This window comes from Erinaceus europaeus, chromosome 3 (assembly GCF_950295315.1).
Source record: "Erinaceus europaeus chromosome 3, mEriEur2.1, whole genome shotgun sequence".
Taxonomy (NCBI): Eukaryota; Metazoa; Chordata; class Mammalia; order Eulipotyphla; family Erinaceidae; genus Erinaceus; species Erinaceus europaeus.
In genome coordinates this window covers 32,223,002-32,295,090 of record NC_080164.1, presented here as the reverse complement: position 1 = coordinate 32,295,090, position 72,089 = coordinate 32,223,002, and the positions used below count along the sequence as shown (strand labels likewise).

Sequence of the window (72,089 nt, the reverse complement as noted above, 5' to 3'; positions counted from 1 at the left end):
TCACCCAGTTTGTGGTACTTTAGTATGGAAGCTTGGGAAAACTGAGCCAGTGAGAGAAATTAAAAAATAATATTCTGGGTAGGGGTAGATAGCATAATGGTTATGTAAAAAAACCGACATGCTGAGGGTCCCGAAAGCCAAAATTCAGTCCCCTGCACTACCATAAGCCAGAGCTGATTAATGCTCTGGTTAAAAGAAATATTACAAGTTTACCAAAATATAGGGTTTTTTGCCCATGGAAGCACACAGTTCTGATGTGAAAGTCAAATCATTAGAGAAGAGCTTCCAGGGCTTCTCCTTCCTTTTTATAAAAAAAAAAAAAAAAAAAAAAGGCTCCTCCCTTGTCTAGATTAATGCTTCCCACCCCCAGAACCACCCTCTGCCTGCATATGAATTCACTAGACATTGGGGCTCTATGCCAAGTTTTTCAGCCAAGATGGCACTAGGTTCCCTGAAATTCCACTTCAGGTTGTACCCAATCCTTAACAGGACTCCAGAAGCCCCCTAATGCCACATTTTGGAACCTGATTTTTCTTACCTTGCCCACCAATAGCTGGGGTTCATCCTCCACTTTTGCAGATACCTAGTAAAGAAAGAGCAAGGAGAGGAGCTAGACTCCACTCTGGCTCCTGGGAACCTGTTGAGAAAAACTGGAGAGTGGGTAAATATGGGTTTATGTGCCCCCTGTCTGGGTGTTTGGGAAATGATATTTCCTACTAGTTCTGCCTTCTGCAGGTAGGGTCAGGCAGAGAAGTAGATCTTGAGGGAGACAGGAGCTCCTGAAACCATTGACAAACACCTAGACTGAGTTCCCCAACCATTGACAAACACCTAGACTGCATAGTTCCCCAACCATTGACAAACACCTAGACTGCATAGTTCCCCAACCATTGACAAACACCTAGACTGCATAGTTCCCCAACCATTGACAAACACCTAGACTGCATAGTTCCCCAATCATTGACAAACACCTAGACTGCATAGGGTTTTGCTCAGTACAAATTCTGCTGCAGAGAGCAACATGACATAAAGAGGCTGTCTCTGTGTATGAATGCTAGATGTCTCAGACAGAAGTGTAAGCAAATGCTCAGATGAGGAATTCACAACTGGCCTGCCCTTCACATCACCCAGTCCCTTTCAGTCTCACCTGTTCCAGCCCAGCCCAGTTCCAACACATAATTGCTGCAAGATGGCTTTAAATTTTTTTTTAAATTTCTTTATTGGGGAATTAATGTTTTACATTCAACAGTAAATACAATAGTTTGGACATGCATAACATTCTCCAGTTCCCCATACAACAAAACAACCCCCACCAGGTCCTCTGTCATCCTTCTTGGACCTGTATTCTCTCCACCCACCCACCCCAGAGTCTTTTACTTTGGTGTGATATGCCAATTCTATTTCAGGTTCTACTTGTGTTTTCTTTTCTGATCTTGTTTTTCAACTTCTGCCTGAGAGTAAGATCATCCCATATTCATCCTTCTGTTTCTGACTTATTTCACTCAACATGAATTTTTCAAGGTCCATCTAAGATCGGCTGAAAATGGTGAAGTCACCATTTTTTTTACAGCTGAGTAGTATTCCATTGTGTATATATACCACAACTTGCTCAGCCACTCATCTGTTGTTGGACACCTGGGTTGCTTCCAGGTTTTGGCTATTACAAATTGTGCTGCCAAGAACATATGTGTACACAGATCCTTTTGGATGGATGTGTTGAGTTCCTTAGGATATATCCCCAGGAAAGGAATTGCAGGACCATAGAGTAGGTCCATTTCTAGCCTTCTGAGAGTTCTCCAGATTGTTCTCCACAGAGGCTTGACCAATTGACATTCCCACCAGCAGTGTAGGAGGGTTCCTTTGACCCCACACCCTCTCCAGCATTTGCTGCTGTTACCTTTTCTGATGTATGATATTCTCACAGGAGTGAAGTGATACCTCATTGTTGTCTTTATTTGCATTTCTCTGACAATCAGAGACTTGGAGCATTTTTTCATGTGTTTCTCAGCCTTTTGGATCTCTTCTGTGGTAAATATTCTGTCCGTGTCCTCCCCCCATTTTTGGATGGGGTTATTTGTTGTCTTGTTGTTGAGTTTGGCAAGTTCTTTATATATGTTGGTTATTAAACTCTTGTCTGATATATGCCATGTAAAGATCTTCTCCCATTCTGTGAGGGGTCTCTTGGTTTGGGTAGTGGCTTATTTTGCTGTGAAGAAGCTTTTTAATTTGATGTAGTCCCATAGGTTTATACTTGCCTTAGTCTTCTTTGTAATTGGATTCGTTTCATTGAAGATGTCTTTGAAATTTATGTGGAAAAGAGTTCTGCCAATATTTTCCTCTAAGTATCTGATAGTTTGTGGTCTAATATCCAAGTCCTTGATCCACTTGGAATTTACTTTTGTATTTGTTGAAATACAGTGGTTCAGTTTCATTCTTCTGCATGTTTCAACCCATTGTTTCCAACACCATTTGTTGAAGAGACTCTGCTTTCCCCATTGAATAGTCTGAGCCCCTTTGTCAAAGATTAGATGTCCATAGGTGTGGGGGCTCACTTCTAGGCTCTCAATTCTATTCCACTGGTCAGTGTGTCTATTCATGTTCCAGTACCAAGCAGATTTGATGACAATGGCCCTATAATACAACTTGAGATCTGGGAGTGTGATGCCTCTGGTTCTGTTCTTTTTTCTCAAGATTGTTTTGGCAATTCTAGGTCTTTTCTGGTTCCAGATAAACATTTGTAGCATTTGTCCTATTCTCCTAAAAATGTGCTTGGGATCTTGATGGGGCTAACATTAAATTTGTAGATGGCTCTAGGTAGTATATTCATTTTGATGATGTTAATTCTTCCAACCCATGAACATGGAATATCTTTCCACTTCTTTGTGTCTTTTTCAATTTCCTTAAGTAGTGACTCATAATTTTCAGTATACAAGTCTTCCACTTCTTTGGTTAGGTTTACTCCTAGATATTTTATTGTTTTTGTTGCTATAGTAAAAGGAATTGATTTCTGGATTTCAATTTCTTCTAACTCAGTGTTTGCATAGAGGAATGCCACTGACTTTTGAATGTTAATTTTGTAGCCTGACACCTTACTGTATTGCCTGATGATTTCCAAAAGCTTCTTGCTGAATTCCTTAGGTTTTTCTGTGTATACTATCATGTCATCTACAAATAGGGCGAGTTTGACTTCTTCTCTTCCAATCTGTATCCCTTTAGTTCCTTGCTGCTGCCTGATTGCTATGGCAAGAACTTTCAACACTATGTTGAATAGTAATGGTGGTAGTAGGCAGCCCTGTCTAGTACCTGATCTGAGGGGAAATGCTTCCAGTTTTTCACCATTGAGTATGATGTTGGCTGTAGATTTGCTATATATAGATTCCACTGCAAGATGGCTTTTTAAAAATTTCCTTTATTTATTTATTGGATAGAAACAGCCAGAAATCAAGAGGGAAGGGGAAATAGAGAGGAAGTGAGATAGAGAGACACCTGCAGCACTGCTTCATCACTTGCAAAGCTTTTCCCTTCAGGTGGGGACCGAGGACTCGAACCTGGGTCCTTGTGCGTTGTAACATGTGCACTCCACCAGGTGCGCCACCACCTAGCCCTCAAGATGGCTTTTGTGCTGCTTTTCACATATGCCTTTCTCAGCTACAAATGTTTGTCCACTTCTCTCTGAAACCTCAACATATATTTAGCTACTGAATCCTCTACAGTGTCCCAGGCCCTGTTCTATATGCTTCTTCCTCCAGGAAGCTTCCCTTGATATAGCCAAAGAGTTTTTTTTTAAATTTATTTCTTTATTGGGGAATTAATGTTTTACATTCAACAGTAAATACAATAGTTTGTACATGCATAACATTCGCCAGTTTACCATTTAACAATACAACCCCCACTATGTCATTCATCATGCTTCATGGACCTGTATTCTCCCCACCCACCCACCCCAGAGTCTTTTACTTGGGTGCAATATGCCAATTCCATTTCAGGTTCTACTTGTGTTTTCTTTTCTGATCTTGGTTTTCAACTTCTGCCTGAGAGTGAGATCATCCCATATTCATCCTTCTGTTTCTGACTTATTTCACTCAACATGATTTTTTCAAGGTCCATCTAAGATTGGCTGAAAACGGTGAAGTCACCATTCTTTAGAGCTGAGTAGTATTCCATTGTATATATATACCACAACTTGCTCAGCCACTCATCTGTTGTTGGACACCTGGGTTGCTACCAGGTTTTGGCTATTACAAATTGTGCTGCCAAGAACATATGTGTACACAGATCCTTTTGGATGGATGTGTTGAGTTCCTTAGGATATATCCCCAGGAGAGGAATTGCAGGATCATAGAGTAGGTCCATTTCTAGCCTTCTGAGAGTTCTCCAGACTGTTCTCCACAGAGGTTGGACCAATTGACATTCCCACCAACAGTGTAGGAGGGTTCCTTTGACCCCACACCCTCTCCAGCATTTGCTGCTGTTACCTTTTCTGGTGTATGACATTCTCACAGGAGTGAAGTGATATCTCATTGTTGTCTTTATTTGCATTTCTCTGACAATCAGAAACTTGGAGCATTTTTTCATGTGTTTCTCAGCCTTTTGGATCTCTTCTGTGGTGAATATTCTGTCCATGTCCTCCCCCCATTTTTGGATGGGGTTATTTGTTGTCTTGTTGTTGAGTTTGGCAAGCTCTTTATATATGTTGGTTATTAAACTCTTATCTGATGTATGACATGTAAAGATCTTCTCCCATTCCGTGAGGGGTCTCTTGGCTTGGGTAGTGGCTTCTTTTGCTATGAAGAAGCTTTTTAATTTGATGTAGTCCCATAGGTTTATACTTGCCTTAGTCTTCTTTGTAATTGGATTCGTTTCCTTGAAAATGTCTTTAAAATTTATGCAGAAAAGAGTTCTGCCAATATTTTCCTCTAAGTATTTGACAGTTTGTGGTCTAACATCCAAGTCCTTGATCCACTTGGAATTTACTTTTGTATTTGGTGAAATACAGTGATTCAGTTTCATTCTTCTGCATATTTCAACCCATTGTTTCCAACACCATTTGTTGAAGAGACTCTGCTTTCCCCATGTAATAGTCTGGGCCCCTTTGTCAAAGATTAGATGTCCATAGGTGTGGGGCTCACTTCTGGGCTCTCAATTCTATTCCACTGGTCAGTGTGTATATTCATATTCCAGTACCAAGCAGTTTTGATGACAATGGCCCTATAATACAACTTGAGATCTGGGAGTGTGATGCCTCCAGTTCTGTTCTTTTTTCTCAAGATTGTTTTGACAATTCTAGGTCTTTTCTGGTTCCAGATAAACATTTGTAGCATTTTTTCTATTCTCCTAAAAAAATGTGCTTGGGATCTTGATGGGGATAGCATTAAATTTGTAGATGGCTCTGGGTAATATGTCGTATGCTTTACATTGGTTTGTCCTAGCCCTCCCCCCTGCCAAGAGAATTGGATCAGTCCTGTTAATTTTGCGGGCCTACTTGGCGCCGCCCGAAGGAACCCTGAGAGAGGGTTCCTGAGTTCGAGGGTTCCTGAGTTCGAGAGTTCCAGAGCGAAAGAGTTCCTGAGTTTCTGAGTTCGAGAGTTTCAGGGTTAGAGAGTAAGAGAGAGTGCCAGAGAGACAGAGTTCCTGGGTTCTTGAGTTCCAGAGTAAAAGAAAGAGTGCTTGCGCCGCCGCAAAGAGACAGCAGAGTTCTGTTTGGTGATTAGTTTGTCTTAGTTTATGAATCGTTGTTCCTGAATAAAGAAATACAGCTTCCCTGCCCAGCCGTTGTCTCCACATCTCTGTTACCCGCCCGTGAAGCTAGCCGGCCCGGCAAGAGCCTTACGAATTTTAACAACAGTAATATATTCATTTTGATGATGTTAATTCTTCCAACCCATGAACATGGAATATCTTTCCACTTCTTTGTGTCTTTTTCAATTTCCTTAAGTAGTGACTCATAATTTTCAGTATACAAGTCTTCCACTTCTTTGGTTAGGTTTACTCCTAGATATTTTATTGTTTTTGTTGCTATAGTAAAAGGAATTGATTTCTGGATTTCAATTTCTTCTAACTCAGTGTTTGCATAGAGGAATGCCACTGACTTTTGAATGTTAATTTTGTAGCCTGACACCTTACTGTATTGCCTGATGATTTCCAAAAGCTTCTTGCTGGATTCCTTAGGTTTTTCCATGTATACTATCATGTCATCTACAAATAGGGCGAGTTTGACTTCTTCTCTTCCAATCTGTATCCCTTTAGTTCCTTGCTGCTGCCTGATTGCTATGGCAAGAACTTCCAACACTATGTTGAATAGTAATGGTGATAGTGGGCAGTCCTGTCTAGTACCTGATCTGAGGGGAAATGCTTCCAGTTTTTCACCATTGAGTATGATGTTGGCTGTAGGTTTGCTATATATAGACTCCACTATCTTCAGGAATTTTCCATCTATTCCCATTTTTTGTAGTGTTTTGATCATAAAGGGATGTTGTATTTTGTCAAAGGCTTTCTCTGCATCTATTGATATGACCATGTGATTTTTGGTCTTCCTTTTGTTGATGTGGTGGATCACATTGATTGATTTACGTATATTAAACCAAACTTGCATGCCTGGGATAAATCCCACTTGGTCATGATGGACAATCTTTTTGATATACTGCTGTATCCTGTTGGCTAGAATTTTGTTCAATATTTTTGCATCTATGTTCATCAGAGATATTGGTCTGTAGTTTTCTTTTTTGGTTGTGTCCCTGTCTGCTTTTGGTATCAGGGTGATGTTGGCTTCATAGAAGCTGGCAGGGAGTATTCCAGTGTCTTCAATCTTCTGGAAGACTTTTAGAAGTAGAGGTATTAGTTCTTCTTTGAAGCTTTTGTAGAATTCATTTGTAAAACCATCTGGTCCAGGACTTTTATTTTGGGGGAGAGTTTTGATAAATGTTTCAATTTCATTAGCTGTGATGGGCCTGTTCATGTTATCCACTTCTTCTTTACTTAGTTTTGGAAGTTGGTAGGTATCTAGGAAGTCATCCATTTCTTCCAGGTTCTCTAGCTTGGTGGCATATAGTTGTTCATAGAAGCCTCGCATGATATGTTGAATTTCTGCGGTGTCTGTTGTGATATCTCCTCTTTCATTTACTATCCAATTTATTTGGGTCTTCTCCCTTTTTTGTTTTGTGAGTCTGACTAAAGGTTTGTCGATTTTGTTTATTCTTTCGAAGAACCAGCATTTACTTTCATTGATCTTTTGTATGGTTTTCCTATTCTCAATGTTATTTATTTCTGCCCTAACTTTAGTGATTTCTGACCTTCTCGTTGCTTTAGGGTTCCTTTGTTGTTCTTCTTCTAGGTCTTTAAGATGTGCAATCAGGCTGTTTATTTGTGCTTTTTCTTGTTTCCTAATGTGTGCTTGTATAGCTATGAAATTCCCTCTTAGGACTGCTTTAGTTGTGTCCCAAATATTTTGATAGCTTGTGTCTTCATTTTCATTGAACTCTTGAAACATTTTGATTTCTTCGTTGATTTCCTCTTTGACCCAGAAGTTGTTAAGAAGTATACTGTTGAGCTTCCACATTTTGGCACTGTTACTAATCTTTTGTTGATTGTTAAGTGTTAGTTTAATTCCACTGTGGTCTGAGAAGATGCTTGGGATGATTTCAATGCTCTTGAATTGGCTGATGCTGTCTTTGTGGCCTAACATATGGTCTATCCTTGAGAATGACCCATGTGGACTTAAGTAAAATGTGTATTCCAGTTTCTTGGGATGAATGACTCTGAAAATGTCCAATGGTTTTAGTTTCTCTATCTCCTCATTTAGCTCCCTCATTTTTTAATTGATTTTCTGCCTGGATCATCTGTCAAGTTGAGAGAGTGGGGTGTTGAAGTACCCTACTATGATTGTGTTACTGTTAATATATTGCTGTAGCTCTTGCAGTAGACATTTGATGTATTTAGATGGCTTCTCATTGGGTGCATAGATGTGAATAATTGTTAAGTCCTCTTGATTGACTGATCCTCTGAGCATTAAGTAGTGTCCATTCCTATCTTTTTTAATCTTATCTATTTTAAAGTCTATCATGTCAGATATGAGAATAGCTGTTCCTGCTCTTTTTTGTGGGCCATTGGCTTGTATGACAGTTTTCCATCCTTTCACTTTAAGTCTGTGTTTGTCTTGTTGAGTTAGGTGGGTTTCCTGTAGACAGCATATTGTTGGGTTGTGTTTTCTGATCCATCTTCCTACTCTGTGTCTTTTAATAGGTGAATTCAGGACATTGACATTTATTGATATCACAGATTGAATATATTTTAATGCCATTCTTGTAGAGTTTTAGAGTGTTTTGATATATGTCCTACTTGTGGTGGTCTGGTTGTTTATAGGAGACCTTTCAGAACTTTTTTCAGGGCAGGCTTGGCGATGGTTGATTCCTTCAATTGTTGCTTGTCTGAGAAGGTTTTGATGCCTCCATCTAGTCTGAATGACAGTCTAGCAGGATACAGTATTCTTGGCTGAAAGCCTTTCTCATTGAGCTCTCGATAGATATCTTGCCATTCTCTTCTGGCCTGTAGTGTTTGTATGGAGAAGTCTGCTGCTAATCTTATGGGTTTTCCTTTGTAGGTGACTCTTTGTTTTTCTCTTGCAGCCTTCAGGATCCTCTCTTTATCCTTATTCCTTTCCATTCTAAGTATGATATGTCTTGGTGTCTTTAGGTATGGGTTAATTCTGTTTGGGACCCTCTGGGCTTCTTGAATCTTTATGTCTTTGATGTTGTCTAGACTAGAGAAGTTTTCAGCTACTATGGCCTGGAAAATGCTTTCTTCCTCTCCTTCTCTTTCTTCCTCTGGTATGCCAATAATGCGTATATTGTTTCTTTTGAAGTCATCCCACAGGACTCTGTTGTTGTTTTCAGCATCTCTTAATCTCTTTTTGAGATCTCTTACTTCTTTTTTAGTTGTCTCTAATTCATCCTCAGTCTTGCTAATTCTGTCTTCAGCCTCATAGATTCTATTCTCTCTGCCCTCTATTGTTTTCTGGAGTTCATCTATTTTGTTGCCCTGCTCTGATACTGTTTTAGCTTGTTCAGCTAGTTGCATTCTTAGCTCAGTGATTTCAGCTTTCAGCTCTCTAATAACCATGAGATGATTAGTTTTTTCTTCCATATTCTCATTTGTTGTTCCTGCATTTCTGATCATAATTTTTTCAAATTTTTTATTCACTCCTGTTATTATTTGCTTAGCTAATGTTTGGATGTTGAACTCGTTATTTTGTGCTTCACCCTCTGGAGGACTTTTAGCTGGACTCTTGTCCTGGTTCAATTCTCCAATATTTTTCTTGTTGTTTTAACCATTTTATATATTATGTTATGAGTTCCCTTTATCAGTACTTTTCAAATTATTGATCACTATTGCCTGGATTGACTTGTGTCTAAGTAAGTTAATTAAAGGGTTCACACTGGTGGAAGTTAACAGTTATTTCAATCCCTGAGTTGGAGCTCAGTGTTTTAAAAGCCTCTTTCTTTCTTTTTTTTTTTTTTCCTTCCCTATAGGCTATGGGAGCCTGAGGGCTTTTAAACTATCAGTAGGCTTCTTAGGTTAACCACTGACTCCTGACCAAGAGATAAAGCAGGGTGTGGCAGAGATAATCCCGTGGTTATGCAAAGAGACTTTCACAGCACCTCAGCTATGCCACCAAGGTATAGGTCTTCTGAGTTTCCTGGTTAGATCTTTGTCCCCTGGTGTCCCTTCCTGTCGCTGCTCCAGATTCTGAGGGTAGTAGCAATGGAGACTCAGAGTTGCACTTGGTGAGTCTCTGGGGAGTCCTCTCCTCCCTTCAGCTGTCCCCTTGTTGTGGAGCAGACTGGAGGTGGTGTCTCAACTGATAAACTGTTGAACTGTTAGCAGTCACTTAATCTCTCCTTAGGCCCCTCTCTCCTCTCTGTCACCAGCCACACGTGTTTGTACTCACAGGTGATTTACTGGGTTCCTGTGGTCATTTTAATCCTGTCTTGTTTTGGTCCCGGGTGGTCTCCTTTGGTATTCCTAGTTGATCGGGGAAAGGAGAGGAGAGGAGAGAAAGCGATCTGCTGCTCGTAGCTCCGCTTCCGGAAGTCCTAGCCAAAGAGTTTTTTGTATCTGTCTGCCACCTGTGGCATCCATGTTTTGGGCATCCAGAGAAGGCATACTTGGGTCCAAGCTCTTGGTGACAGGGTGGGGGTGGGAGAAGCTGTGCTGTGTTAAGTGTGTATTTTAGATCAGGTCCATGTGGACAAATCTCAGCATCACTCCATACTAGTGAGGTGACCACATGCAGGATTCTTATCTGTTTGGACTTGGGCTCCCTTATCAGTGAATTGGGGGAGGGTATGTTATTGGATCACAGGGCATCACAGGGCAGGAAGGATTAATGAGATGATACATGGTAAGCGCTCAACAAGCAGGGGAGATGTGGCCCCTGCTCAGGAACATAGCCTCATCAGGGTGATGGAGCTCCTGTCTCTCTGTGGGGGGGGCACCACCATCACTTCCAACTCTTCTTTTCTTTTCTTTTTTTAAAATTTCTTTATTGGGGAATTAATGTTTTACAGTAAATACAATAGTTTGTACATGCATAACATTTCTCATTTTTCCACAGAACAGTAAAACCCCCACTAGGTCCTCTGTCATCCTTTTCCAGGACCTATACTCTCTCCCCCGCCCCCAGAGTCTTTTACTTTGGTGCAATACACCAATTGCAGTTCAGGTTCTACTTACGTTTTCTCTTCTGATCTTGTTTTTCAACTTCTGCCTGAGAGTGAGGTCATCCCATATTCATCCATGTTTCTGACTTATTTCACTTAACATGATTTCTTCAAGCTCCATCCAAGATGGGCTGAAAAGAGTGAAGTCACCATTTTTAATAGCTGAGTAGTATTCCATTGTGTATATATACCACAACTTGATTAGCCACTCATTCATCTGTTGCTGGACACCTGGGTTGCTTCCAGGTTGTAGCTATTACAAATTGTGCTGCTGTGAACACAGGTAAACACAAATCTTTTTAGATGGGTGTGTAGAATTCCCTAGGATATATCCCCAGGAGAGGAATTGCAGGATCATAGGGTAGGTCCATTTCTAGCCTTCTGAGAGTTCTCTAGACTGTTCTACACAGAGGTTGGACCAACTGACATTCCCACCAGCAGTGCAGGAGGGTTCCTTTGACCCTACAACCTCTCCAGCATTTGTTACTGCTACCTTTTCTGATGTATGACAATCTCACAGGAGTGAAATGATATCTCACTGTTGTCTTTATTTGCATTTCTCTGACAATCAGAGACTTGGAGCATTTTTTCATGTGTTTCTCGGCCTTTTGGATTTCTTCTGTGGTGAGTATTCTGTCCATGTTCTCTCCCCATTTTTGGATGGGGTCATTTGTTTTCCTGTTGTTGAGTTTGGCAAGCTCTTTATATATTTTGGCTATTAGCCTCTTGTCTGATGTACGGCATGTAAAGATCTTCTCCCATTCTGTGAGTTGTCTCTTTGTTTGGGTAGTGGTTTCTTTTGCCGTGCAGAAGATTTTTTACTTTGATGTAGTCCCATAGGTTTATACTTGCTTTAGTCTTCTTTGTAATTGGATTCGTTTCATTGAAGATGTCTTTAAAATTTATGCAGAAAAGAGGGAACTCTATTTTTCATTATCTATCTCACCCATCCTCCCTGCCCAACCTGACCCATTTATATTTCTCACCCCTCACCATTCCACTTGTCTTGGTCATTGTCTCCTACTTTGATGGTCACCTTAAGAGCCCAGAGGCTGTAAAGGGGACACTAAGGGCATTTTCCTGGTGCTGCAGCCTAGGGAAGGGAGACTGGGGTGGCTACTGAAGGATGTTCACGAGTGGGACCAAAGCCCCAGCAGACTGATTGAGGAGCTGGTCCCAGGGGTAGGCAGTGATCCCCCTTAAGTTCCTCCACCTACCCACCCCCATCCTCACTCCCCAGTAGATATGAGTCCACATCTGAGCTCTAAACTCTGGCTCCTGCTTCTTCCTCCTTCCTCCCTTGAGACAGCATGGAAAGACGGGTTAATTTGTTCTTTACCGAGAGAAAAAGAAAGAAACCATAGCGACGGCTCTCCGCGTGTCCTAAATCAGTCCAATGAGAAATAGATTTAGAACAACAAACCACCTTGGGGTGGGAGGTGGGGAGCTGAGCTTCTTTGGTTGACAATAGCCAGTGATTTTGCTTTAGTAGGACTATGTGAGGCTGGGCCAGCCCTGTCCTCTCCCTCCCTGACTTCTCAATCCAGGTCAGACATAAAGACTAGGCACAGCACCCCACAGATTGTGGGCAATCTACACCTACTCTCTCTCCCCTCCCCACCCCTCCCCTCCCCTCTCCTCTCCTCTTCTCTCTCTCTCTCTCTCTCTGCCTCCAGAGTTATCACTGGAGATTGATGCCTGCACTATGAACCCACTGCTCCTGTAGGCCATTTCCCCCCCCCCATTTTGTTGCCCTTATTATTATTGATTACTAACATAATCCCCCAAGAGAGCAGAGACCTGTGGTGCTTTTGGTTCAACTTGCATGAACATAAATGTTCAGGAAATTACAGAGCAAGAGGTTCAATCTACTGGCATCAGGCAGGAGATGAGGATAGGAAAACTCAAGACCTAGAAATTCAGCCTCTCCTTTCCTGTCCCTGTGTCCACACTTCCCAGTGTAATTTAACAATACTCCTGTTTCAGAGAGACTTTCTTAATAGGCTCACACACAACAGCATCACTCTCCGTATTTCATTTGCTCCTTGGATGATGAACCCAGCCTCAGAGCCAGAAGTGAAAGCCCCATGCCCTCCAGTTGGACTGCACCCAAATCATGCAGCACAGTGATGCCATTTGCACCCAGACTACAGCTCTGGTGACTGATAGCTCAGTTTTATATTGGTAGCGAGGTCTTGGTTGAGCAGCATTCTTTAAAAAAAATTTTTATGTAATTTTTTCCAGTTCTTTTATTTGCGATTATTATTTCTTTTATTTGTGGGTTACAAGACTTTAAGATTATGGAATATAGGTCCACACCACACCCACTGTAAAGATTCTGTGTCCCGTCCTCCAACCTCCCCAAAAATAATAGAGTAACCACCATAGTTTTCACAGCCTTAGAAACCACTTGTTTTTCTTTCTTTCTTTCTCTCTTTCTTCCTTTCAAACAAATTCTCTAGATGTCACAATTAGGTGAAATCATCTTATAGTTTTCTTTCATCTCTTTGCTTATTTAACTAAAGATAATCACCTCTAGTTCCACCCATTTTGTCCTCAAAAGACACAATATTATCTTTTATTCTTAATGCTTAACACTTTTTATTTTTTATTTTATTTTTAATTAATTTATTTATAAAATGGGAGCACTGACAAGACCATAGGATAAGAGGGGTACATTTCCCACCACCAGAGCTCAATATCCCCTCCCTTCCCTTGATAACTTTTCTATTCTTTAAGGACATAGGAGTATGGACCCAGGGTAATTATGGGGTGCAGAAGGTGGAAGGTCTGTCTGGCTTCTGTAATTGCTTCCCCACTGAACATGGGCACTGACAGGTCGATCCATACTCCCAGACTGTCTCTCTCTTTCCCTAGTGAGGCAGGTCTCTGAGGAAGTGGAGCTCCAGGACACATTGGTGGGATCATCTGTCCAGGGAAGTCCGATTGGCATCATGGTAGCATCTGGAACCTGGAGGCTGCACAATAAAGATAAGGATACCAGGGCCTTTCTCTCCCATTAAGATGGTGGTGGCAGTCCAGGCAAAAAAGGGCGCTTAACACTTTTTTTTTCCATCTTTTATTTGTGATTAGTAGTAGGTAGTCAGTGCAAGTCTGAGGTCCTAGACTTCACCCTTTACACTGTATATGTCAGAGCTGTGCAGAGCACAGGGAGCCAGCAAAATTGCTCACTTGGTTAGCATGCTGCTTTGCCATGAGCAAGACCCAGGTCTGAGCCTGGCGTACACCACACTGAAGGAAGCTTCAGTGCTGTGGTCTCTCACTCTTTCCACTTACTCTCTTTGTTCTTTCTTCCTTTCTTTCTCTCTTTCTCTATAAAAATATTGGGTTGTCAGAAGAATTGCGATGCATTTTTGCGTAGAAAAACATAGAGAAAATAACCTATGTCTTTTCTGACAACCCAATAAATAATTAGATAATTCCACAACATTATCCATTACTCTGTGTCCAATCCCCACTCCCTTGTTTTATCTGATAGAAACAGAGAAGAATTGAAAGGAAGGATGGGATAGATAGAGATACCTTCAGCATTACTTCACTGTGCATAAAGCTCCCCCATGCAAGTGGGCAGGGGATTTGAATCTTGGCCATTGCACATAGTAACATATGTGCTCAACTGGGTGCTCCAGCCCTGATGCTAAAAAAAAAAAAAAAAAGTAATTTAAAAAAGAAAACAGAATAAAGGTTTCCCTACTGTCCTAGATTCCTGCATGGGCCAAGGTATTCTTTATGAATTGTAGGGTATTCAGTGGCATTGCAAGAGGCAGACACAGCCTTGCACAACAGAATGAGGGCCATTCAGCGAAGACCTTCCCATTAAGAACTGTTGGTCTAGGGCCTAGGTGGTGGCACACCTGGTTGAATGCACAGGTTACAATGTTCAAAGACCCAGGTTGAACCCCTAGTCCCCACCTGCAGGGGGAAAGCTTTGCAAGTGGTGAGGCAGTGTCACAGGTGTCTCTCTGTTTCTGTCCCTCTCTACCATCCCCTTCACTTTGAATTTCTGGCTGTCTCTATCCAATAAACAAACAAACAAACTATTGGTCCATTCCAAGGCAGTTTGGATGAACCCTCACTGGGGAAATTGTACATCAACAAGAGGAAATGTGAACACAGGGTACAGAGCATAGCTGGAGGAGCAAGGCTCAGAGGAAAAGGCCTGACAGAAGAAGCTGGGCTAAGGTGCTGTGCATTATGCCTGGGTGGGGCATTTCCTAAGCTGGGGCAAGTGTTTGGTTGGGGCAAGATGGGCTAGAGACCTGATCTGAATCAGAGAACCTTCTCAGTGGCTTTGGAACTATGTTTCACAAATTCTAGGCATCTCTTGGTTGTTGAGATATATAGAATTTGTGTTTAGGTCTATGAACCTCAAAAGTAGAGGAAGTTAGGCAGAAGAGAGAGAGAGAGAGAGAGAGGGAGAGAGAGAGAGAGGGAGAGAAATATATGGTCCAGAAGGAAGAAAGGGTAAAAGACGCAGTGATAACATAGGCGTCCACTTGCTCCGATTCTCTCTCTGCCCCCTTGTTTAGAAAGTCCCATGTTGTGATTATAATCCCCCCTTTGTGGCTTGAGATGGCATCTGTGTTAATCATAGCTGAAATGTTCTTCTGAGGTCTATGGGGAAGATCTGAAGCCTTGGTTTCCAGTTGACTCAGAGTTCAAAAGGGAAAGTAGGCTGAAAAGTCATCAAGCCCAAAATTGGGAAAAAACTACATTAATGGCTTTGTGTGACCCTGACAAGCAGCAGGATGACTGAGGAAGTCCCTTGAACAGTGAATGACATGGACTCCCACTCCCATTCAAGGCATTGAAAAAATTGAGAGGTTGTGGTAGAACTGAAAAAGATCATGGTAGAAGCAGAAAGGAAAAACATGACATTTGTCATCCAGAGTGTGAAGCAACCAAGGTCAGAGCTGGAACAATGGATGGAAGACACTCTGATGTAAATGTTGGCAGGTCATTTCTTTTCTATTACCTGTTTGATGGTGGGCAGTTTCCTGGAGGCAGAGAGAGGCTGGCAGGAAGCATTGTAACACAGGTTGGGTGACCACAGCAAGTGAGCTTCCTGCCCAGAGGTAGCTGGTGTAGGTAGAACTTGCAGTCCTTTAATTGTGGAGTCAGAGAGAGAATGCTTCCCCTAAACACTGAACTTAAAAAAAAACAATTTATTATGGGGGAAGGTAGTGGTTTACAGTACAGCTGGCATATGGGTACAGTTTCTCATCTCTCTGTGATAAGTATGTGCAGAACAGTCTCACCTCCAACTTAAGTCTTTTTCCACTATCGTGTATCAGGACCCTAATACCCTCTCCATCCCTCCATTCCCCAGAGCCCTTTGCATTTATGCAATACGCCACACTCAGTCCAAGCTTCATCTTGTGTCTTCCTTTTCTGTTCTTGTTCTTAAGTTCCATCTGTGAGTGAGATCATCTGGTATTCATCCTTCTCATCTTGGCTTATCTCACTTAACATGATTCCTTCAAGTTCCATTCAAGATGAGGCAAAAGAGAAGACCTCAGCATTTTTAACATATGTGTAGTATTCCACTATGTATGTATACCACCATTTTCTTAACCAGTCATCTGTCATTGGGCATGAGTTACTACCAAGTTCCCCAAATTCTCTATACCAAGAGTGACCTCCTAGCTGGGAGCTAGAAGGAATTATATTAAATGAGTTAAGTCAGAAAGATAAAGATGAGTATGGGATGATCCCACTCATCAACAGAAGTTGAGAAAGAAGAACAGTAAGGGAAACTAAAAGCAGGAGTTGATTAAATCTAGAGTAGGACACCAAAGTAAAAACCCTGGGGTGAGGGTAAGGGTGGACATTTGGCTTCCCAGGGCAGTTGCGGGGGTGGAGGTGGGCGGTGGGATGGGACACAGTCTTTTGGTGGTGGGAATGGTGTTTATGTAAACTCCTATTAATTTGTAGTTATATAAATCACTATTTAATTAATATGAGAGGGGAAAATTGATTGTATGTCTCAAACTTTTTAAAGCACAGACTGAATCTTTTTAATACATAGGCTGAGTCTTTGATATGTTGACTCTCTCAAAAGCCTAGACCAGGGAGAACAGAAGTAACCGGTGGCACAGCTATATACAAGATGGTGGGTATTATACAGCAAATCCTAACAAACGGACCTCTCAAAGTTAACCCAATTACCAAATAATGTGATGATAACAATAACTATCCATTGTCTTCTTGAACCTTAAGACAGCAGGAACCTCACATTTCCACTATAGAGCCTATATTTCCCCCAGTCCTAGAAACTTAGCGTGAGGTGCACTTTCCTGCATGCTTCTCTCAGTTCATATCAAATAATATTGCATCCGCCGATCACAACCTAATCAATGCAATGAGTGCCACCTCAGCATGCTTCACTTCAGACTGTGTCCAGAGACTTCAGGTGTGGAATGACAACCCTTCAGATTCATTACTCAGGTAAGACCTTTCCTTTCATAGGATTCTCTAATTCCATTCCAGGTGGTTCACTTCCTAACAAAGTCCCAAAACCTAGATATAGACCAGGTCCCCTGATATAGAGCATATATTCATACTTATCCATAAACTAGGGCAAAATATATACCTGAAAGCAAAAGTACCCCAACACTTCATCTGCACTATTACAGCCTTTAGGTCTATGATTGTTCAACAATTTGTTTGGCTTTGTGTCTTAACTCTCTTTTCAGCCACCAGGTTCCAGATGCCAGCATAATGCCAACCAGACATCCCTGGACAGACGATCCCACCAATGTGTCCTGGAGCTCTGCTTCCCCAGAGATCCACCCTTCTAGGGAAAGAGAGAGGCAGACTGGGAGTATGAACCAACCAGTCAATGCCCATGTTCAGTGGGGAAGCAATTACAGAAGCCAGACCTTCCACCTTCTGCAACCCACAATGACCTTCGGTCCATACTCCCAGAGGGATAAAAAAATGGGAAAGCTATCAGGGGAGGAGATAGGATATAGAGATCTGGTCGTGGGAACTGTGTGGAGTTGTACTCCTCCTATCCTATGGGTCTGTTAATGTCTCCCTTTTAATATATATATAAAGAAATAACTGGGATTAGGTAAGGGCAGCACACGTTACCATGTTCAAGGACCAGGATTCAAGTCCCTGGTCCCCAAATGCATAAGGGAAGCTTAATGAGCAATAGGGCAGTGCTGCAGATCTCTCTTTCTCATTTCCCCCTCTCCTCAGTTCTGTCTCTGTCAAAAAGAAAAGGGGGAGGAAAGTCCATCAGAACAGTCATGCAGGTACCAAGCCCCAATGATAACTCTGGTGGCAAAAAAAAAAAGGGCAGGGGAAACAGCATAATGATTATACAAATGACTTTCATGTTGGAGGTTCTGTGGTCAGGTTCAAACCCCAGCACCAGCATAAGCCAAAGCTGAGCAGTGCTCTGGTCTCTCCCTCTCTGTCTGTCTTACTGTATATGTCATTAAAATAAATAAAAATAAATAGCATACATATTTAAAATAAATAAAAACTCTGGGATAAACAGTTTGCTGTGGGCTCCTTACCCTTAAAATGTTCCTGATTTAGGAAGTGATTCCAGATTTAGGAGCTGTCCCAAGTGGAGTGACAAGGGAAGTACTTTTGGAATGGAAAAGATTGTCCTTCAATTGTGAAGTGACTCTCCTTTCCATGTCTGGAAGCAGAGTACAGTCCTCTGCACCTGTCTCCACCTTGCTAGGGACCTGGGGGAAGGAGACATACCATCTGAGCTTCCTGGGGATGTGTGCTGGTGAGCCAAGGTAAGGAGTGCAAGGCCAGAGTGTCCCCAGCAAAAATCTCTCCCTATTTGGGACCTTTCTAAAAGATTAAGCAGCAACTCAGCAGAGAAGCTCCATGCAGACCCAGAAGATTCCCAGCAGTGCACAACTATGAGACATCCCGGGGGCTGACAGCAGCCTCCCCCCACCCCCTGGCTAGCTTTAATCAGACCATCCTTCGAACCCCTTCTCTCTTCCAGCCTCACCATCATGGCCTGGGCTGCTGTTCCCACACTAGTCTGTGACAGGCCCTCTCTCAGCTCTGTTTCTAGGCCCTCCCTCAGCCTCCCACTCAATTCCCAGAGTCTCCAGAGAAAGCCTTTTACTTGAGACTTTGGTCAAATCACTCCCACCTAGAACTCCACAGCAACTCATTATCTTCAGCAAAAAAAAAAGCATGTATTCTTCTTCAGTCTCACATTTTAGATTAATAACACACTCACTGAGTACCAATATAAGTGTTTTCTCCCTTCTTCTCCTTCTCCTTCTCCTTCTCCTTCTTCTTCTTCTTCTTCTTCTTTCACATACTAACATCTTAATCCCCACAACCACCTTCTTAAAGTAGGTAGATAGGAACACTGAGATGTGGGGAGCTGGGAACTCAAATGTCCCTTACAGCAAGTAAAGGGAAGATCCAAGTTCAAATCCAGACAGTCTGGCATCTTGACCAGAATTTATCATGGATTTTTTTAGGAGGAGCAGGAGGAGGAATCCAAGTTCATATCTTCATAACTTAAAGTATGAACCCAAAATAGTGACTTTAGTTCTAGCTGGGGGCTTCCTAGAAATTTAGAAGTGCTCACTAAGGAAAGATAGAAACAGGCTGGAGTATGAATCGACCTGCCAATGCTCATGTCCAGCAAAGAAGTAATTACAGAAGCCAGAACTCCCACCTTCTGCACCCCCATAAAGAATTTTAGTCGAAAAGGAACTTTTCTACACTGCTGGTGGCCCAGCTCCTGTGGAGAGCAGACTGGAGAACTCTCAGAAGGCTAGAAGTGGAACTACCGTATGTCCCTACAATTCATCTCCTGCATATATATCCTAATGAACCAAACACAACATCCAAAAAGATGTGTGTACACCTATGTTCATAGCAGCACAATTTGTAATAGCCAAAACCTGGAAGCAACCCAGGTGTCCAACAACAGGTGAGTGGCTCAGTAAGTTGTGGTCTGTTTACATGTATATATATATATATATATATATATATATATATATATATATATACATATATATTACTCAGCTATTAAAAATGGTGAATTCAGTCGATTCACCTCATCTTGGATAGAGCTTGAGTGAATCATGTTAAATGAGATCAGCCAGAAAGAGAAGAATGAATGTGGGATGATCTCACTCATAGACAGAAGTTGAAAAATAAGAACAGAAGGGAAACACTAAGCAGAACTTGGACTGGAGTTGTTGTATTGCACCAAAGTAAGATTCTGGGGGGGGGGGGTTGGGGAGAGTTCAGGTCCTGGAAGATAGAGGAGGACCTAGTGGGGTTTGAATTGTTATGTGGAAAACTGAGCAATGTTATACATGCACAAACTATTGTATTTTATTTTGTTGACTGTATACCATTAATTCCCTAATAAAGAAATTAAAAAAAAAAAAGAATTTTAGTCCATACTTCTAGAGGGGTAAATGTTAGGGGAAGATGACAAGAAAGCTCTGAATTCCAATTCCATCAGGACCTAGAAAGAGAGGAGGAGGGAAAAAAAAATCTACCTGTGAAAGCTGATAAATTAGAAAACTATTACCTTGACATTAATGAAAGTAGATTTATCTACAAATTAAAAAAAGAAACTCACAAGCAGGGCCAACTGGTAGGTGGCACAACCAGTAAAATACACATTACAGTGTGAGGACCCAGGTTCAAACCCCTGGTCCCCACCCATAAGGGGGAAGCTTCACAAGTGGTGGAACAGTGCTACAGGTGTCCCTTTCCTCTCCCCCCACTCTATTTCTCTTTGTCTCTATTATAATAGGAGAAAAAAAGGTGGAAGACCATTGAGAGAGGTGGATCCATTGTGCAAGCACCGAACTCCAGTAATAATCCTGGTGGCAAAAATTAATTAATTTTTTTAAATGTAGAAGCTCAGCCTACAGTAGACCCCCCACCCCCCGTCATGTTTCCTATTACCTCTTATCTCTGTTGTACTGGGATGGGAGAGATGCAGAAGTTTTAGGCCCCACCCCAGACCTGTGGGACCAGTGTGCACGTGGAAACTAGAGTTCCACTGACTGTCTTCATGCAGAGGTCTGAGGAACACAGTACCACTTCCCAGCACAAGCTCATAGGGGCCTTATTCTCCCCACTTGGCTTGGACATCTGTCAGTCCCAGGACCCCTCCCCTTCTTTCCTGACTCCAACTCTAGATCTGACCACCTCCATGCCACAGACCTGGAGTCTGAGACTTGCCTGCTCCTCCATGAAACCCTGATCTGGGAACTCAATGCTCTAATGCTCACCAGCTGGGGAGTTTGAAGCTCTGCCTTTTCTCTTTCCTTTCCAAGGATGCGAGTGTGTGTGTGTGTGTGTGTGTGTGTGTGTGTGTGTGTCCTCATACAATGGCCAGTGTGTTTTGTCACCATAGTATCCATCAAGAGTTGCTGTGCCATGGGTGTTCAGGTCACAGAGCAGGAAGCAGGTAGAAAGAGAGCAAAGAAGAGTGCCTGCAGCCCTGCCCCAGTTGCATTAACTGGTGGTTGGACTTCCACATGCTCTTACCTTCTCCTTGTCCACTGAGGTGATAATATGCAGCCACCAGGGCTGTTGTGAAGATGAGAGGGAAGGCTGTGTGCCAGAGGGCCAGGTATCTAGTTTTATTTATGAGGAGAAGAAAGAGAAATGGCACCTGTGATGCTGGGGATGGAATCTGGCGCCCCAAGCTTGAAAGTTCAACACATTATCCAGTGCACCACTTCCCTGTCAAGAACCAGGTGTCTAGACAATGCGATCCTGCAGTCAGAACTGGAATGTTCATAAGAAATCACTAAAGTCTGCAATGGAGAGACACAGCTCACTAGGGAGGGTGCGCGCTTTGCCAGTGCTGTGGTGTCTGTCCCATTTCTCTCTCTTTGTCTCATTTTCTGGATGAAAAAGCTTGACCTAGGAGTGGTGAAATCACTCATGTGTAACACCAGAAGGGAGGAAGGAATAAAGGAAGGATGGAAGGAAAGGGGGTGGGGAGTGGCCACAGAAACAGATCACTTGTGCTCGACCATGTGCTTGACTGATTTGAGCCCAGCTCCTACCACACTGAAGGAAGCTTCAATGTGATGGTCTTTTTCACTCTGTTTCTTTTCTATATATATATATATATATATGGAAAAGGAAGAAAGAAAGAAGAATTAAATGTTGGTGGAATTCACTAGAAGAAAGGAAGAGTGAGGCCCAAAGCAACTGTGTCCTGTACAAGGTCACATAGCCAGCTGCTGGACAGAACCACGATGACTCGAGACTTGTCCTGATCCTGTCCACCACCCTTGCTGCAGCTTCAGATCTTGAAATAGAGAGTAAGAGTCAGGGCTGTGTCTCAGGAGAAAGTCACAGCCATTCCACGGACCAAGCCAAGCTTGCATTAGCTATTGGTGTGGTGAGTCAATGCCATCGGCCACGGCTGAGTCCTGAGTGTCCAGAAGAATGGCAGAAGGTGATGGGGATCATTCTGTTGTTGAAAAATGAAGCAAACCCGAGCGCGTGCACGCGTGCGCAAGAACACACACACACACACACACACACACACACACACACACACACACACACACACACACACACACACAGCACTGAGTTGTGACTTGGGCAAGCGTGTGGGTGTCCCCTCACGCGGTCAGGGCACAGAGGACAGAAGGTAGCTGAGCACAGTGGTCCTGCGGGGGCGGGGAGTGTTGCCACGGAGACGAGAGGCTGCTGTGTGGCACAGGGAGGCAGGCAGGCGTGGGCGGCAGCATAGCTCTGAGTCCCAGAGCACTGGGGGAGGGTGAGCGGGGGAGGATCTGGGCAGGCGAAGGGGCTCATAGGATTGGAGGCTCCCCCCAGCACCACCACTAGGTCTCTGAGGGCTCGTTTCCCACCACCTCTGTCCACCTCCCCCAGCACGAGCCCTCTCTGGCACTCCTCCCAAACAGGCAGCTGAGGCCAAGCCCATTGCAGAGATCCTTAGAGGCCAACATCAGTAGCTGACATTTGGAAAACAGCAACACCCAGGGTCTGGCTGAATCTTCCCACCTCACAGTCTTTCCCCTTCCATCCATCACTCATTTTTCCTCTTCTGCCATCCAGTAAGTGGACATCACACAGGGCCAAGGAGTCTAATGACGGATCAGATGCCAGCCCCTTCCAACTAGCTCTGAGACAATGAGTAGCCTGCCTAAGGTTTCTGAACCTGGTGTGTGTGTGTGTGTGTGTGTGTGTGTGTTTAATAGTAGGTTATAAGATTGTAAGATTCCAGTGTATAGTTCCACACCACACCCATTGCCAAAGTTCTGTGTCCCCAAGCCTTCTGCCACCCCTCAATGGCGCCTGTAGCCCTCTGCTCACTCAGGCGCTCTGACTGTGATTCTGGAAGAGCCTGAATGCCTTCTGTTTCTGTGGGAGACAGGTCTCCCATGGAAGGACAGTGTTCAGAGGAGAGGCCAGGGTTCAGATCCTGCTTCTGCCACTTGTCAGATGTGTTATTGGGAAATTCACTATAACTCTTTGAGCTTCTATCAGAAAATGCTTTATCCCCTGTCCCCTCCCCTCAACCCTTAGGGACTAGGTGGTGGTGCACCCTGTTGAGCTAACACATTACCATGTAAAAGGAGCCAGATTCAAGCCCCTAGCCACCATCTGCTGGGGTGAAGCTTCTTGGTGCTGCAGGTGTCTCTGTCCCTCTCCTTCCTCCTCTCTCAATTTCTCTCTGTCCTATTAAATTAAAAAATCTTTCCAAACACACACCCTTGCCCAGGGCTTCCTGTGAGGGCCTAGAGTGGTGGGGGCAGGGGCTTGGATGGTCTAAGAGTTGAGGCCTCATACTCTTCCATCTTGGGAGAATGGGAGGAGGTGAAGGGGTGAAGGCTGTGTCTGGAAGTGGGGTGGGCCTGGCAAGTTTCAGAAGGCAGGCAATGGCAGCCCTGGGTTGAGTTTTCCCATCTGAAGATGAAGGGGCTTGATGCTCCTTCCTCGTCCCAGTGGGTAAGAGTGACAGAAAAAACTGACAGTCCAAAGAAGGACCTCCCTCTAGGCTCAGAGGCACTGGAGAAGACAGGATGGTGTGGGCTGAGGGACAGTGTCCACAGAAACTACTGGCAATGTATGCCTATTGAATTTCTGTGAAAATATTTGCTGGGGTGGGGGCATCTGTTGTCAAGGCAACCCAGTGTCTCTTCTATGGAGCTAAGTCCCTCAGATGGAGAAAAATCTGAGATGTCAGGGCTGGGTCAGCTTAGGGGGCTTCCCAGGGCCAGACCCTAAGACAGCCAGCACCTTCCACAGGGTGAGGGAGCCATGCATACATTCAAACACCTGCTCACCTACTCATATGACAAAAACCCACTAGGCTCTCCTAGGCACTGTGGTGAGCACTAGGGTTGAGTAAAGTCCTCCAACATGCCCCCAAATTCCAGAAGCTGACAGCCTTGTGAGAAAACTGATACATAAATTATGATGCTTTGGAAGTGGGAGGGCTTCCTGGAGGAAGTAGTTTTGATGCTGACTTTGGGCAGAGAAGGCACACCAGACAGAGAGAATAGCAGAGGGACAAAGGCACTGGGGGAGAAAAAGTATGACATCCTTCTCTCCTTTTAGGAAGAAATGGTGTTGGGAGGTAGTCATTTATGCAGGGTGAGACAAGGCCATGAGGTGCAGTGGTCAGGCCACAGGCCAGGTTCTGCACACTTGAATTTACAAGCTTGGCAAGATGCTTTGCTCCTTGATGTCCCTGTTTCCAATCTGTAATGGAGATGACAATTATCCACCTTGGGGGAGGGGATCATTACAAGGTAAAGAAGTCAGTTATTGTGGATAAGAAAAGAGAATTTAGCCTAGTAGAGCACCAGCCTACACGCCTGGGGTCCCAGAGGTCACAGCTTAAATCCTGGGTACTACAGCAGGAGCTGAGCAGTAATCTCTCTCTCTCTCTCTCTCTCTCTCTCTCTCTCAATCAAGCTGTCTTTAAAAATTCCCCTCAAAGCAATATGCCAACTGGAACTGAGCAAGCCCTGCTCCATACCCGGCACCAGGTAAATTCAACTCCTCTCAAAACAAAAAAAACTGATAAATCTTGAAATGTCAGGATGGTATCTATTGATATAAAAAAAAGAAGTTAGTAGGATCAACTAGGAATACCAAAGGAGACCACCTGGGACCGAAATAAGACAGAACTAGAACGACTTCAGGAACCCACCAAGTCACCGGTGAGTGCAAATACGCGTGGCTGGTGGACAGAGAGGAGCCTAGGGAGAGATTAAGTGGCTGGTAACAGTCTAACAGTTTGTCAGTTGAGACACCACCTGCAGTCTGTTCCACCAACAAGGGGACAGCTGAAGGGAGGAGAGGACTCCCCTGAGACTTACTAAGTGTCACTCTGAGTCTCCATTGCTACTTCCCTAAGAATCTGGAGCAGCGGCAGGGAGGTCCTGGGCTGACACCAGGGGACAGAGATCTAACCAGGAAACTCAGTAGAAGACCTATACCTCGGTGGCATAGCTGTGGGGGCTCTGAAAGTCTCTTTGCATAACCACTAGATTATCTCTGCCACACCCTGCTTTATTTTTTTTATCTCTTGGTCAGGAGTCAGTGATTAAGCTAAGAAGCCTACTTATAGTTTAAAAGCCCTCAGGCTCCCATAGCCTATAGGGAAGAAAAGCACAAAAGGCTTTTAAGCCACTGAGCTCCAAATCAGGGATTAAAATACTATTGAGATTTGCATAAGTGTCTATTCTTGCTATCCTTTCTTTCTTTTCTCTTTCTTCACTGGGATTTGGTTACTATTTTTTCACGGATTGGAGAAATTGTTTAGCTAACTGGTAACGATTAAACTACTTCAATACTTGCTTCAGTTGCTACTGTAATTCCTGAGGTTGGTGAGTGCAATTGTCATAAAGGTATTTAGTACAGGGTTACTTGAACTCAAGACACAACAACTGAGGAACAACAGAGCATAAAAAAAAAAAAGAAACATAAATAAAAAAAAATGGGTAGGTCAAAAACAAATAAAACTGCTACTCCAATGAATGAAGACAAGAGCCCAGAAGAAACTACAAATAAGCCAGAAGTAACCATAGATAAGAAAAGTATGCAAGCAATAATAAACTTATTAATCACAGAAATGAAAACAACATTGGAGGAAAGGAATGGCAGTATTAGGGAAACAACAGTCGAGACCCCCAAGGAAAATACTGATTATCTTGAGGCAATTAGAGAACTGAAAGCTGAAATAGCTGTAATGAAGAAAGAAGCTGAGGCAAGGGAAAGCAGACTAACAGAAGCAGAAAACAGAATTAGTCAGACAGAGGATGAGTTAGAGAAAACGAAGAAAGAGGTGAAAGAGCTTAAAAAGAGATTGAGAGACACTGAAAACAACAACAGAGACATATGGGATGATCTCAAAAGAAGTAACATTCGTATAATTGGCCTGCCAGAGGAAGAAAGAGAGGAAGGGGAAGCAAACATTCTAGAGGAAATAATAGAAGAAAACTTCCCAGACCTGAATAACAGAAAGGACATCAAGATTCAAGAGGCCCAGAGAGTACCAAACAGAATCAACCCAGACCTAAAGACACCAAGACACATCATAGTCACAATGAGAAGAAGTAAGGATAAAGAAAGGATCCTAAAGGCTGCAAGAGAGAAACAAAAAGTCACATACAAGGGAAAACCCATAAGATTATCTGCAGACTTCTCCACTCAAATTCTAAAAGCCAGAAGGGAGTGGCAAGATATCTATCGAGCCCTGAATGAAAAAGTGTTTCAACCAAGGATAATATATCCTGCTAGACTTTCATTCAAACTAGATGGAGGGATCAAAACCTTCTTAGATAAACAACAGTTAAAGGAGGCAACCATCACCAAGCTGGCCCTGAAAGAGGTTCTAAAAGACCTCTTATAAACAAGAACATCACTATAATACTGGCAATATATCAGAGCAAACAAATTTTTTTTAACAATGGCACTACAATACATTAAATCCATAATATCAATAAATGTCAATGGCTTAAACTCACCCATCAAAAGGCACAGGGTGGGGGGATGGATCAGAAAACATAACCCAACCATATGCTGCTTGCAAGAATTCCATCTGTCACAACAAGATAAACACAGACTTAAAGTGAAAGGATGGAAAACTATCATACAGGCTAACGGACCACAAAAAAGGGCAGGAACAGCCATTCTCATCTCAGACACGATAGATTTTAAATTAAATAAAGTAATAAAAGATAGGCAAGGACATTACATAATGATTAGAGGATCAATCAGCCAAGAAGACTTAACAATTATTAACATCTATGCATCCAATGAGGGACCATCTAAATACATTAAGCACCTACTGAAAGAATTTCAAAAATACATCGATAGTAATACAATAATAGTGGGAGACTTCAGTACCCCACTCTCACACTTAGACAGATCAACAAAGCAGAGAACCAATAAAGATACAAGAGAATTGAATGAAGATATCGACAGACTAGACCTCTTGGACATTTTCAGACTCCTCCACCCCAAAAAACTGGAATACACCTTCTTTTCAAATCCACATAACACATACTCAAGGATAGACCACATGTTAGGCCACAAAGACAGCATCAATAAATTCAAGAGCATTGAAATCATCCCAAGTATCTTCTCAGACCACAGTGGAGTAAAACTAACATTTAACAACAAACAGAAAATTATTAAAAGACACAGAATTTGGAAACTAAACAACATGCTCCTTAAGAACCACTGGGTCAGAGACTCACTCAAGGAGGAAATTCAAATGTTCCTGGAAACAAATGAAAATGAAGACACAACCTATCAAAACATTTGGGACACAGGTAAAGCAGTATTGAGAGGGAACCTTATAGCCACACAATCACATATTAAACACCAAGAAGAAGCTCAAATGAACGACCTTACTGCACACCTCAAGGACTTAGAGGAAGAGGAACAAAGGAACCCTAAAGCAACCAGAAGGAGAGAAATCACTAAAGTTAGAGCAGAAATAAACATCGAAAATAAAAGAACCATACAAAAGATCAATGAAGCCAAATGTTGGTTCTTTGAAAGATTAAACAAAATTGACAAACCCCTAGCCAGAATCACCAAACAAAAAAGAGAGAAGACTCAGATTAATAGAATTGTAAACGATGGAGGAGATATCACAAATGACACCACAGAAATCCAGAGAATCCTGCGAAACTTCTATAAAGAACTATATGCCACCAAGCTAGAGAATCTGGAAGAAATGGAACAATTCCTAGAAACATATGCCCTTCCAAAACTGAACCAAGAAGAACTACAAAATCTAAATGCATCAATCACAGACAAAGAAATTGAAACCGTTATTAAGAATCTCCCCAACAACAAAAGTCCTGGACCAGATGGCTTCACAAACTAATTCTACAAAACTTTCAGGAAACAGTTAATACCCATACTTCTTAAGCTATTCCATAAGATTGAAGAAAGAGGAATACTCCCTTCCACCTTCTATGAAGCCAACATCACCCTGATATCAAAAGCTGATAGGGACAGAACAAAAAAGGAAAACTACAGACCAATATCTCTGATGAACATAGATGCCAAAATATTAAGATCTTGGCCAACCGGATACAGCAACATATCAAAAAGATTGTTCATCACGACCAAGTGGGATTCATCCCAGGAATTTAAGGCTGGTTCACCATCCGTAAGTCAATCAATGTCATTCACCACATCAATAAAAGCAAAGCCAAAAACCACATGATTATCTCAATAGATGCAGAGAAAGCCTTTGACAAGATCCAACACCCATTCATGCTCAAAACTCTACAAAAAATGGGAATAGATAGGAAATTCCTCAAGATAGTGGAGTCTATATATAGCTAACCTACAGCCAACATCATACTCAATGGACAGAAGCTGAAAGCATTCCCCCTCAGATCGGGGACTAGACAGGGCTGTCCACTGTCACCGTTACTCTTCAACATAGTATTGGAAGTTCTTGCCATAGCAATCAGGCAAGAGAAAGAAATCAAAGGAATACATATTGGAAGGGAAGAAGTCAAGCTCTCACTATTTGCAGATGATATGATAGTATACATAGAAAGACCTAAAGAATCCAGCAGAAAATTACTGGAAGTTATTAGGCAATATAGCAAGGTATCAGGCTACAAAATCAATGTACAAAAATCAGTGGCATTTCTTTATGCAAACACTAAATCTGAAGAAGAAGACATCCAGAAATCACTCCCATTTACTGTTTCAGCAAAATCAATCAAATACCTAGGAATAAAGTTGACCAAAGAAGTGAAAGACTTGTATGCTGAAAACTATGAGTCGCTACTCAAGGAAATAGAAACTGATACCAAGAAATGGAAAGATATCCCATGCTCATGGATTGGAAGAATAAATATCATCAAAATGAATATTCTCCCCAGAGCCATATACAAATTTAATGCAATACCCATAAAAGTTCCACCAAGCTTCTTTAAGAGAATAGAACAAACACTACAATCATTTATCTGGAACCTGAAAGCACCTAGAATTCCCAAAACCATCTTGAGGAAAAGAAACAGAAATGGAGGCATCACACTCCCAGACCTTAAACTATATTATAAAGCCATCATCATCAAATCAGCATGGTACTGGAACAAAAATAGGCACACAAACCAGTGGAACAGAATTGAAAGCCCAGAAATAAATCCCCACACCTATGGGCATCTTATCTTTGATAAGGGGGCCCAAAGGGTTAAATGGAAAAAGGAGGCTCTCTTCAATAAATGGTGCTGGGAAAACTGGGTTGTAACATGCAGAAGAATGAAATTGAACCACTTTATCTCACCAGAAACAAAAATAAACTCCAAATGGATCAAAGACCTAGATGTCAGACCAGAAACAATCAAATACTTAGAGGAAAACATTGGTAAAAACTTTCCCACCTACACCTAAAGGACATCTTTGATGAATCAAACCCAATTGCAAGGAAGACTAAAGCAGAAACAAACCAATGGGACTACATCAAATTTAAAAGCTTCTGCACATCCAAAGAAACTATTAAACAAACAGAGAGACCCTCACAGAATGGGAGAAGATCTTCACATGCCATACATCAGACAAGAAACTAATCACCAAAATATATAAAGAGCTCAGCAAACTTAGCACCAAAAAAGCAAATGACCCCATCCAAAAGTGGGCAGAGGATATGAACAAAAAATTCACCTCAGAGGAGATCCAAAAGGCTAACAAACATATTAAAAACTTGTCAGAGAAATACAAATTAAGACAACACTAAGATGCCACCTCACTCCTGTAAGAATGGCATACATCAAAAAGGACAGCAGCAACAAATGCTGGAGAGGCTGTGGGGACAGAGGAACTCTTTTACATTGCTGGTGGGAATGTAAATTGGTACAGCCTCTGTGGAGAGCAGTCTGGAAAACTCTCAGAAGGCTAGACATGGACCTTCCATATGATCCAGTAATTCCTCTCCTGGGGTTATACCCCAAGGACTCCATAACACCCAACCAAAAAGAGTTGTGTACTCCTATGTTCATAGCAGCACAATTCATAATAGCTAAAACCTGGAAGCAACCCAGGTGCCCAACAACAGATGAGTGGCTGAGAAAGCTGTGGTATATATACACAATGGAATACTATGCAGCTATCAAGAACAATGAACCCACCTTCTCTGACCCATCTTGGACAGAGCTAGAAGGAATTATGTTAAGTGAGCTAAGTCAGAAAGATAAAGATGAGTATGGGATGATCCCACTCATCAACAGAAGTTAACTAAGAAGATCTGAAAGGGAAACTAAAAGCAGGACCTGACCAAGTTGTAAGTAGGGCACCAAAGTAAAAACCCAGTGGTGAGGGGTAGACATGCAGCTTCCTGGGACAGTGGGGGGTGGGAGTGGATGGGAGGGATGGGTCACAGTCTTTTGGTGGTGAGAATGGTGTTTATGTACACTCCTAGCAAAATGTAGACATATAAATCAGTAGTTAATTAATATGAGAGGGGGAAAATCAATTGTATGTCTCAAAGTTTTTCAAAACACATACTGAATCTTTTTAATATATAGGCTGTGTATTTGATATGCAGACTCTCTCAAAAGCCTAGACCAAGTAGATTAGAAGCTTCCAATAGCACAGCTATATACAAGATACTGGATACTGTACAGCAAACCATAACAAAAGGACTTTTCAAAGTTAACCCAATTACCAAATAATGTGATGATAACATTAACTATCGATTGTCTTTTTGAACCCTAAGACAGCAGGAACCTCACATCTTCACTATAGAGCCCCTACTTCCCCCAGTCCTGGAACCCTTGGATAGGGCCCACTTTCCCATATGCCTCTCCCAATCCATTGCAAATAATATTGCATCCACTGATCACAACCTAACCAACGCAACGATTGCCACCTCAACATGCTTCACCTCAGACTGTGTCCAGAGACTTCACGTGTGGAATGACAACCTTTAAGCTTCATTACTCGGGGGAGACCTTTCCTTTTATAGTACACTTTAATTTCATCTCAGGTGGTTCACTTTCTAACAAAGTCCCATAACTTAGATATACACCAGTTTCTGTGAGAGAGAGCTTATGTTCACACATATCCATAAACTACTGCAAAATATATACCTGAAAGCAGAAGTACACTAGAGTTTGCAGTGAGTACCTCCCTAACACTTCCTCTCCACTTTTCCAAGCTTTGGGCCCATGATTGCTCAGCAATTTGTTTGGCCTCGTATGTTAACTCTCTTTTCAATCATCAGGTTCCAGATGCCACCAGGATGCTGGCCAGGCTTCCCTGGATTGAAGACCCCACCAATGTGTCCTGGAGCTCAGCTTCCCCAGAGACATATCCTACTAGGGAAAGAGAGAGGCAGACTGGAAGTATGGACCGACCAGTCAATGCCCATGTTCAGCGGGGAAGCAATTACAGAAGCCAGACCTTCTACCTTCTGCAACCCTCAATGACCCTGGGTCCATGCTCCCAGAGGGATAGAGAATGGGAAAGCTATCAGGGGAGGGGGGGTTATGGAGATTGGGTGGTGGGAATTATGTGGAGTTGTACCCCTCCTACCTTATGGTTTTGTTAATTAATCCTTTCTTAAAAAAAAAAAAAAAACTATTAAAAGAACTGTTAACTTCCACAACTGTGAACCCTTTAATTACCTTACTTAGACACAAGTCAATCCAGGCAATAGTGATCAGTAATTTGAAAAATACTGAGAGAGAGAACTAATAACATAATATATAAAATGGTTAAACCTACAACAAGAAATAATGGAGAAATGAACCAGGACAAGAGTCCAGCTAAAAGCCCCCAAAGGGGTGAAGCACAAAATAATGAGGTCAACATCCAAACACTAGCTAAGGAAATAATCACAGGACTGAGTAAAGAGTTTGAAAGAATTGTCATCAGAAATACAGAAACAACAAATGAGACTCTGGAAGAAAACACTAATTATCTCAAGGTTATTAGAGAGCTGAAAGCTGAAATAGCTGAGCTAAGAACACAACTAGATAAACAAGCTAAAACAGTATCAGAACAAGGTAACAAAATAGATGAACTCCAGAAAGCAGTTTCTTCTTCTTCTAGCATTTGCCCTTCTTCCGTAGCCAGTCAACAGCGTCAGGTTGAGCCTGATGTAAAGTTTCGAGACCTCCTTTGAATAGAAAGCAGTAGAGGGGAGAGAATAGAATCAATGAGGCTGAAGGCAGAATTAGCAAGATCGAGGATGAATTAGAGACAACTAAAAAAAAGAAGAGATCTCAAAAAGAGATTAGGAGATACTTAAAACAACAACAGAGACCTATGGGATGACTTCAAAAGAAACAATATACAAATTATTGATTTACCAGAGGAAGAAAGAGAGGGAGAGGAAGAAAGCATTCTTCAAGCCATAATAGCTGAAAACTTCTCTAGTCTAGACAACATCAAAGACATAAAGATTCAAGAAGCCCAGAGGGTCCCAAACAGAATTAACCCAGACTTAAAGACACCAAGACACATTATATTTAGAATGGAAAGGAATAAGGATAAAGAAAAGATCCTGAAGGCTGCAAGAGAAAAACAAAGAGTCACCTACAGAGGAAAACCCATAAGATTAGCATCAGACTTCTCCACACAAACACTACAGGCCCGAAGAGAATGGCAAGATATCTATAGAGTACTCAATGAGAAAGGCTTTCAACCAAGAATACTGTATCCTGCTAGACTGTCATTCAGACTAGATGGAGGCATAAAAACCTTCTCAAGAAACAGTTGAAGGAATCAACTATCACCAAGCCTGCCCTGAAAGAAGTTCTGAAAGGTCTGCTATAAACAGTCAGACCACCAAAAATAGGCCATATATCAGAACACTCTAAAACTCTACAAGAATGGTGTTAAAATATCTTCAATCTTTAATATCAATAAATATCAATGGCCTGAATTCACCTATTGAAAGACACAGAGTAGGAAGATGGATCAGAAAACATAACCCAACAATATGCTGTCTACAGGAAACCCACCTAACTCAATAAGACAAACACAGACTCAAAGTGAAAGGATGGAAAACTATCATACATACAGGCCAATGGCCCACAAAAAAAGGCAGGAACAGCTATTTAAAAAAAAATATTTATAAAAAGGAAACATTGACAAAACCATAGGATAAGAGGGGTACAACATTGCACAATTCCCACCACCAGACCTCATATCTCATCCCCTCACCTGATAGTTTTCCTATTCTTTTTAAAAATTTATTTAAAAAAGACTGTGTCCCATCCCACCCACCCACCTCCACCCCACTGCCGCCCCAGGAAGGAACAGCTATTCTCATATCTGACACGATAGACTTTAAAATAGATACAATTTAAAAAGATAGGAATGGACACTACTTAATGCTCAGAGGATCAGTCAGTCAAGAGGACTTAACAATTATTAACATCTATGCACCCAATGAGAAGCCATCTAAATACATCAAATGTCTACTGCAAGAGCTACAGCAATATATTAACAGCAACACAGTCATAGTAGGGGACTTCAACACCCCACTCTCTCAACTTGACAGATCATCCAGGCAGAAAATCAATTAAAAAATGAGGGAGCTAAATGAGGAGATAGAGAAACTAAAACCATTGGACATTTTCAGAGTCATTCATCCCAAAAAACTGGAATACACATTTTACTTAAGTCCACATGGGTCATTCTCAAGGATAGACCATATGTTAGGCCACAAAGACAGCATCAGCCAATTCAAGAGCATTGAAATCATCCCAAGCATCTTCTCAGACCACAGTGGAATTAAACAAACACTTAACAATTACCAAAAGATTACTAAGAGTCCCAAAATGTGTAAGCTCAACAGTACACTTCTTAACAACCTCTGGGTCAAAGAGGAAATCAAGGAAGAAATCAAAATGTTTCAAGAGTTCAATGAAAATGAAGACGCAAGCTATCTAAATATTTGGGACACAGCTGAGAGGGAAGTTCATAGCCATACAAGCACACATTAGGAAACAAGAGAAAGCACAAATAAACAGCCTGATTGCATATCTTAAAGACCTAGAAGAAGAAGAACAAAGGAACCCTAAAGCAACGAGAAGGTCAGAAATCACTAAAGTTAGGGCAGAAATCAATAACATTGAAAATAAGAAAATCATACAAAAGATCAACCAAAGTAAATGTTGGTTCTTCAAAAGAGTGAACAAAATTGACAAACCTTTAGCCAGACTCACAATACAAAAAAGGGAGAAGACCCTAATATTTTGGATAGTAAATGAAAGAGGAAATATCACAACAGACACCGCAAAAATTCAACATATCATGCGAGGCTTCTATGAACAACTATATGCCACCAAGCTAGAGAACCTGGAAGAAATAGATGATTTCCTAGATACCTTCCAACTTCCAAAACTAAGTGAACAGGAAGTAGATAACATGAACAGGCCCATCACAACTAATGAAATTGAAACAATTATCAAAAATCTCCCCCCAAATAAAAGTCCTGGACCAGATGGTTTTACAAATGAATTATACAAAACCTTCAAAGAAGAACTAATACCTCTACTTTTAAAAGTCTTCCAGAGATTGAAGACACTGGAATACTACTTCCTTCCAGCTTCTATGAAGCCAACATCACTTTGATACCAAAAGCAGACAGGGACACAACCAAAAAAAGAAAACTACAGACCAATATCTCTGATGAACATAGATGCTAAAATATTGAACAAAATTCTTAGCCAACCTGATACAGCAGTATATTAAAAAAGATTGTTCATCATGACCAAGTGGGGTTTATCCCAGGCATGCAAGGTTGGTTTAATATATGTAAATCAATCAGAGTGATCCACCACATCAATAAAAGCAAGACCAAAAACCACATGGTCATATCAATAGATGCAGAGAAAGCTTTTGACAAAATACAGCAAACCTACAGCCTACATCATACTCAATGGTGAAAAACTGGAAGCATTTCCCCTTAGATCAGGTACTAGACAGGGCTGCCCACTACCACCATTACTATTCAACATAGTGTTGAAAATTCTTACATAGCAATCAGGCAGCATCAAGGAACTAAAGGGATACAGATTGGAAGAGAAGAAGTCAGACTCTCCCTATTTGCAGATGACATGATAGTATACACAGAAAAGCCTAAGGAATCCAGCAAGAAGCTTTTGAATATCATTAGGCAATACAGTAAGGTGTCAGGTTATAAAATTAACATTCAAAAGTCAGTAGCATTCCTCTATGCAAACACTAAGTTAGAAGAAATTGAAATCCAGAAATCAATTCCTTTTACTATAGTAACAAAACCAATAAAATATCTAGTAGTAAACCTAACCAAAGAAGTGAAAGACTTGGGGAGTTGGGTGGTAGCACAGTGGGTTAAGTGCAGGTGGTGTAAAGTGCAAGGATTAGCTTAAGGATCCCGGTTCGAGCCCTTGGCTCCCCACCTGAAGGGGAGTCACTTTACAGTCAGTGAAGCAGGTCTGCAGGTGTCTTATCATTCTCTCCCCCTCTCTGTCTTCCCCTCTTCTCTCCATTTCTCTCTGTCCTATCCAACAACGGCGACAACAAAAATAATAACTACAACAACAATAAAAAGCAAGGGCAACAAAAAGGAGAATAAAGAAATAAATAAAAATTAAAAAAAGAAGAAGTGAAAGACTTGTATACTGAAAATTAGGAGTCACTACTCAAGGAAACTGAAAAAGGCACAAAGAAGTGGAAAGATATTTCATGTTAATAGGTTGGAAGAATTAATATCATCAAAATGAATATACTACCCAGAGCCATCTACAAATTTAATGATATTCCCATCAAGATCCCAAGCACATTTTTTAGGTGAACAGAACAAATGATACAAATGTTTATCTGGAACCAGAAAAGACCTAGAATTGACAAAACAATACTGAGAAGAAAGAACAGAACTGGAGGCATCACACTCCCAGATCTCAAATTGTATTATAGGGCTATTGTCATCAAAACTGCTTGGTACTGGAACATGAATAGACATAGTGACCAGTGGAATAGAATTGAGAGCCCAGAAGTAAGGCCCCACACCTATGGACATCTAATCTTTGGCAAAGGGGCTCATACTATTAAATGGGGAAACCAAAGTCTCTCTTCAACAAATGGTGTTGGGAAAAAATGGGTTGAAACATGCAGAAGAATGAAAGTGAACCACTATATTTCACCAAATACAAAGGTAAATTCCAAGTGGATCAAGGACTTGGATGTTAGACCACAAACTATCAGATACTTAGAGGAAAATATTGGCAGAACTCTTTTCCACATAAATTTTAAAGACATCTTCAATAAAATGAATCCAATTACAAAGAAGACTAAGGCAAGTATAAACCTATGGGACTACATCAAATTAAAAAGCTTCTGTACAGCAAAAGAAACTACTACCCCAACCAAGAGACCCCTCACAGAATGGGAGAAGATCTTTACATGTCGTACATCAGACAAGAGGTTAATAACCAACATATATAAAGAGCTTGCCAAACTCAACAACAAGACAACAAATAACCCCATCCAAAAATGGGGAGAGGACTTGGACAGAATATTCACCACAGAAGAGATCCAAAAGGCTGAGAAACACATGAAAAAATGCTCCAAGTCTCTGATTGTCAGAGAAATGCAAATCAAGACAACAATGAGATACCACTTCACTCTTGTGAGAATGTCATACATCAGAAAAGGTAACAGCAGCAAATGCTGGAGAGGGTGTGGGGTCAAAGGAACCCTCCTACACTGCTGGTGGGAATGTCAATTGGTCCAACCTCTGTTGAGAACAGTCTGGAGAACTCTCAGAAGGCTAGAAATGAACCTACCTTATGAGCATGCAATTCCTCTCCTGGGGATATATCCTAAGGAACTCAACACACCCATCCAAAAAGGTCTGTGTACACATATGTTCTTGGCAGCACAATTTGTAATAGCCAAAACCTGGAAGCATCCCAGGTGTCCAACAACAGATAAGTGGCTGAGCAAGTTGTGGTATACATATACAATGCAATACTACTCAGCTATAAAAAATGGCTTCACCATTTTCAGCCGATCTGGGATGGACCTTGAAAAATTCATGTTAAGTGAAATAAGTCAGAAACAGAAGGATGAATATGGGATGATCTCACTCTCAGGCAGAAGTTGAAAAACAAGATCAGAAAAGAAAACACAAGTAGAACCTGAAATGGAATTGGCGTTATTGCTCCAAAGTAAAAGACTCTGGGTTGGGTGGGTGGGGAGAATACAGATCCAAGAAGGATGACAGAGGACCTAGTGGGGGTTGTATTGTTATATGGAAAACTGGGAAATGTTATGCATGTACAAACTATTGTATTTACTGTTGAATGTAAAACATTAATTCCCCAATAAAGAAATTAAAAAAACAAGGGCAACAAAAGGGAATCAATCAATAAATAAATATTAAAAAAAGAAATAAGTTAGTATATGTGAACCCCTATACAAAGCCGGCATGGAGTAGAGTTAATAATAATGGTGCTGGCAGGACTGAGAGGTAGAGCATGGGATGCATTGGATCGACCTTCTCGTGGTGCATCCCATGAGTACCCATTCATTGGGGAAACTGACGATCCTTCCTAGCCGACTGAATCCACATGGATCCCAGTCACTTTCAAAGCCAGCAACAAGCAGCTCCTGAAAGCTTTCAACCTGACCTGTTGACTGGCTACGGAAGAAGGGCAAATGCTAGAAGAAGAAGAGGTAGAGCAGCACCTGGGAGAGTGCATATATTACAGTGTGCTAGGACCCAGGTTCAAGTCCCCAGCCCCCTCCTGCAAGGGGAGGGGATTTACAAGTGTTGAAGCCAGGCTGCAGATCTATCTCTCTCTTTCTTCTTCTTCTCTTCCTCTCTATCTCCCTCTCTCCTCTCAGTTTCTCTCTGTCCTATCAAATAAAAAGGAAAAAAAAATAAAAGGATAAAATGGCTACCAGGACCAGTGGATTTGTTACGCAGGTACTGAGCACCAGGAGATAACTCAGGTGGCAATAACAATAGTAATGATAATGTCAAATACTCCGTGTTAACAAAATCCCCTTCTCTGCCCACCAGAGCAGCCATGCAAGAACCTGTGACCAGGAGGGAGAGTATATATCTGTTCCTCAAGGCAAAGGGCACAGGACAAAGAGAGATGGGCAGTGAGAAGCCTGGGCAATGAGGACTTGGGGATGTCTGCTCTGACCAGCCTGGGGTGGGGTGGAGGCCCTCCTTCAACCCCAGGAAGCCCTCTGGGTCCATCCACCCTCTCCCCCTGTCTCCACCCCACCCCCATCCTACAGGGAAGAACCTAGAGTTCCAGACTTGCCGGGATGCATATTGGGCCAGTGGACACGTGCTGGTGGGGCTAATGTGCATAAAATGAAAAGCAGGTTTCTATCTGACCTGAATAAATAATTTATTTCTGGATTTTAATAATGTAAAAGGCTTCTACTTCATCAGTGTCTTATCCAAAATAGAACATTTTTTTTTTCATTCGAGATTTCTTTTTAAAGTAACAGCTAGAGCTTTGAGGTGTATGTGGCAACTCCCATGTGCCTCCCTTCCCTAACAGAGGCCAGGAGCCCCAAAACATTGGCTGGAGAAGGGACAAGTGAAGCTCGTCTTCATGCCTTCTCTCCTCCCTCACCCTCTGCTTTGCTCAGTCTCTTTCTGTCCTGATAACTGTTTGTGGGGGGACCAATACTGATGAGGGGAGCTGGGAAAAAGATCTGGGACCCTGGTGCTACCCACCAGGCCCACTGGCACTCATTTCCTCATAGACACTCGTGTCTTGATACCCTTTTCTCAGATTTCAAGAAAATGCAGAGAGTCTGTATTCACGGGGTTATGTATCTGTGCCCAGACCCAGGACACAGTAGGCCCACAATGTCCATTTGCAGGTGGGCTGGCAATGTAAAGTAATGTGCCCAGTGTTCTGGAACAAACCTTGCGGCCTCTGTAAGACTTTAGGGCTCATTCAATGGGAGAGAAGTTGAGGTTACCCAGAGTGACCACTGCCCAGACAATTGACCTGACTTCCCCTCCCATCCCGACCCCACCCACCAAATTTGTTTGCACTTTAGAAAGCTCTCCAAAGTGCATTGGGGAGATAGCATAATGGGTCTACAAAAAGACTTTCATATCTGAAGCTTTGAAGTCTCAGGTTCAATCCCCCCTACCATCATAAACCAGGGTTGTGTGCTGCTCTGGTCTTAAAGAAAAAGAAAAAAAGAAAGAAAGGAAGAAAGAAAGAAAGAGAGAAAAAAAAGGGGAAAAAAAAACACCTCTTCTGAAAACGAGGTCAGATCACCAACTAGCTTGCGTTTCCCTCTGGGGGAGGCTGGCTCCAGCAAGGTGAATGTGGACAGAGACCTTAGTGTATTCACCCTAACATAGATGTTCTCCCTGGAGGAGGGGAAGGCCAGATAGGAGCACTCAATAGTGGGCACCCCTGTGGGAGGCCTGAGTTAATGTAGAACATCTTGTTACTTAAAAAAAATATTGTATTTATTTATTGTATAGATAGAAAGAAATTGAGAGGGAAGAGGGAGATAAAGAAGGTGAGAGAAAGAAACGCCTGCAGAACTGCTTCACCCTTTGCAGGTGGGGATGAGGGCCTTGAACCCAGGTCCTTGCACATTGTAGCCTGTGCATTATACCAACTGGGCTGGGCTACCACCAACTTACTTTTTTTTTTTTATGTCACGAAGGTTATTTCTGAGGTTCAGTGCCTGTACTAATCCCAACTCACATGCTCCCCACCTCTGCTGCCTTGAGGAGAAAGGTTCTCTGCTCGCAGACACCTGTCTGGTTGAACAGAAAACAAGAGAGAAAGCAAAGGAGTCATACCTCATTTCCTGGGAAAAGTCACAGGCCAGAGCCTGCCTAGCAGGAAACAAGTGAGCAGATTCAGCACAGTGTGAATCAGAGAACATGAGAATTGCTGAGGGAAAAGTTCTTGGAATCTAACCTCTCATTCGATTGCATACAGTAGAAATTCATATAATAGAATCCTAAAATCATGAATCTTCAGAATTGTGGAATCAGAGAGCTCGGAGACCATGATGAAAGGTTTTGGTAGAAGCGAATGGAAGAATCTGTCATAACTGGAGGGAGGGAAACACAGACATCTGTGTGTTCTCTCTACTGATGTCAGCACATCCCAGTCATATCTGGGGCAGCTCTCTGTCCAGCAGCCTCTGGCTCAAGCCACCTGCCATCCTGCTGGCCTCTCACTTCAGAGTGACAGGTGTATCCTCCAGCTCAGAAACCTTGACAGGCTTGTTCTAGTTAAAAGGATTACATTGAGGAGCCTGGGCTTGGCTGCTGGGGCTCCCATAACATAGACTAATCCTGTTCTATGTCCCCTGCTAGTTCAGAGAGATCAAGACACTTTACTTAAAAAACAAACAGGGAGTCTGGTGGTAGCGCAGCAGGATAAGCGCACGTGGTGCAAAGCACAAGGACTGGCGTAAGGAATCCGGTTCGAGCCCCTGGCTTCCCACCTGCAGGGGAGTCACTTCACAGGTGGTGGAGCAGGTCTGTAGGTGTCTATCTTTCTCTCCCCCTCTCAGTCTTCCCCTCTTCTCTCCATTTCTCTCTGTCCTATCCAACTATAATGACATCAGTGACAACAATAATAACTATAACAATAAAACAACAAGGGCAACAAAAGGGAAAATAAAACAAACAAACCAGAAAAGCTGGTTTAAGTTCCTAGTCCCCTCCTGCAAGTGGAATGCCTCACAAGTGGTGAAGCAGTGCTACAGATGTCTCCTCTCTCTTCACTTTCCCTCTCTATTTCTGTATCTAAATGAAATGAAATGAAATAAGCAATTCTAAAAAAAAAAAAAAAAAAAAAGTGGTCCTTGGAGGTGGCACCATGGATAAAGTGTTGGACTATCAAGCATGAAGTCCCAAGTTTGGTCCCTGGCACCGCATGTGCCAGAGTGATACTCTCTTTCATTCTCACTCCCCTCTCTTTCTCAATAACAAATAAATAAATCTCTTTTTAAAAAACTGAACAGAACAAAAAATATGAATCACAACTATTGCTTATTGTATACTATGCTCACAGCAGTTTCCAAGGAGGTTGTTTGGGATTCCCAGAGCAAGTATGCAGGAAGGAGGAGCCAGGAGCTCCTGGCCCTCACTCTGGCTGTTTCTCTCCTGTTGCTGTGTTACATTGGCAAGGCCAGACTCAGAGGGAGGAGACCTCCCTCCTTGAGGGGAGGAATGGCAAAGGATGTGTGGTCATCACTCTGGCACCACAATGCAGGCAGGTCTGGAGGGAGGGAGGGAGGCCACAGGATCCTAGCCACTGAATGACAACGTGGACTAAGCTCTGCAGTGCTTCCGCTCCCCTTTCACTTGCAACGCCAGATCTCATGGACTCCACAGCTGCTGTTGCTGCTTCTCTTTTTCATTCTACCCCTCCCCTTCTTGTTCTCTTCGTCCTCCTCCTTCTTGGGTTTCATTCCTGCACAATGCCACCATTCCTGGTGCTCTCTTGGTTTTCAAATAGAGAGAGTGAGCGAGCTGGTGAAATTGCTTGGATAGTGTGCTGCTCTGTCATGGACATGAGCCAACCTCTACTTCATTGAAGGAAGTGTCAGTGCTATGGTCTCTTTCACTCTCTAGCTCTGCCTCTCTATAAAAAAAGAAACCGATAAAGGATGAGTAACAGAGAGGGAGAAAGAGAATAGCACTGCTCCACTGAGCATTGGATCGACCTTCTCGTGGTGCATCCCGTGAGTACCCATTCATTGGGGAAACTGACGATCCTTCCTAGCCGACTGCATCCACATGGATCCCAGTCACTTTCAAAGCCAGCAACAAGCAGCTGCTGACAGCTTTCAACCTGACGCTGTTGACTGGCTACGGAAGAAGGGCAAACGCTAGAAGAACTGAGCATGAAGCTTCCCCATGTGCATGGTGTCCTCCCATGTGCACGTGCTCGGGTCCTCATGCATGGCAATGTGTGCACTCTACCAGGTGAGCTATCTCTCTCCCAACCCCCCTTCACTCCAGATCTTAACCCCCTGAAGGGTTGGTGTGACATCTGTCAGAAGGATTTCCCCCCCACCCCCAACCCCATGTCCGAAGCCTCAGAGAAGGTCTGAGGAAGCACAGAGGCTGCTGAGCTCCAAGAAGGATTCTTCATCAGTCAGACTTTGACTGCAAAACCAGAAACCATTTCTGGCAGTTTTCAGTGGATGTTGTTCCATTGCTGTTCTGCTGTTTAGTACAGGTGGGGAAGCTCACAGAAAAGAAAGGAGCCAGAAATTCAGGGCTCAGCCAGTGAGATCAGCCAGAGGCAGTGGCCGCCTCCCAAGCCACACCTGTAGCTGTCACATCCTGGGCTCCCCCTCCTCGTGCCTCTGAGGTCACTCCTATCTACCACTGCTGGCAGCCGGCAGCTGGGCTGTGGCTGCACGTCCTGTAACTGGGGATGGAGAGGGGGTTTCTGTCTTGCTGCTTCCATAGTGGGAGGACTCTGGAGACCACCCTGTCTGCCCAGAAAGAGAAAAGATGGTGGAAAAGCACACAGAGCTCACGTGTGTGTGTGTGTGTGTGTGTGTGTGTGTGTGTGTGTGTGTGTGTGTGTGTTGGGGGGGGCGGGGGTTAGGGTGTAGCTCAGTGGCAGAGCACATACTTTGCCTTACAAGGCCCTGGGCTCAAACCCCAGAACATCCCCAAATAAGATGTCATATGAGGCAGGGCAGTGGTATGTCTGGTAGAGCACACACATGACAACGTACAAGGACCTAGGTTCAAGCCCCTGGTGCCCACCACAGGGTGCATGTTTCATGAGCAGTGAAGCAGTGCTACAAGTTTCTCTCTCTCTCTCCCTGTCTATCTCCCCTTTCCATTTAAATTTCTCTCTGTCTTAATAAATAACAAGAAGGAGGAGGACGAGAAGAGGAGACAGAGGAATGAATCTGTTTAGGACTGGGTCCTAACACCATTTGGAGGAGACGGAGAAATGACTCCTTAGCTACTGGTTCTGAATGAATGAATAGAAAATATCCAGGATCAGTAGGGGGAAAGGTGCTCTGAACAGCACAGGCCTTGGAAAGTGGTGAGAGGGAGCCCCTCCAAATAACTCAGATAAGAGGGGTTCATTGGAATCTGGAATGAGACTTCGGGCCATTAACCTCAACCTGGCTCTGAGCCCCCTCCTTTTCCCTGAAGTCAGGGGATTTGCTGCACCCTTCCCCCCACCAACTCCCCATCCCTCCTCCTCCCTGCCTCTTGGCACTACACCTCTTAAGTCAGAGTGAGACTGCTTTGCACGTATGGGTGAGGCAGCCCAAACTCATCTTGAAAGACATGGGAGAACCAGCCAAGCAAGTGAGGTCATTTGAGAACATCACAGAAAGCAAGTGCACAAGCCCACATGGCACCCCTCTACCCCCCTTCCATTGGGACCACCTTTATCTGCCCATCAGTTTTGGACACATGTCTGTGTTTTAACTCCTTTCTCTCCAATTGCCTTTCTGTTCAACCTAGCAGATAAACACCAAGGTTCAGTCATTTCCTTGGATCTTCATTATCTTGGTGGGGGCTCTTTTTCTGCTGTGAGTCTATCCATGGCCATCTAAATATTTTATTTGTTTGACAGAGATAGAGAAGAGAACAGGGAAGGAGGGGATAGGAAGAGAGAATGTGAGACTCCTGTAACACTGCTTCACCACTTGCAGAGCTATCTCCCTGAAGGTGGGGGTTGGGAACTTGAACCTGGGTCCTTGTGTATGGTAACATGGGCAATCTAATTCTCAGGCCCAATCAGAGACTTAACAAGAAAGAAGCAGAGTTTGCAACCCATCCCCTAATCCTGGAGCAAAGTTAGATGTCAGGGTGTACCGGTAGAACCCACACAAGTCTGAGATGGGCCTCAGGAATAAGACTGAAGGGCCCTGACTGAGTTAAGGACAGACTGCAAGTCCGCTGACCTCAGACATCATGTAGGCCAAGTAGGAACAGGCCCCAGCAGCCAGTGGAACCAGTCCTGTCAGCTCCACCCAGCCCCTTTCTCCTGGTTCTGTTCGCTGCCTGAACCCTGGAAACTCTAGCTAACAGCACAGGTTGGGAGACAAGAGAAGGTTTACAGGGAGTGAGAAGAATGGGGTTGCCAGAGATGACTCAGGAAGCCCCAGAATGTCTCTCTATTGCCAATAAAGTCTGTGAACAAGCCCGTTCCCATCTGCTGGCAGCTTGTTCCTATGTCAGACATGCCAGCCAAGTTCAAGTCTTGCATTGTCAATCAATTACGTAGACTCTGGATAAGTCAGTACTCCGAGGCTTTGATTTCCCCGTGTACATTGAGGTACACCAGTTTTTCCTGCAGGCTCTGTAACAACCTCCCTTTAGGTCTCAATCTAACACTGCTGTTAACAATGAGTGACCACAAACAACCACAAATCTCTCCCCGTTAAGTTCAAATTTCTCCCCTTTAAGTCCTTCCTGAAGGCAAAACAAAAGTTAGCCAGGCAAGCACAGAAATCCTGCTTTTAAGCTAAATTTACTTTCGGCTATAATTAAGCCCTTCTTAACAAAAGGGAGCCCCTCACATGGGTTGGGGAGTGGGGGGCATGCTGCTTTGCTGTAAAGGATGTGACTCACCTGGGGGAGGCAATATTCCTGTTGACAGCTGTTGCCAAGGCAACATCAAGCCCGGCTGCAAACAGGTAGGAACAGCTGGTTCTTCTTACCTAGGAAATCACCAGGAAGCAGCCTATATTTCCTAGAATCACAGGTGGGAGCCAAGTGGCTTTGTTCTTCTCCATAGCAACACAGGACTCAGCTGGCCCAGGAATGAAGACACCTGGTTTCCATCCACACTGCTATGGAGTTTTCTCCACCACACCAGGGAATCACTGTCTCTGATTCTCTACCTTCAACATGAGAGGATGGCCTCATGAAAAAGCCCCCAGAGACTCAAGCTCACCCCTGGGCATCATGCCAACTTTGATCCTTTTTTCCCCTCAAGAGATAAACACCTTTAACTGCATGAAATTTAATATATACTTTTCTGTGCAAATGCTTCTAAGTAGAATGATGCACACTTTAAAAAAGAAATTAAAGAGATGCCAGGCAGTAGGGTACTTGGTAGAGTGAAGACACTACCGTGTATGAGGACCTGGGTTCAAGCTCCCTGATCTCTACCTGAAGGGGGGAAGCTTCATGAGTGGTGAAGTAGTGTTGCAGGTATCTCTCTCTCTCTCTCTCTCTCTCTCTCTCTCTCTCTCTTCCTTTCTAGCTCTCCTATCTAAAAGAAAGAAAAGAAATACACAAGGACCTGCACAAGGATCCTTATCAGGCCTCTGGCTCCCCACCCGTAAGTGGGGTCACTTCAAAAGTGGTGAAGCAAGTCTGCAAGAGTCCATCTTCCTCTTGGATCTTCTCTATCTCCCCCCCCCTCCCCTCTTAATTTATCTGTCCTATCAAAAAAAAAAATGGCTGCAGGAGCAATGGATTCGCATACAGGTACCAAGACCCAGTGATGAACCCTGGAGGCAAAGAAAAAGAAAGAAAGAAAGAAAGAAAGAAAGAAAGAAAGAAAGAAAGAAAGAAAGGAAATCAGGAGCAAGAAACAGGTTGTACATTTGTATATATGGATAGTAGCTTTCATAGACAAAATAATTATGACACAGACAAAATACATATTTAACAGAAGAAGAGGAGGAGGAAAAAGGTGGTGGTAAAATGTTAACTTTCCTAAGTTAGTCTATGAATTTATGGCTGAACTAATGAAATCATATGGAAGTTGAGGGGCTGGGAGGAGACAGAGCTTTTGAAACATAAAAATCTACTCAGTGGGGTGGTAAAGTAGCTAACTTGGATAGTGTTGTGAGGGAGAAAGGACAGGGAAGAGCCCAAGATGTCTTCCCCATCGTGTGCGGCTCACCAGTGTGTTCAACAAAGAACTAGGGAGGCCGGGGAGGCTGGGGAGGCATCACACACTTTATTCAGGAAGACGCAAATGGGCCATTCACACAAAATAGCACTGTTAGTCCACCTTGGCTCTTTTGTCCCGACTTGCCTGCCTGGAATGAATTTCTCATTGGTCTGTTAAATGATCTGACTCTTTTATTGGTCCTGTGTTCCAGGTGAGACTTTTTAAAGTCCCCGACATCTTCTGCTTTCTAACCTTGTCTATATGTATTACTACTTCCCCTGGTGTCCTTCAAATTGCCTTTCCTCTCAGTGACAGAGCCAAAAAACAAAGGGTCCTGGTGACAAAAAGTTCCAGGTTCTCGGTAGTCCTGGTGGAACTGAAGTTCAAAGCCCTGGGCCTGATCTCCCCCTGACAGATTGTGTGTTGCTTTGCCATGTGCAGGACCCAGGTCCAAGCCTAGTTGCTACCACACTGAAGGTGCTTCAGTGCTATGACCTCTTTCATTCTCTCTCTCTGCCTCTCTGTCCTTATCTAGAAGAAAAAAAAAATCTGTTAAAATAAATGTTATGGTACTTTAACATATTTCTTATTAGAGCCCGCACCATAGAGAAGCAGTTTTTATTATCATTTCACACATCTTCATCTGAGCAAGGCCAAGTTTAATTATGGGATATATAATAGTGGACCTTTTGTTCCAAGCAAAATACAATACTTATCTCTTCTAGGTGAACTAAAAATAATGTCCTCTAATAGTACTCTCAATGAAGTGAAAATAGTGTATAATAATTATATTTAAATCATATATGTTGAAGAACACTAGTTTAGGAAATACAATTTTTTTTAATGTGGTCCCAGAGCACAAACTCAGGGCCTCATGGATGCAATAACTCTTGAATGGCATCTTGGGCCCAATTTCTTCACTTTTCATTTAGAGAGAGGAGAGATGCCACAGCACTACTCCACCATCCATGAGTTCTTCCCCACCCAGTGCTGTCCCTGAGTTGCTAGGGCCTGAACCCAGGGCTTTTAGCATGATGTGGTGTGTACCCTACCAGGTGAGCTATCTCCCAGCCCCAGGAAATACGATTTAATAAATTTTAACAAAAGGAAGTATAGCATCAGTTAAATAGTAGTACTAAAACTATTTAACCTAGACTACCTTTAAAGGAAGAAAGTAGGCAAGCTCCCTGCCATGGAGACAGAATCATACCCTCCATTGACGCTGGGTGCCTGATATTGTATCTGCTTTTCTGAGGACCTGACTGATAACCTACAAAGTTAAAATACAGGGCTGCATGTGGGGAGTAAAGGCCAGTGGGCCATTTGGGAGAAGCTGGGCCTTAAACTCTGCCTCCATCAAATGGGTCTGGTCACTGGTCACCACCTTCGTTTCTGCCCCATTGGGTTTTCAGTCCATGGGAAAAAATGGCACCTAGTTTTTTATTAACACTATTCTTTGGGGATATCTCTCTCTCTCTCTCTCTCTCTCTCTATCTCTATCTCTATCTCTATGTCTATCTCTCTCCTCTCTCTGCTCAGCTCCTGAGCTTCACCACTCCAAGACAAGGTTTTCAGATAGCGAGAGACAGGAAGAGGGAAAGATACCACAGCACCAAAGCATCCTTCAATGCAATGAGGGCTGGGCTCAGACCTGGATCACATTCATGGCAAAACAGCACAGTATCCAAGTGAGGTATTTTGCCTGCCCCTCCAACCTCCTTTCTGGAACTTTCTTCTCATAGAACATAGTTTGAGGGCAGGAGAGATAGCATAGTGGTTATGCAGAGTCTCATGGCTGAGGCTCTGAGGTCCCAGGTTCAATCACCTGCACCATCATAAGCCAGTACTGGCTGAGCAGTGCTCTGGGGTATTTAATATATATACATATATATTTTTTCTCCTTTCTTTCACAGAAGGAATCGCACCTCCTGGTCCCAGCTGCCCCTCCTTTCATGGCAATAATACACTGGCCATGTTAAACTAGAAACAGGCCCAAAATGGAGTCACTTATGCTAAGTCCCACTGAAACCTAGTACTGAGCCTCTCTGCAGTTTCAGCCTTTCCCGGCAGCGGAATGCTTTTTATGGTTTTATAGTAGAAATGTTGATTTACACGGTGGTTGTCCCAGGGGGACGGTTCCACATCTCAAGATGAGCATCACCGCACCTAGCAGAGGAATTTGTTTTGACCAGTTTGGTATTTGCTGCTCCAAAGTGAGGAAACTTGTCTGATAAAACTCCCGCCTGCTCCTGCGGGCAGGTGACCTTGTCTGAAGCAAGCCACTTCAAACTCCTTGTCCCCTACCCTCAACCTAGAAAAAGCTTCTATTCTCTCACTCCACTCCCTGGAGCACTTTTCTAGCTGTTAGATGAGGGACTGCCCATTCATTCATTCATTCATTCATCCATTCATTCATTGTAGAAGACAGCCAGTTACATCTTCATATTTGCTCCAGAAAGTTCTGTCATTTTTTTAAGATTAAAAAAATATACTTGTTTCTTTCAATTGATAGGATAAACAGAAATTGAGAGGGGGAGATAGAGAGGGAGAAAGAGACATCTGCAGCCCTGCTTCATTTCTTGTGAAGCTTTCCTCCTGCAGGTGGGAGCTGGGGGCTTGAACCCAAGTCCTTGTATGTGGTAATGTACAAGGGTGCACTACCACCCGGCACACTGAGTTCTGTCTTTTTTTTTTTTTTTTTTTTTTTTTTACAAAACTTCCATTGGGATTTCTGCTTAAGGTTTTATTTGAGTGAATGTTGCCTTAATAGAAACCAACCACAACCACTATGTGGAAAACTGAAAAATGTTATGCATGTACAAACTATTGTATTTACTACAAAACATTCATCCCCCAATAAAGAGATTAAAAACAAAAAGAAGAAAGAAAGAGAAACCAACCGCTATTGAGTGGAACATTTAACATGGTGAAAATGGTGGTGTCCAGTGGATAAATGTTGGACTATCAAGCATGACATCCTGTGTTTGAGTCCACACATCGAATATGCCAGAGTGATATTCGCATTTTCTCTTCCTCCCTCTTTATCATTAATAAATAAATATGCAAATTTTTAATGGTAAAACAGGAGGTGCTGTTTCTGTTTTACCCTGTGGAAAGAGCTGTGCAATCAGTTAGTGGACTCATTCAAGGGCCCTTTGGGGAACTATATTCTTCATGCTGCCGTTGTCAACTTGACTTTGCTTTTCCTCAGGCTTCCTGGGATCCCAGGATGTAACCGTACAGAGGCTAAATTCAAATAGTTACATAATGACATGGAAGGGTTTTCTTTTTTATTATTTATTTATTTATTTTATTTTATTTATTATTTTTTTATATATATATTTATTTATTTATTTATTTTTAAACGCTTCAGAAGTTTCTTTTTTTAAAATATTTATTTATTTATTCCCTTTTGTTGCCCTTGCTGTTTTAATGTTGTAGTCATTATTGATGTCGTTGTTGTTGGATAGGACAGAGAGAAATGGAGAGAGGAGGGGAAGACAGAGAGGAGGAGAGAAAGATAGACACCTGCAGACCTGCTTCACCGCCTGTGAAGCGACTCCCCTGCAGGTGGGGAGCCTGGGGCTTGAACTGGGATCCTTACACCGGTCCTTGTGCTTTGCGCCACCTGTGCTTAACCCGCTGCGCTACAGCCCGACTCCCCTTTTTTCTTATTTATTATTATTTTTGTCTTGTTTTGTTTTGTTGAAAGTATTATAGCAGGCCAGAAAGACAGCTCACTGGGCAGGTTGTGTGCCTTGCCGTGGTCTGCCCAGGTCTGAGCTCTGATACTCTGTGGGAGTTGCTATAGCACAGAGGAAGCTCCAGCGCTGTGCTGTCTCTCCTCTCTGTCTCTCTCTCTAAATGAAAGAGCCACCCAGAGCAGTGGAACCACAGATGCAACAAAGCCAAAACAAGCAGCCTGCCAAAGCATAATAGTTGCAGCGAGTGGTAGCCAAATGCCTCTTGGTGGAAGGGAGAGGCCATTTTTGTCAGAGGAAACACCTGCAATGGCCCCTAGTGTGTGTGATAGCTGGGGTCTCCAACAAGATAGAAAGTTCTCTGCAGAAGACAATGGACAACCTGCAAGTTTAGTTCCAAAAATGGAAGACGAGCAGGAGGAGCCTATTGAGATGAGAGAATGAGACGAGAAGGGAGGAGGGAAGGAGAAAGGTGGATGGGTTGGGGAGGTGACAGAGGAGAGAGAGAGAGAAAGAGAGAGAGAGAGAGAGAGAAGTGAGAGAGAGAGCCTCTTGAGTTGGGAAAAGTAGCCCACAGAGCTAGGGTGTGTGGCAGGAGAGAGAACCCAGAGGGTGGAAGTGGGCGGGGTATCGTGCACAGCCCTGTCTGGGGGCTCAGAGAGGCCAGGAGTCGCTGGGATGAGAACAGAGAAGGGATGAGTTGGAGGCTCTGGTCCAAGCTGAGGGAGAGGAGCCCTGTGACCCTTGGGCAAGCCTTGAGACTAAGGGACTCACTAGACGTAGTTCAGGCTTCCTAGGAAAGGAGGTCAGGTGGCATCTGACAAGTGGGGTCACAGTGCCTTAGCATGGGGACAGATGCAACTTGGAACTTTCAAGACCTCACCACTGTTGCCTGGATGTAGAATCACAAGCCCTTGGGGGAGCTGAGGGGACATCTTGCCCGACTCTGACCACTCAGGTCAGTTCTGTTGTTTCTAGAAGGGAGAAGGGGGGAGGGCAGTGGGAAAGAGGGGATTTTCCTAGGCCCTTCTGCATGGGGGTCCTGCTTCCTCCTCAAAAACAAGCCAACAGGGAGTTGGGTGGTAGTGCAGCGGGTTAAACGCAGGTTAAACCGGCGTAGTGATCCGGGTTTGAGCCACAGCTCCCCACCTGTGGGGGAGTCACTTCACAAGTGGTGAAGCAGGTCTGCAGGTGTCTATCTTTCTCTCCCCCTCTCTGTCGTCCCCTCCCATCTCCATTTCTTTCTGTCCTAGCCAACAACGATGACATCAATAACAACAGCAATAATTACTACAACAATAAAACAAGAACAACAAAAGGGAACAAATACATAAATATTAAAAAAAAAATCCACCAAGCCAACAGAGTAATGCAGCTGGCAGCCTCATGCCCACCCCACCATCTCTCCAGTTAAATATAACCCAGAGCTGCTGCATGAAGACGGAGGTGGGGGTGCCTATTCAGGTGCAGCATCCCTGGCCCCTGGCACCTAGGGGGAGTCCTTGGAAGGCTGCGAGCTTAACAGGGCACATGGAAAAAGTTTACCAGGTGTGAGATGCCACTCTGAATTAAACCCTGCACCTGCCCTGTGAGGTAGTAAGTGATATTATCATCATCATTTTCCAAGAAGCACAGAGAAGTGCACTAACCAGCCCTCAGGCTTCACAGCTGGGGGTGGTGGAGGCAGGATTTGAACCTGGAAAGCATGACCAAGTTGTTACTCCCAATATGTTCTTGTTTTCTCCTTCAGAGACAGGAAAGCAGTGAGGTCACCTGCGCCTCGGTTACGCTGGGCACAGCTCATTACCTCTTAGCTGAGTTCTCTCTCCACCTGTAAAGTGAGGTAAAGATCCTCATCTCAGCAGAGCCTGGGGGGGTTGGATGTACAACTTTGAGTCTTGAGGGACTAGGTGGTGGCACACATGGTTGAGTGCACATGTCACCATCACAAGGATCTGGCTTCAAGACCTTGGTTCCCACCTGCAGGGGGAGATGTTTCACAAGTGGTGAAACAGCGCTTCAGCTCTCTCTCTCTCTCTCTCTCTCTCTCTCTCTGTCTTACCCTTACCTCTCAATTTCTCTCTGTCCTATCAAATAAATAAAAAATAAGGGAGCACCTAGTTAAATGTACACATTACCATGAGAAAAGACCTGGGTTCAAGCCCTTGGTCACCGCTGGCCGGGGAAGCTTTACAAGCAGAGAATCAGTACTGCAGGTGCCTCTCTGTCTCTCTCTCTCTCCTTTAATCCCCCTTCCTTCTCAATTTCTCTCTGTCCTATCAAATAAAAAGAAATTAAAATTAATTTAAAAAATAAAGTTAAAAGAAAAGAGAAAGAGGGGTTGGGTGGTGGCACACTTAGTAGAACTCATGTTACCATGCACAAAGACCCGGGTTCAAGCCTCCTGCAGGGAAAAGCTTCACAAGTAGTGAAGCAGTGTTGCAGGTCTCTCTTTCTTTGACTTTTTCCCTCTCTCTCTTCTCTGTATCCCCTTTCCACCTCAGTTTCTCTCTGTCTCTGTTCAATAAATGAATCAATTAAGAATATCTTTTTACAGCAACAAATGCTGGAGAGGATGTGGGGACAGAGGAACCCTTTTACATTGCTGGTGGGAATGTAAATTGGTCCAGCCTCTGTGGAGAGCAGTCTGGAAAACTCTCACAAGGCTAGACATGGACCTTCCATATGACCCAATAATTCCTCTCCTGGGATTATACCGCAAGGACTCCATAACACCCAACCAAAAAGAGGTGTGTACTCCTATGTTCATAGCAGCACAATTCATAATAGCTAAAACCTGGAAGCAACCCAGGTGCCCAACAACAGATGAGTGGCTGAGAAAGCTGTGGTATATATACACAATGGAATACTATGCAGCTATCAAGAACAATGAACCCACCTTCTCTGACCCATCTTGGACAGAGCTAGAAGGAATTATGTTAAGTGAACTAAGTCAGAAAGATAAAGATGAGTATGGGATGATCCCACTCATCAACAGAAGCTGACTTAGAAGATCTGAAAGGGAAACTAAAAGCAGGACCTGATCAAATTGTAAGTAGGGCACCAAAGTAAAAACCCAGTGGTGAGGGGTAGACATGTAGCTTCCTGGGCCAGTGGGGGGTGGGAGTGGGCGGGAGGGATGGGTCACAGTCCTTTGGTGGTGGGAATGGTGTTTATGTACACTCCTAGCAAAATGTAAACATATAAATCAGTAGTTAATTAATATGAGAGGGGGAAATCAATTGTATGTCTCAAAGTTTCTCAAAAGACAAACTGAATCTTTTTAATATATAGGCTATGTATTTGATATGCGGACTCTCTCAAAAGCCTAGACCAAGTAGATTAGAAGCTTCCAATAGCACAGTTATATACAAGATACTGGGTACTGTCCAGCAAACCATAACAAAGGGACTTTTCAAAGTTAACCCAATTAACAAATAATGTGATGATAATATTAACTATTGATTGTCTTTTTGAACCCTAAGACAGCAGGAACCTCACATCTTCACTATAGAGCCCCTACTTCCCCCAGTCCTGGAACCCTTGGATAGGGCCCACTTTCCCGTATGCATCTCCCAATCCAAACCAAATAATATTGCATCCGCCGATCACAACCTAACCAAAGCAACGATTGCCACCTCAACATGCTTCACCTCAGACTGTATCCAGAGACTTCACGTGTGGAATGACAACCCTTCAGCTTCATTACTCGGGTGAGACCTTTCCTTTAATAGTACACTCTAATTTCATCTCAGGTAGTTCACTTTCTAACAAAGTCCCATAACCTAGATATACACCAGTTTCTGTGAGAGAGAGCTTATGTGCACACGTATCCATAAACTACTGCAAAATATATACCTGAAAGCAGGATTACACTAGAGTTTGCAGTGAGTACCTCCCTAACACTTCCTCTCCACTATTCCAAGCTTGGGATCCATGATTGCTCAATAAATTGTTTGGCTTCATATGTTAACTCTCTTTTCAATCACCAGGTTCCAGATGCCACCAGGATGCTGGCTAGGCTTCCCTGGATTGAAGACCCCACCAATGCGTCCTGGAGCTCAGCTTCCCCAGAGACACACCCTACTAGGGAAAGAGAGAGGCAGACTGGGGGTATGGACCGACCAGTCAACGCCCATGTTCAGCGGGGAAGCAATTACAGAAGCCAGACCTTCTACCTTCTGCAACCCTCAACGACCCTGGGTCCATGCTCCCAGAGGGATAGAGAATGGGAAAGCTACCATGGGAGGGGGATGGGTTATGGGGATTGGGTGTTGGGAATTGTGTGGAGTTGTATCCCTCCTACCTTATGCTTTTGTTCACTAATCCTTTCTTAAATTAAAAAAAAAAAAAAAGAATACCTTTTTAAAAAAGAAAGAATTGAAGGGGGCAGATGGTGACACACTTGGTTGAGTACACATGTTATAATGTACAGAGACCCAGGTTCAAGACCCAGGTTCAAGCCCCTGGTCCCCACCTGCAGGGGGAAAGCTTCATGAGTGAAGTAGGTCGGCAGGTGTCTGTCTGTCTCTCTTCCTTCTCTCTCAATTTATGGTTGTCTTCATCCAATAAATAAATAAAGAGAAAAAAAAAAAAAGCAAGACTTGAAAAAAAATATTAGGTCATTGGTGCTCCCTGGATAGGAACAAGGCTGGTTTTTACAGACTTGAACCCAGAGGGGCTGTTGTGGGAATAACAGGAGCGAGGCAAGTGGGCAGAGCAGAGACCAGGACCTGCCCCTAGATGCCAGACCTGTCTCCATTCATGAAATATGTCCCGAATACCATTGACACCGCCCACTAGAATTCGATTATGTACTTTCCAAAGCAGTTTCAGCCCTGCATTCTCATCTGATCTTTGTGACTGGTCACCCAGAGAGCTGACCACAGAGGCAGCGCCCAGCCTCTCCATGGCTCCTCCCACTTCCTGAGACCCAGGGGCATCCTCCTAGCTTGCCTGCCCGCCCTCCTCTGCCCCAGCTGGCTGATCCCCTGCCCTCCCTGCTGCAGAGATTTCTCTCTCCCTCTACCCAGTGACTCCTGCTCCTCCTTCCCAGCCCTGCCAGACACCCACACCCACCACGAGACGAAGGCAAGGACCCTGGTGATAGGCTGTCCCAGCTCCTAGAACTTTCCCTGGGCAGGTTTGTTTTATATTTTATATGATTAGGGTCTGTTTCTCCCACGGGCTCTAGAAGGCAGGGTTTGAAGTGGTTTGGGGTGAATGTTGGCATATAGCTTGGCCACAATATCTGTGATATTTGCAAGAGGGACAAAGAGAGGGAGGGAAAGAGGAAAGAAGGAAGGGAGGACTGTGCATCGTGGGGGTATGGGAGGGGTTAAGAGAGATGCAGCTGGGCTTTGTGACTGTCCAGCCACCACCGTGTGGGCCAGGCAGGGCTCTAAAAAGATGTGTGTGTGATGGGAGAAGGCAGGGGACAGGATGCCAGCTTCAGTACCCAACCCTGATCATAAGGACTCGGGTTCAAGCTTCACAAGCGGTGAAGTAGTGTTGCAGAGATCTCTCTCTGCCTATCTCATCTCTATCTCTACTATCTCTATCTCCCCTCTCAATTTCTCTCAGTCCTATCAACTAACATGGAAAAACAACAGATAGCACATTGGACATCTAGTGACAAAAGGAAAAAAAATAATAATAAGCAGGGGTAGCGGAGAGAATGACCTCCAGAGGTGGTGAGTTCCTCCTGCAGGCATCAAGACCCAACGATAACCCTGGTGGTAATGAAAAAAAAAAAATCTAACCCAGTGCATTCCAGTCTCAGCCACCCAACCTTTAAATCACTGATTTCAGGACAGTAGAATAGCTCACCTGGACAGTGTTCGGCTTCACCATGAACATGATCTGGGTTCAAACCCGGCCTCCACCAAAGGATCTCTTCTATACACACAGTCACTCACACTTTCTATCTGCCTCTCTTTGCCTATTTCTATCTAAAAACTAAATTAAGTGAAATTAAAAACAAATTCCAGGGGCCGGTGGTGGCGCACACATGTTACAACGTGTAAGGACTCGGGTTCAAGTCCCCAGTCCGCACCTGCAGGGTGAAAGCTTTGCGAGTGGTGAAGCAGGGCTGCAGGTGTCTCTCTGTCTCTCTCCCTCTATATCTCCCCCTTCCCTCTCAATTTCTGACTGTCTCTATCCAGTAAGTAAATAAAGACAAAAAAAATTTTTTTTTTTAATATTCCAGCTCTGGGGAGTCGGGCAGTAGTGCAGCAGGTTAAGCATACATGGCACAAAGCACAAGGACCCGCGGAAAGATCAGTTCGAGCCCCGGCTCCCCCCCTGCAGGGGAGTCTCCTAACAGGCGGTGAAGCTCTGTCTTTCTCTCCCCCTCTCTGTCTTCCCCTCCTCTCTCCATTTCTCTCTGTCCTATCTAACAATGACGACATCAATAACAACAATAATAACTACAACAACAATAAAAAGACAAGGGCAACAAAAGGGGAAATAAATTTTTAAAAATTCCAGCTCTCAATTGTATTGGTTGAGGTTCCTTTGACCCATAAAATGAGCCTCATTTCATTTCAGAGAGGGTTTGCAAGGCTCTGAAGAGGGATTGATTGATTATAAAAACAGCTTGTAAAAAAGTACAAGTCTTTCTTTTTTTTTTTTTTTTTTTTTTTACCAGAGCACTGCTCAGTTTTGGCTTATGGTGGTGTGGGGAATTGAACCTGGGACTTTGGAGCCTCAGGCACAAGAGTCTGTTTGCATAACCAATGTGCTTATCTACCCCCACCCAAAAAGTGCAAGTGTCTTTACAGAGAAAGTTACAACAAACTACAACACATTTCAAGAAATTCAAAAAAGTAAAATAAATAAATGAATAATAATAAACCAAAGAAATCAGAAACTTAAATAACTAAAATAATTTCCTATATTCATGGATTGGATGTCTTCAAATTATATTTTAAAGGTTAAAATTGTTAAGGTGGAAAGATGGGCCACTGGGTAGCATGCGTGCCTTACTATGCCTGAGGCCCTGGTATGAGCCTAGAACTGCACAAGAAGCCCGTGCACAGCCAAGGGAACTCTGGAGGATGCTATGGTATCTCTCTTGCTCTTTCCTCTTTGCTTTTCTCTCTGTCTTTTACTCTCTTTTTTATATCTCTCAAAAAATAATAGAGGCACTCGGGCATTTATCCAGTGGACACTCAAACACTAATTAAAAGAGATATATGCTGCATTGTTCACAATAGCCACAGAGTGGAAGCAGCCTAGATGCCCATCAACAGATGACTGGCTAAAGAAGTTACGGGATATATACTTCATGGAATACTACTCTGCGATCAAAAAAGATGGCACTGTGTCTTTGGGACAAAATGGATAGAACTGGAGGTGAGTATGCTTAGAGAAATAAGCAAAGAGATGAAAGACAGCTACTGGATGGTTTCAATCATGTGGAACCTAGAGATCTGATATGCACGAACTTGGAGAAAAAAAACAACACAGAAGCAAGGAAACTGTTTCTAAGACTCATGAGAACTCTGATGTTGGGAGGTGGGAGAGTGGGACACAGAATTTTAGTGGTGGGCGTGATGTGGAACTATACACTAATTCTATAATCTTGTAACCCACTGTTAATCACAGATAAAAAATGAAGAAAAATGGCCAGGTGGTGGCACACCTGGTTGAACGCACATGTTATAATGCACAAGGACCCAAGTTCGACCCCCTAGTCCCCACCTGCAAGCTTTGTGAGTGGTGAAGCAGGGCTGTGGGTTTCTCCCCCTCCCTCTCTGTCTCCCCATTCCCTCTTGATTTATGGATGCCTCTATACAATAAATAAAGATACCTTTTTAAATGAAGGGGAAAAAAAGGAAACAGGGATATTTTCCTTTGTCTCATATCTCCAGCACCGAGTTGATAGCTGAAGTTACTGGCATTTGCTGTTTCCATTAGGAGAGCTGAAGAGGCATTTCTAGATCTTGCCACCAGAGGGCAGCCGTGTACGGCAGCAAGAGCATCTGAGCTGTGGGGAGAAGTGGAATGGGGCGAGTTCCTGCGCACTCATCCATCAGTTCTAAGGACCAGAAAAGGTCAGACTGAGCTGCTTAGGATCTCTCTGCACTTACTCTGATAATTCCAGACTGAGCTCTGGCACTCTCCCATTCTTTCTCTTTCCGTTGCTCCTTTTCCCTTTCCTCATTCCCCTTCTAGTTCCTGACTTTACCACTCCGAGCCTCAGTTCCCCCTATGTACAGCAAAAAGATAACAATACCACCCCAGGAGGTGGTTCAGTGAGTAAGAAGGACACTGAACTTGGAAGCATGAAGTCCTGAGTTCAACCCCTAGTGTCGCATGCATCCTCTCTTCCCCATTCTTCTTCTCCTTCATCGTCTTCTTCTCCTCCTCCTTCATCGTCTTCTTCTCCTCTTCCTCCTCCTCTTCCTCCTTCTTCCTTTTAATTTTATTTTATTTAACAAGAAAGAGAGGAACTGAAAGGGAAGTGTGGTAGAGAAAGAGAGAGAGATAGAGAGATACCTGCAGCACTGCTTCACCCTCATGAAACATTCCCCCTGTAGGTGGGACTGGGGGCTTGAACCAGGGTCCTTGTACATAGTAACAAGTGTACCTAACCAGGTGTCTGGCTTCTTTCCCTATTTTTTATTAAGTAAGTGACATTTTTAAAGCATAACGGTAACCCCCGCCCCAGTACTGGTACATATCCTCTGGGGATTATGAGTTACCCTTTCCTGGGGCTCTGGGGCCCTGGGTGCAAGGCTGAACTTGCCTTAGCACTGGTTGGCCCCTGCTCTCAGTGAGGAGGCCCAGGCTGCAGCCAGGCTGAATTAGAGCCCCACTGTTCCATCCCCAAGAGACAAGCTCAGGACCCAGGCCAGTGGAGCTGCAGGGGACTGGCCAGCATGGATAGACCTGGATAACTACTCCTTCTCTAGCCTGGGAGCCCCGGTAGCCACCGTGCCTAGGTGGCCAGGCACTGGATGGGTCTGAGCTGCTGAGGAACAGACAGACAGGTGGTGGTTAGGTGTGGATGGACAGATGAGGACAGAATTTGGGAATGGCTTCAGAGCGAAGGACCTTTATTCCTTCTTTCCTTCCTTTCTCTTCGGCAGAGAGAAACTGAGAAGGAAAAGGCAACAGAGATGGGGAAGGAGACACCTGCAGCAGGTAGGGACCAGGGGCTTGAACCTGGGTCCTTGCACATGGTAATGTTTGTGTGCTCAATCACATGTGCCACTACCCAACCCCACAAAGGGACGGTTCACACCCTTTCCCATACTTCCTTTTTCTGTCTTTCTCCCTTCTTTCCTTCCTTCATTACCCACCCACCCCCCCACACGCACTCTTTTTTGCTACCAGGGTTGTTGCCAGTTCTAAAAGAAACCAGTTAGCAGGCCTGCCCCCCTTTTCACCCAGCTGGTAATCTCCATGGTAGGGGTGTGGGCTGGCCCCGGTGAGGCTTTACTGGAGTGGGCAGGATGGACTCTGCTGACTGTGAGGGGTTTCTCCTCCACCCTGGAGGGCTACACTGCCCAGCTTATCACTTATCAAACAGTCAACTGGAAGAGCCTGGAGATGATCCAGTTCACAGTCCATAGAGCTGGAGGCTGAGTGACACCCCACAGCCAGACCACCAAGCTGGGTCCAGGCTCCAGGTGACTCCTAGGCCCTTGTTCTCCCCTACCCCTCACTTCTACCCGTCAACACCACCTCCAGAGAAAGGTTTCTGGGCGGGCCCAGAAATGGGTGTGTCATAACCGTGGGTTCTCCCCAGCCACGCTCACAGCTTTCTTACACTCAGGGCCATCTCTTCTGACACCAGGCCACCTGTGGGGACTTGCCCATTACTGACCCCGATTTCTAGAAGGCTCTGTAAACACCTCAGGGGGAGGGCAATGAAGGGCTTCTCAGAACCCAGAGTCCATAAACAGCCTCTGTGAGAGGATGTCCACCGCGCCCAGAGGGGTCAGCACCATGGAGCTTAGGGCACAGCTGCTGGCTCCCTGCAGACCCCTGGCCTGGACCTGTTCCACACAGAACTCCCTGGTTTAGCACCTGGGGTCAGAGGTGGGCTGCATCCAGAAAAGACATTCAGAGGCAGGTCTCTAAGAGCTGCTGTGTGCTTGTGGGACTAGTGTCTTCTTGGTGGCTCTTTCACTCACCAGATGCGTGAGGTGACTCAGAGCTCCCCATGTCTGCTGTGTCCCCACTCCCCAGCTCCTATCTCAGCACACCCAGCTCTGTCCCTGGCTTGGGGTTGCATCTGTGGAGCCAAGAGGCAGTCCGGCCTGACTCATGGACTGTCTTCAACAAATGTTGTTGGGAAAGTTGGGTTGAAGTGTGCAGAAGAGTGAAACTGAACCACTACATCTCACCACACACAACAGTAAACTCCAAATGGATGAAGGACTTGGATGTTTGATAAGAAAGCATCAACTATTTGGAGGAAAATAAGGGCAGAACTCTTTTTTTTCTTTTTTAGTCTATTTGTTTATTTATTTATAATATTTATTTGTTCCCTTTTGTTGCCCTTGTTGTTTTATTGTTCTAGTTATTATTGTTGTTACTGATGTCATTGTTGTTGGATAGGTCAGAGAGAAATGGAGAGAGGAGGGGAAGACAGAGAGGGAGAGAGAAAGACAGACACCTGTAGACCTGCTTCACTGCTTGTGAAGCGACTCCCCCGCAGGTGGGGAGCCAGGGCTCAAACTGGGATCCTTAAGTCGGTCCTTGCGCTCTTCTGCGCTACTGCCTGACTCCCTATTTATTTATTTGTTATTGGATAGAGACAGAGAAATAGAGGGTGGGAAAGAGAGAGGGAAAGAGAGAGAGGGAGAGACACCCCACTTCAACACTTGTGAAGCTTCCCCCTGCAGGTGGGGGACCAGGCCCTTGAACCCGGGTCCTTGTGCACTATTATGTGAGCACTTAACCAGGTGCACCACCATCTGCCCCCAGGCAGAACTTTTTGCCATCCAAGTTTTAGTGGCATCTTTCAGGTTTTAGTGGCCTCACTCCTTGGGTGCCCTGATCACCACAACAGTCCCCTCAGCCCTACCCCCTGGTCTCCTCTGTCACCGCAGTCCAAGATTCATTTTAGAGTTTGCTTTTGGATTAAATTAAATTTTAATTTTAGTTCTTTGTAGGGTTTGTGTGGTGATTCACCTGACAGAGCTCACATGTTCCCATGCATGAGGATCTCGCCCAGCTCAAGCCCCCTGGACTCCACCTACCAGGGGGAAAGTTTTATGAGCAGTGGAGCAGTTCTGTAAGTGTCTCTCCTCTCATCTCTCTCTATGTCTCTGTCTCTCCTCCTCTGTCAATCAATAAATAAAGGTCACTACAGTGGAGCTGTAGCGCATGTACTGATCCCCAGCAGTAACCCTAGTGGGAAAAAGAAAGAAGGAAAGAACAACAGAGAGAAAGAAAGAAGAATGGAATGGAAAGGAAAAGGAGAAGAAAAGTAAATGGGGGTGGGCACCAGGTTAAGTGCACATAGTATGAAGCACAGGGACCCGTGCAAGGATCCAGGTTCAGGCCCCCATCTCCCCACCTGCAGGAGGATCGCTCCACGAGTGGTGAAGCAGGTCTGCAGCTGTCTGTCTTTCTCTCTCCCTCTCTCCCTCTCCCTCCTCTCTCAATTTCTCTCTGTCCTATCCAATAAAATGGAAAAATGGCCATCAGGAGCAGTGGATTCATAATGCAGGCACCAATCCCCAGTAGTAACCCTGGGAGAAAGAAAAAAAAAAATAGAGAAGAAAGGAGAGGAGAGGAGAGGAGAGGAGAGGAGAGGAGAGGAGAGGAGAGAAAAGTACTTGTTAAGAATTCCCAGAATGATCTGGGAGATGGTTCAGTGAATAAAGTGCAAGATTTGCATGCTTGAGTTTGATCCCTTGTACGGTGTGTGCTGGAGCAGGTGTTCTGCTCTCTCTCTCTCTCATGAGAGAAATGAACAAATCTTAAAAATAAATAAATAAATAAATAAATAAATGCATTCCTAGACTCCCAAAGGGTCACAGGGGAATTCCAGACGGCGGAAGTCAGGAGTTTGTCCACTGATCCAAGTGCCAGCCCTTTCAGGTCAGAGAGACAGTTCACACTTGACCCAATTTCAAGTCCCCAGCACCACATGGCAGGTACTATGGCAATGGAGGGAATGTGTTTGTTTGTTTGTTTAAATAAACATTTGCTAATTTGTTAATGAGGAGAGAGAGAACCAGACCATCACTCTGTGACACAAGGCTGCTGGGGGCTGAGCTCAGGACCTCATGCATGAGATTCCTAGGCCCTATCCACTGTGCCACATCTCCTGGAAATTCCTGGAAGGAACTTCTGCGCTGCAGAGTCTCCCCATCTCTGTCTCTATATGAAAATATTTTTTAAGTGGTATAGTGTAGTGAATGAGGCTCTGACTCCACTAAAAAGGGAGAAGGAGAGAGAGAGGGCAGGAAGAAGGGAGAGAAGGAGGGGAAGGGAGAAGGAGAGAGGGAAGGGGAGAGAGAGAGGGAGGGGGAGGGAAAATGAGAGGGAAGAGGGGAGAAAGAGGGAGAGGGGAGGGGGAGGGAAGGAAGAGGAAGAGGGAGAGGGAAAGGGGAAAAGAAAAGGAGAGGGGGAGAGGGGGGGAGGAAGAGGGAGAGGAGGAGGGAGGGAGGAGAGGGGAGGGGAGTGGGAAGGGAGGAGGAGGGGAGTGGAAGGGGAGGAGGAAGAGGGAGAGGAAGAGGGAGAGGGAGGGGAGGTAAAGGGGAAGAGGAGGAGGGAGAGGAAGGAGAGGGAGAGTGTCCTTTCACTTCTTCACTGAAGGCTCCCATATCTGACCCCAGAGCTGCTGGCTCCTGAGAGATGACCTTTCACCTCCCCATCCTCAGCCCCAGTGCTGCATCCACTGTCACAGAGCTTCAGGAATGACGTGGACCTCTGTCCAGAGGGACTTCATGAAAAGTTGGTCGCTTTAGTGCTGCAGGGGCTCTGTGAGGTGTGTGTGTGTGTGTGTGTGTGTGTGTGTGTGTGTGTGTGTGGTGTTTGCATTTGTGTTTGTGTTGGAGAGTCCCTACCTCACTTCTCTGGCCCTAGGTATTGAATCTCCAGAGCCATTTGTAGTTCAGGAAGTTTTGGTCTCTCTTGGGGAGTGCAGGAGGGATTGGGGAAGCCAGGCCAGCAAGTGAGGCACCTCTGTACACAGGTCTTAGCAGCCTGGCACCTTCTATGGGTTGGTGAGGCCTTAGCTCCCTCCCTGACGCTGGTGGTTGCTGCCTCAGTGTCTCAGGAAGAGATTAAGGAAAAAGTTCTCAGAAGAAACTGCTCTGGAGGCCAAGCCTGATGCTTTCTCCTTATGTTCTGCAAGTGTTGATGTTCAGACTGGAATGTGCTCAGAGCTCACTCAGTCCAAACATGACACTCAAAAGAGGGCTGGCTGGCATCTGACAGGGGACATCAGAGCACCTGGGCTTCTGGGCCCCCAGCCAGAACTCTGAATCCCCAAAACCACATCTGTGAAGCCTCTCTGAGAATTAGGCCATGAAAACAATGCAGGTCCTATTAGAGGTGTGGCTGCCACTTCCAGGGGTCAGGGCTAGATACATTTGTCATCTGGCCTCCATCTTCCCCAGGGTGTTAGAACTGCAACTGAGTGTCCCCACTGCCAAGCTAAGGGACCAACCATCCAACTGCTTTCCCCAGGAATCTGAATTTTGGAGAGCGAGGCAGAGAGTGCTAGTCATCTCCAAGAGACAACTGCTTGACCCAACTGTGTAAGCACTAAATTTGATCTTATGAGTCCTGCTCCAAAGAGTCTCACCTTGGCTGGTGGGCACACCCAAGCCTGGCTCAGTCTCCTAGTCACTTCAGTCTCTGTTATTGTAACTGAGAAGAAGAGATTCCAAGTTGATTTTAACTTAGACCACCTAGCATGAGCTGTGGCCTTCACTCTGGCCCTTCCTGGCTAACTCTACTTGGCTGTAGTAACCCTCTCCGTGACCTTCACTTCAGGCTTTACCCATGGTGCTCCTACTACCTAGCTGTAGCCACTCAGAAAGAAAAGTTTTCACTCACTGTACATGTGTGTCTGATAAAAAAAGGAGTCAGTCACAGATGGTTAGTGGAGAACAGACAAGAAATATCGTTGCTATGTCAACAACTACATTGTAAACCATTAACACCCTCCCCCCAATAAAGTTGAAAAAAAAAGAGATCTATGTACACCTCTGTTCATAGCGGCAGAATTCGTAATAGGCCAAACTTGGAAGGAATTCAGATGCCCAAAGACAGATGAGTGACTAAGAAAGTTGTGGTACATATACATAATGGAATACTACTCATCTGCTAAAAACGATGAGGCCAGGTTCGAGTCCCCAGCTCACCACCTGCAGGGGAGTCACTTCACAAGTGGTGAAATAGGTCTCCCCCCTCTATCTTCCCCTCTCTGTCTTCCCCTCCTCTCTCCATTTCTTTCTGTCCTATCCAACAACAACGACAACATCAACAACAACAATAGCTACAACAATTAAAAAAAGGGGGGCAACAAAAGGGAATAAATTTTAAAAAATAATGAGGCCATGCCTTTGCCTCATCTTGGATGGAGCCTGAAGGAGTCAGGTTAAATGAGATAACCCAAGAGGAGAACATAGATGATCTCATTTATTGGCGAAGCTTAAGAAACAAAGGCAGAGGGAGTCAGGCTGTCGTGCAAAGCACAAGGACCAGCCTAAGGATCCTGGTTCGAGCCCCCGGCTCCCCACCTGCAGGGGAGTCGCTTCACAGGCGGTGAAGTAGGTCTGCAGGTGTCTATCTTTCTCTCTCCTTCTCTGTCTTCCCCTCCTCTCTCCATTTCTCTCTTTCCTATCCAACAATGATGACATCATCAACAACAATAATAACTACAACAATAAAAAGCAACAAGGGCAACAAAAGGGAATAAATAAATATTTAAAAAAATTAAAAGAAACAAAGGCAGAGCAAACACAGTGAGAAGCTTGGACTGGGTATGGTATATTACACTAAGGCGAAAGACTCTGGGGAGTGAAGTCAAGAGGGGAAGGCGGAGAGGATCTTGGGGTCCTGGTGCAGGGTGGTAAAGCAAGCTAAGCTGGGCTGAGAGTGTTCTGCAGACATTTATCACAGGAAGACGAGAAATTGTACTCTTGGTTCAACAGCTATACTGTAAACCATTAATCCCCCCCGCCCCTAATATGAGTCTTAAAAAAATATCCTTCAGGGCTGGGTGGTGGTGCACATGTTACAGTGAGCAAGGACCTGGCTCAAGCCCCTAGTCTCCAGCTGCAGGAGGAAAGCTTGATGAGTGGTGCAGGTGTCGCTTGGTCTCTCTCATTTTCTATCTCCCCTTTCCCTCTCAATTCCTATCAAATAAAGAAATGAAGAAAAAAATAGAGTGTCGAGCGGTAGCGCAGCAGGTTAAGTGCAGCAGGTTAAACGCAGGTGGCGCAAAGCACAAGGACCAGCCTAAGGATCCCGGTTCAAGTCCCTGGCTCCCCACCTGCAGGGGCTTCACTTCACAAGCAGTAAAGCAGGTCTGCAAGTATCTATCTTTCTCTCCCCCTCTGTCTTCCTTTCCTCTCTCCATTTCTCTCTGTCCTAACCAACAACTATGAAATCAATAACAACAACAATAATAACCACAACAATAAAAAACAACAACAAGGGCAACAAAAGGGAGTAAATGAATAAATATTAAAAAATTAAATAATAAATTTAAAGAAAAACCTGATGGGATGGGATATTTTTTCTATTTTTGATTGCTTAAAAGACATCTAAACAAAGAGATATTTGTATATGTATATTCATAACAATAGTTTGCAATAGCCCCAACATGGAAGCACCTATGATGCCCAACCACAGGTAAAGTGGTTAAGAAAGCTGTGGTAGGGAGCTGGGCGGTGAGGCATCCAGTTAAGTGAACACAGTATGAAACCCAAGGATCCAAGTTTGAGCCCCTGCTCCCCACCTGCAGGGGGAAGCTTCACGAGTGGTAAAGCAGGTCTTCAGGCACCAAGCCCCAGTAATAACCCTGGAGGCAAAAGAAAGAATGAAAAAAAGAAAGAAGAAAAGAAAAAAAGCAAAAAAGCTGTGGGGAGTCGGACGGTGGTGCAGCGGGTTAAGCGCAGGTGGTGCAAAGCATAAGGACCGGCGTAAGGATCCCAGTTTGAGCCCTGGCTCCATTTGCAGGGGAGTCGCTTCACACACAATCAGTGAAGCAGGTCTGGAGGGATCTGTCTTTCTCTCCCCCTCTCTGTCTTCCCCTTCTCTCTGTCCTATCCAACAATGTCAATAACCAAAACAACGTTAAACAACAAGGGCAAAAAAGGAAAAATAAATATTTTTTTTAAAAGTAAATCATTAAAAAAAAAGAAAGAAAGAAAGCTGTAATACACACACACACACACACAATGGAATACTACTCAGCTATTAAAATAATGAAATTATTTCCTTTGCCTCATCTTGGGTGAAGCTTAAAAGAACATCAACCAGAAGGAGAAGGATAAATATCAGATTATCTCACATACAGATGGACTTTAAGAAACAAGGAAAGAAAGACAAAACACAAAGTGAAGCTTGGACTAGGTGTGGCCTGTTGCAGGAAGGCCTAGGACTGGAAAGGAGACCGAGTGGGTATTGGTCAGCCAGAGCACTATGCTGGAGAACTTGGGGTGGTGGGGGTGGTGTGCAGACACCTACTTTGGAAAGACAAGAAATGGTGCCCATGTGACAAACACTGTTTCACAAATCATTGATTTCCCTAATAGAGCAATTAAAAGACACATTTTTGAAAATCACTAATCAGCAGTTCTAAGAGCTTATCTGAGTGGTGGCAACAGAAAAAAAGAAGGTACTGAGGTCAGTGCTGGCAATATCCCTTCGATTATAGTCCAAGGGACTTGCCAATGAAACTTGAGCATCTGGCTGGCAAGGCCTTACATTGGATGGTTTGCTGGCTCTAATAGCCCATAGCCATTAAATACCCACGTGGTCTCCTTCCCATATTCTGCTTCCATCTCCCCAAAAGACCTTCTTCCTAGGAAGAAACCTTTGCTGATGGTGCCTATGTCAAAAGTGGGTGCTAAGGACAGGCATTTCTCCCTGTAAACCCATACCTGCATGTCTCCTCTCTCTCCCTTCACCCTGAAAAACCATACCTTCTCCTCTCCCTCCTCCCTGGACCCTTCTTCACCCCTTGCCCTGAAACTAGGTGTGAACTCCTTCCTCTTGGATTAAGCTGCCTTAGTTACAGCGACTGTAAGTCACTCACTAAAATATGCCTTGGCTTAGAAAGAGTGTGGGGAGCCTTGGGGCCAGCTGGGGTGAGGGTGGGGGTAAGCAGACCAGTCACATGCCTCCTTTGCCAGCTGTGTTTGTGAACAACACCCTGAGTCATTGTTTGGAGACTGTGTCCAGCCTGTTCACAGCAGATGCTCCCTGTGTCTCTAGTGTTCACTTCTCTGTCTTGCTGTTGCGTGTTTATAACTGTAACAGCAGATCCCAAACCCGGGCCACCATCTCTGGGGGTGCTGGGACTCAATATGACAAGCCCTCATGCCCTTCTCTGTACTCTGGGGACATGCAAGGGGTCTTCCATTTGGTGTAGCCACCAGGGTTGGATGCAAGTGAAGGGGGCTTCAGACTACACCCCAAACAAGTCCCTGGTGTCTCCTGCCTCAGGATGTAGCCCCAAGATGTCCTTGTGCCAGGCTGGAATCCAGCACCCACTGGGTGTTGGTACCTCTCACTCTAGCTAAGGCTTCCTGGAGGAAGTGAGGCTCCAACCAAACTCAGGGAGGGGCGGTTTCACTGATAGGATCTGTCTACCAGAACCTGAGCTCGACTGAGTCATCAGCCCAGGGTGCACAGTAGGTGATTGGCAATGGCTGAGGCGACTCAAGGTCAGGAGGAAGGAAAAATCAGAATGCAGCTCCAGGTGTCTTAGGCAAGATCTGAGTGTGGGAATGTTCTAGAAGTCGGGAGCAGGGCCTGAGAGTGTGGAGGGAGAAGTGGAAGACCAGAGGTCTCTCCTACCATGTCCTGGTGACGGCCCAGAGGTCCTGGGCACATGATGTGACAGCTGGCTAGACGAGGCCTCCTTCCAGCCCTGTGAAAGGTTCTGGGAATGATCAACACCTTTGGGACTCAGGAAGTGAAGGTCACCTCCCACAGGAAGGCAGGGTGCCTGAGCAACCTGGTGCATAGCTGATCAAGGGACGCATAGCAGAGGCAGAGGCAGGGGGCCTGTGTGCTCAGGCAGCCTTCCTTGGTCCTAGCTGGGATCCTAGGACAGAGACCACAGAAAGCCGGTGACCATCTTATCCTGGTGGGAAAGCGTCTCCCGCCCCAGGTCTGTAACCCGCCCAGATCCTGGGCAGAATCTAGGTACTAAAGCAAAGGGATCCAGCCATCTTGTCCTGACTCTCCACCACCACCACCACCACCACCACTACTTAGGCCATTGAAACCACAGTTTGGGAATCAGTGAGGTCTGCGGCTCAAGGATCAGTATTCAGTGCAGTGAAGGCATATGACCACGAGGTGGCGCACGTGTTCCTCATGCAAGTGGTTTCAGGACTATTTAAACTGAGCTCAGTGGACCCGAGCTACCTTCTTCTTCTTCTAGCGTTTGCCGTTCTTCCGTAGCCAGTCAACAGCGTCAGGTTGAGCCTGATGTAAAGTTTCGAGACCTCCTTTGAATCTGGAGAGGTGGCAGTCGTTGACTATGTGAGTCATAGTCTGCCTGAGGGGTAGTCTCAACTTACAGAATGAGGGGCGCTCAATGAACCTAGTGATGCTGTAAGGACAAACAGAAGGAACCTCATGATAATGTAGTGATGTCATTAACCTCCAGCTGTGCCTGAACTCAGACTTTTGCAGAAGGTCCCAGTTTTAAATAATTTAAATGACCATTCAGCAAATCCCAATTTGTTGTGGCTGCTATTCAGAGATTCACATGTGGTCTGTGGACAATGTGGAAGGGCCTTGAAGATGACGTGTCACAGAGGCGTTAAAGAACTCCGACTGCATGGGGGGGGGGCGTTGGAGAAGAAAGCAGGGGGCAGTGGGGGACAGGAGATGAAGGAAGGTCCTGTGTTGAACCAGGGCGCTAGGCAGGAAAGTGAGCAGAAAGAGACAGACACCAGAGACCAATGCCTCCTGTCTTCACTGTCTGGCTCCACACCCTTCTCTCAATGACCATATACTGAATGACATGTGCCATCACATGAGTAGTTCATGCATGTACACACAGCCCTTCTACATTCTGTGAGTCCCTCCAACACCATGACCAATGGTGACACTTCAGGCCCATATATGGGGTGAATAAGTGTGGGTGGTTATAGCGACTGGAAGTGCCTTTTATATCCTGTTGTCATCACCAGTGAAATCAGCTTCCTCTGACCCCAGAACTCATCTTTGATGCCCAAGGTCACCTCCTGCTTAATTCACAAGGACATGTCCATCATCTGGTCTGTGGAGACCTTCAGCTCTTCGCTGCTCCTGGTCCCTCAGGCTAGCTAGATGGCTGCAGTTTAAATCCAGAGAGAAGGACTGTTTTTGTGCCCAGTGGAGTGAAGTCACTAATCCAGGTTATGTGACAAGCCTACATAAGAGTCAGCCAGGCTCAAACTGACAACATATACCTATATATGGAAACTTTGGTCATGGAAGGTGGCATCACAGTGGTTCAACTTCAGTCTCTCATCTCACACAACCTCTCTCCTTTTCACTAGATTACCAGTATTTTTTTTTTCTTTCTCTACCTTTTATTTTACTTGCATCTCACAGTACAATTTAGTTCAAGTTTTTGTCACAGTACACTACCGAAAAAACATTTAACAATATATTAAATGCGTGAGCACACATTACCATGTGCAAGGACTTGGGTTCAAGCCCCTGGTTCACTCCTCCCCCCACCCTTCGCTGGGGAGAAGTTTCATGAACTCTGAAGCAGTGCTTCAGAGAGTGTCTCCTCTCCCTCTGCACTTCCCCTTTCAATTTTTCTGTCCTATCAAATAAAAAATCATTTAAAATGTGTATGTTAAAGACAGTATAAATGATGTAAAGATGCCATGAAACTATCTAATGAGGGTTGAAAAGACCACTACCAGTGCAATACACTATTCCTGAATTACCAGCAAGAAGTTTGACCTCATTTAGCAATAAAGTCATTTATCTACCAGGTTTCAGTATGGAAATCTGAACTCATTTTCGCTAAGCAAGGACAACCGGTATGTACTCAGCTGAACACATATACACCTCGCAGTCAGCAATTCCCTTTCTAGGTTTGTTTTGCATAGAATGCATGCACCAGCGCATAAAGAGACAAGTATACGTCTTTTATTCCTTTTATGTCCATCCACAGGAGAGTGGAGTGCCGGGCCGGGCTAGCTTCGGAGGTGGGAGAGAGACGACCAAGGACTCATGGCTGAGCAGGGACGCAGTTCAATCTTTATTGATGAGCGGGGATGCAGTTCGATCTAGCTAGTCTCTAATCACAATCCTGTCCTAGATATATCTCCTGAGGCGGAAGTGTCAGGAAGAGGAAGTACATAGGATAGGGGGTGGGGAGAAGGAAAAAGCCCTCGAACCAGTGGGGATTAAACCAATGAAAACAATGATTATGTAAATAGACCACAGAGTTAAGTAATACAAGGGAACCTAACATGATGATCAAAACAGAAGGTCTTATAAGCAGAATTTAGAAGCATACCAACAGTGGAGCAGGGCACACGTCCATAATGTTGTGCATGTGATAGATGTGTAGCCACTGCTATCAGATGCTGGCTCTCAGCAACAGAAAACAGACACTCCACCCGTAGTATCTGAGCACTAACATTCTAGATAATGACTGCGCTCAAGGGTCCAAAAAAAGGAATAAGAGCAGCTGTTCTTGTTAAAAAAAAAAAAAAAAAAAAAAGATGGGCTGGGAGGACAACATTTTAGTTCAGCAAAAGAGACTCTTGTGCCTGAGGCTCCAAGGTCCCAGGCTCAATCCCCAGCACCACCGTAAGCCAGAGCTGAGCAGGGCTCTGGTTTCTCTCCCCTCTCTCTGTATCTCTCATTAAAATAACTTAAATTAAATTAAATAAATGTAGAGGTGAACAAGTCCAAAGAAAACACTAGAGTTTGCAGTGAGTACCCCCCTTACACTTCCTCTCCACTATTCCAAGCTTTGGGTCCATGATTGCTCAACAATTTGTTTGGCTTCGTATGTTAACTCTCTTTTCAGTCACCAGGTTCCAGATGCTATCAGGATGCCAGCCAGGCTTCCCTAGACTGAAGACCCCACCAATGTGTCCTGGAGCTCAGCTTCCCCAGAGACCCACCCTACTAGGGAAAGAGAGAGGCAGACTGGGAGTATGGACCGACCAGTCAATGCCCATGTTCAGCGGGGAAGCAATTACAGAAGCCAGACCTTCTACCTTCTGCAACCCACAATGACCCCGGGTCCATGCTCCCAGAGGGATGGAGAATGGGAAAGCTATCAGGGGAGGGGGTGGGAGATGGAGATTGGGTGGTGGGAATTGTGTGGAGTTGTACGCCTCCTACCCTATGGTTTTGTTAATTGATCCTTTCTTAAATTAAAAAAAAAAAAAAATCAGTAGCGGCTAAATGAAACTGGCAAGGAGTTTCAACTAGGGATTCCATCCTAAAAGAAAAGTAGGAATGTATACCTTTTAGCCAGTAAAATAAAATGTAATCAAGCCAGTGAAAATAGAATTAGAGGGACAGAAACAGAAAGAAAGCTCAGGAAATAATAAAATAAAATAAAATGGCAACAATAATTCTTCCTATCATAGTAATTTCAACAGATGTAATCAACTTAAAACATAATTGATCTCACATTCATTACTTAGACACACTTTAAAAGTCACACTTAAGGGGCAGGGGTAGATAGCATAATGTTTATGCAAAAGAGACTCCCATGCCTGAGCTTCCAGAGTCTCAGGTTCAATCCCCTGCACCACCATAAGCCAGAGCTGAGCAGTGCTCTGGTAAAATAAAAATAAAATAATAAAAAAGCCACACTTAAAAATACATAGAAAAAGGGGAGTCGGGCAGTAGTGCAGCGGGTAAGCGCACGTGGCACAAAGTGCAGGGACCCCCATAAGGATCTGGTTTTCAGCCCCCAGCTCCCCACCTGCAGGAGAGTCACTTCACAGGCGGTGAAGCAGGTCTGCAGGTGTCTATCTTTCTGTCCCCCTCTCTGTCTTCCCCTCCTCTCTCTTTTCTCTCTGTCCTATCCAACGACGATGACATCAATAACAACAACAACAATAACTACAACAATAAAACAACTAGGGCAACAAAAGGGAGTAAATAAATAA

At 44.2% G+C, this 72,089-nt stretch overlaps 2 long non-coding RNA genes across 2 annotated transcripts; one reads left to right on the top strand and one right to left on the bottom strand.

Moving 5' to 3' along the window:
* Positions 1 to 13,384: 13,384 nt before the first annotated feature.
* On the bottom strand, positions 13,385 to 45,178 carry LOC132537651 (uncharacterized). The gene is made up of 3 exons (XR_009549111.1): positions 44,809 to 45,178; positions 15,712 to 15,885; positions 13,385 to 13,693 (listed from the first exon to the last, which is right to left on the bottom strand). It is a non-coding gene; the product is annotated as an uncharacterized LOC132537651 (long non-coding RNA).
* A 9,376-nt stretch (positions 45,179 to 54,554) lies between these two features.
* On the top strand, positions 54,555 to 63,860 carry LOC132537650 (uncharacterized). Its single transcript, XR_009549110.1, has 3 exons — positions 54,555 to 54,928; positions 56,929 to 57,141; positions 62,589 to 63,860. It is a non-coding gene; the product is annotated as an uncharacterized LOC132537650 (long non-coding RNA).
* Positions 63,861 to 72,089: the final 8,229 nt, after the last annotated feature.